We start from the raw sequence: 71238 nt of genomic DNA, 5'->3' as shown, positions 1-71238 counted from the left end.
GTTACAGACAGGACTAAAGAAAACCAAGCAGTCACGTCAGAACTGGAATTGACCAGGGACTCCTCTGTCACCTGAGCATTGACCATGATGCCCTGCAGCCTCCCACAATGCACCTCCGTGGGGCAGGTGGCTCAAACCTGTGTGCTGCTTGAGCCCAGCCTCCTTTATGATGGACAGCTCCCAAGTCCCACCTGCCTACCTTGAACTCCGTGGTTCCTGATCCTGGTTGCATGCTGGAGCTGTCTCAGCTTCCTCCCAGGAATTGAGATTCCTGCTGGATTCGAGGTGGGCCTGGCAGGAGTAGGCTATGATTTTAAGTTTTGCCGGGTCATTTGACTGTGCATCTAAGGCAGAATCTCCAAAGGGAGAAAACTTATCAGGCTCTGGCTTCCTCTTCTGTCAGTGAGGGCTGAGATTGCAATGCAGGCGAGCTAATTTGCCAGGGCATTTATTACCAAAGATTAAACAATATGTACAAGCAGAAACACAAGACATATTATTAAAGCAGGCATGTGTGCAAAACACAGCGCTCTTTCAATTGCAGTATTGTTTCCCTCCTCCCCAGTTGGCGTAGGGGCATGTGATTCCACCGTGTCGCCAGCTGGGGAGGGAAAGATGAAGCCCACTTTCCCGAATTGTCTGGAACGGTCCACTTTCCCTGCACCTTCCCTCTGGGAGGGAAGAACAATGCCCTCATTGAGCTGGCTTTGTGGCTTGAATCTGAATTTTCTTTAATAATCCTGCTTTCTGTTTGTGTGTAATATTTAAATGCCCTGGGTCATGAGGTCGTCCTTGAAGTTGAGTGGGGGAGGGGGCTTATGCTCAGATCTGCCATAAAAGGCCCAAAGAATATAATCGAATTGAATTTCCTGAATAAAATGGAGAATTTATGAATTCTAAGCAGTTTCTCCCCACGAACGGTTGATTCTTAGAGCAGGAGAACTGCCCTTCGTGAATGACGAGGCCCAGTCCGATTCCGTCTCAGGCAGCAGCATTAAGCATTCACGGTTTGTTTGCTTCCTGATATGGAAGAAAATATTCACTTAGCAGCATCAACTCCTGCTGCATCTCTTTATGGCAAATCGGAGCGACTGCCTTTTCCTGCTGTAGGTGTGGAAACGCCCCATTCCCCAGGAGCTTTGGAGCTCATCTTGACGGCTTCTTAGCAATCCCCCGTGTGTCCGGCTGTTAAGAGGATGACAAAACCCTCTTCCAGAGAAAGATCCAGATTTTCAAAGAAAATGGTAAATGCCAAATTCATGGCTAACCTGGAGACTCACGGCTCTGCATTTAAAAAGAACACGATGTAATGTCCTGCTACTGTGGCAGCACGGTGGAGATGTCTGCTGTGGAGGACTGCCTGTCATTCTGATATGGCTCCTCCTATCCTGTCCCCATCATAACCACGTGAGATGGAAGCTACCTTAGCCCACTGTTCAGGTGGTAAAGGTGAATGACCCTTGCCCGGTCACACACCTGTACACACTATTGCCAAGAGGGACGCACAGGTCCCAGAGCCACTGAGATCCCTGACTTCACTCCAGAGTGTGGGGAGATGTCACTAGGGAAGAATAGGACGCTTTTGGACACCACACAAGTGAATCCCATGTGCTTGACGTGAGTGAATCTAACGAAATATCAAGTTAAGTCATACACACAATTTGGCAAACATCACAACCTGGGGCAAAGACTAATAAAAGCAAGATAAATGGATGATAGGAAAAAGCTGGAGTGAATAATAATCCAGGAAGTACCTGTTGAAAATTTTAAGACCTTATCTGAATGATTAGGAGATGATTTTTAAATTGTCAGATAGAGAAAGTGGTGGGTCCTTGATAATATATTTTTTAAATGGTAAATTCATTATTTCTGGAATAATAGTCCCCCAATATAAGCAGAATCCCTAACTGTTTAGGGATATAGTCACTGTTATTTTTTTTATTTGTTTCAATTAGTTACACATGACAGTACAATGATCTTGACATATCATACATTTGAATCATGGGGTATAATTTCTCATTATTCTGAGCACAGGTTGCAGAATCACATTGGTCAGGCAGTCACGTATATACATACAGCAATACTAGTGTCTATTTTATTCTGCTGCTCTTCTTATCCCCCCTCCCCTCCCCTCCCCTCCCCTCCCATCACTTCTCTCTACCCAATCTAATGTGACACACTTCTTTTTCCCCTCACATCATCATACATGTAATCTGTATAATGATGAGGGTCTCCTTCCTTCTTCCATGCAATTCCCCTTCTCCCTCCCTTTCCCTCCCACCTCTCTTCCCTATTTAGTGGTAATCTTCTTCTCGTGCTCTTCCTTCCTATCCCATTTTGAGTCACCCCCTTTATATCAGAGAACACATTTGGCCTTTGTTTTTTAGGGATTGGCTAACTTCACTTAGCATCATCTGCTCTAATGCCATCTATTTCCCTGCAAATGCCATGATCTTGTTGTTTTTTAGTGCTGAGTAATATTCCATTGTGGATAAATGCCACATTTTTTTTAATCCATTTATCCATTGAAGGGTATCTAGGTGGTTCCGCAGTCTAGCTATTGGGTATAGTCACTGTTATGTTTTATCCACAGGGCAGTCCAGTGTTGGAGGCCTCATGGACCCTCAGAATATGTTGCAGCAGTTTGGTGTGGCTGAAGAGTCCAGGTACCCTCTCCGATCTAACTTGCTGTGTGACCTCAGGCAAACCACATCATCTCTCTGTGTTCTCATTCTTTTTCCTTATAAAGTAAGTGGGATGAGAAAGTCTTTGTCTAAAGCATGTTCTAGAGCTTCTTCTGAGAAAGATGAATTAAGTCAAAATTTATTTAGTGGGCACCTCTTCCCAGAATTTTTTTCCTTTTAGTGAAGTAGGAGAGCTCAAGAGCAGGGACGTTGGAGGTAGATTCCCTGGCTTATTGTGCTGTGTGACTTTAGGCAAGTTACTTAAACTCCCCACACCTGGTGTCCCTGGGAAAATGGTGTTCACACTCGTCAACTGCCCAAATGTGGACACCTGGGATACCGCAAATGTTAGCTATTCATTTAGTTAATATGTGCCAGGCACTATTGTAGGTGAGAACGGCAGTGCTGATTTCCTACCACCAAATCACATTCATCCTCCAAGGGAATAAAGAGAGTGATGATAGTCAGCATCTGGCTTCACTGTTTGCCAAGGTTAACTTGGCAAGGATGCTCAAACAGGATGCTCAGACACCACATGTACTTTCAAAAATCGCCAGCAGGTGGCGGAGTGGGATTAGGTTTTAGATGGTCAGATGGTCCTCCAGCCTGGGGTTAAACAGATAAGTAAATAAATAGTTTGTTTTTCTTTCTTAATACCTAGAACTATCAGCATCTTGTATAAATAGAGGCTCAGATTGTTACTGCTATAGATGCATGGGGTGGGGGTTCTGCGGCTAGTGCTCTTGTTCTAAATCATCAGAGGTGTCAGTACCTCCTGGGGGTAGCTGGTAGAGGGGCAGCTCCAGACTTCTTGTTAAGTAAAAGACAAATGTCCCCTGTTTATGCTTCCGAGGGCTGGGTATTCTTCTACGTTATTAATAATATCTATGATCAGAAAATCTGGATCCCGGATGGAGGCTGAGTTCAGCTTGGTTGAAGCCCCTGGGTCTGACTAAGAAAGCTTTGAATAGAGGAGGTGGGCTCAGGATGCTGCAGCAGTCGCCCAGTGGGCCTCGGGAGGGGCCCCAATGGTAGGGGCAGACCAGGGGCTTATCAGGCTGGGAACACATCCCGCACAGAGGCAGCGTCCTGCCCACAATGCCTTGCACACCCCAGCCTATGGGGCCCCTTGAAAAACCAAAGCTTGGGTCCAGAGGCCCTCACCCCAAGACCCCTGCCTGGTGTCCTGTGGCCCCACACTGTAGCTCAGCCTCACCTGTGATAGAGACTGCTCGGCCTGCCCCAGGTGCAGATCTCTATGTGTGCCAAAGAGAGTTCTTGACACCCGCCCTGCAGGTGGCGCTCCGCAGCCTGCCCGCCCCAGTCCTGCAGAGCCAAGACTGGCCTCATGCGTCCCCTCCCTGTGTGTCAGCATCTCCTGGGGCAAACAGGCAGCAGGTAAGGCCGTGGGACCTGCCTCCAGCTGCTCTCTGCCCAGCTGGAGCTCTGGAGGTCTTGCTCCATCAGCTCCTCTGTCCCTGTTGCCCTGGGGACCCCCGTGGTCCATGGTCTAGTAGGCAGAGACTCTGATTAGCCTGCATTGCGCTAAGAACCACCAACCCTTCCGCCCTCCCCTCTGGGCCCCGTCCTTAGACTGGCAACTTGATAACCGCAAGGTGTTGGAGAGAAATGGGGAGTGAGAAAGGAAGGAAGGGAGGAGAAGCGGAGGTGCAGGCAGGAAGCGGGAGGCACAGACCCGGCTGGACTCCACCCAATCAGGACAAAGCATGATTAAAAAAATATATATATTATAGGCTTGTAACGTGGGTCCACTTTGTGCTTTGAATTCTGTCCTTGCTGCTCTGCTACTGCGACTTAGTTTTAAAAGGACATGCTTCTTTCTCTTCCTCTCTCCCTCTCCCTCCCTCACCTCTCCCCCTCCCCAATCTCAGGGGCGACAGGTGTACCTTTCTTCCCTCTCCTGGGCTCTAGGCCATTATCTGTCCTGGAGCACACACCCACCATGGGGACAAAGGAATTCAGACTTGAGGATGGTACCAGAAGATCTCGGAACCTGCCATCTCCCAAATGAACAAGTGAATTACAACCGTGACACAGAACGAGTGGAAGGAGCCTTTGAATCATCTCTTTGAAAACTCCCCGTTCCCCTGGACGGGCAGAGTCACAGCCCCTGGGTCAGGAGTCCCCTGTGCTTCTCCTTTGCTAGCAGAGCAACAGAATTTCTTTTTCCTTTTCCTCAAAACCGTGTCCTCATTATCAGATTGGCTTTAGGTTCAAGGATGGAGCTTTCGGTAAAGGATGATCTCACGGGTGTGGGATTAGTCACAGATTCCCTCCAGGCCCAGCCTGCCCAGGCAGACCTTTAATTCCTAGCCGAGTTCCCCCACCTGTCACCCTATTCTACAACTCCCTCAGTCTTCAGCCTCCTGCCTGGATTCTGGAACATTCTCACCCAGGTACTTCCTGACCTCACTTCATTCAGGTCTCTGCTCACTGCCCTCTCTGTGCTGGCCACCTGCTCCAGTAGTGTCCACTTCCTGTCACCCAGCTCTCCTGTCCTCTCCCCTCTCCGTCATTCCTGGTAGCTCTCTGGCCACCTGGCAGTGTATTAAACTTCTGCATGCTCACTTTTTATCACCTGTATTCCCTGACGACAATGTCATTTCCATGAGAATGGGGCCTTGCTACACTCTGTCCAGAGCCCAGGTCCCAGACTGGTCATCCTTTATCACTTGGGAACTTGTTAGGAATGCAGGCTGCTGGGCCCCACCCAACTCGACACCAGCCCATTCAGACACTGCAGGGTGCCACAGGCCTGCCCTCCGAGAGGCTCTGTTCCTAACAGGGCTCGGTATCTGGCTGGTTGAGCCAGGGCACAAGTGACATCCAGAGCTGCTCTTAGTTTTTTACGATGCAAGATGAGGGGATCAGCAAGGAGGAACTGGGTGTGAGCTGGAGGAGGCAGGTGACTCCCTCAGGGGCAGGACCAGGTGGAGCTTCAAAGTGAGTCCCCAGGAACAGGAAGCAGGATGTAGGAAGAGGAAAGAGTGGGAGTGGGGTGTTTCAGAAAGATGTCCAGAAATGATCCTGTTTTGTGAGACTATGGGATGAGGAAGTAAAAGGGGATTTTAAAGAAGTGTCATGACTACATGTCATGACATTTGTACAGAAGAAATTCTGTATAAAAATGTCTTGAACTGTGCAGAATTTTCCTCAACTGACAGACTTTGTCTCTGGTCCTACGACTCCCATGGGACTGAGCCACACTGTCATGATTGAACAGAGCTCCACTATATAGGCTCCAGCATCACCATCTTCTCAGTAAGACCTGGCCCATAGCTGACCGCTTCTGATACTGACCATCTATGGGGAGCAAGGGCCTGAGCTTTGATCCATGTGGACTTGGGGCCAAATCCGGGACACTTGCTTGTTCCCTGTGTCCTTGGTACTAGCTGCACACTCTGGCACTTGACTTGGCTTTTGTGAGCAAAGTGAAGCTAATAATACCCACCTCGGCGAGTTGATGTGAGGATTACCCATGTCACACCTCCTGGCACCGAGACTCATTGGCACTACTTTATGAATACTGCTCCCCCTTCCCTGACCCTCTTTTCCCTCTCATAGCAAAGCTTAGCGATTGTACAACTAGGACGATGAACAGACCCCAGGTGAGATGCAGCCCACCACGGTCATATCTGCACCAAACTTCAAGCTGAGCAAACCGAGAGCAAACAAGACCAGCAGGACATGGCGGCATCATCGTTGGGATATGCTTAAAAAACAAGTGAGCAGGTTTCCTGAAAGTTCTGGCAGGCGACTCCCGAAGAAACAGGGTCAGCCCCTGAAACCACGGAGCTGCTGTGACCTTTGGAAGCAGTGACCGTCTGTCCTCCTCCGGCAGGTGTGTGTTCTGAGGCCAGCTGGGATTCCTGATGTGCCCCAGCAGGGAGCATAGCACATCCCCACGGGGTCACTGAGTGTTTTAGGCAATTGCTTTCTCCAGGTCATTGTGGTCACTGAGGTGTGGGTGGCACCGTGTTCCAGCCTGTGACTGATCTGATTGATAGCAATGAGGCACGCCCTTCGTGGGTGCCCGCGTGTGCGGTGAAGTGCCAGCTGCGAGGGCACCAAGAGCAAAGCCAGGTGGTGGGATGAGGAGGCAAGGATCGCTGGGCGTGTGGGAGGAGAAGCAACTGCCGTTGACCGAGGACTGCACGTTGGGCCAGGTTTTCCCGGGAAGACCGGGAAACTGAGTCTCAGAGGCTCCACAGCTGAACCCAGGGCACACAGCCAGGACACGATGGCACCAGGATGCAGAGCTAGCACCAAGCTCCAGGAGCTTCCACCAGGGGATGCTGAGAAGTGGCCTAGAAGGTGGCCGTAATGTGGCTTCAATATTCCCCAGTGCATTGCAAAGATATTTTTGAGCAAGAGGAATAAGCAAATTACTGTGTCAGTACCCCCCCTTTTTTGATGACAGAAGAGTTCTTAGTATGAATATTATCCAGTAAAAATTAATTTAGTGTGGAGTATAGCTCAGTGGTTGGGTGTTAGCCTGTGTGAGTTCTTGGGTTCAACCTCCAGCACTGAGAAAGGAAGAGAGAAGGAAAGAGAGAAGGAAAGAGAGAGAGAGAGAGAGAGAGAGAGAGAGAGAGAGAGAGAGAGAGAGAGAGAGAGAGAGAGAGGGAGAGAGAGAGGGAGAGAGAGAGGGAGAGAGAGAGAGACAGAGAGAAAGAGAGAAAGAAAGAAAGCCAACTTATCAGGAAGAAATACTACTTCTTTTTGTTTGTTTTGGGGTTTTTTATCTTATTTATTTATCAATTATTTTATTTATTCTAATTTGTTATATATGACAGCAGAATGCAATTCAATTCATATTGCACAAATAGAGCCCACTTTTTCATGTCTCTGGGTGTACACAAAGTAGAGTCACACCATTCGTGCCTTCACACATGTACTGAGGGTAGTGATGTCCCTCTCACTCCACCGTCTTTCCTACTCCCATGTTCCCTGATGCCTGGGAACTGAGTTCCACTCTCTAGACTGCACCTATTCATTGAGATGCTATCCCTCTGGCTGGAAGAACAACTAATAAACTCTGTAAAGTTCTTGGCCCCTTTGGAGTACTACTATAAATCTTCCCGACTCCCACAGAAGTTCAGGCTAAGCCAGATCGCTGCCACGTGCAGAAAGAGCAGGGCTTGGAAGAGACAGAGGCAGGCTCTGCTGGTTTTCTCATGAGACTTCAGTTAGCTCATCTATAAAATGGGGATAATTACCTCCATTGGTCAGAATCAAGTTCAGTGCTCAGTAGGCCTGAGCAGATGGTGGCTGACCCATCATCATTAATGGAGAAGAGGGAGAAAGCAATGGACCCTCCCCAGGAGGTTGAGGTTGGCCAGCAATGTGACTTGCTGTCCCTGGGCAGTGGTGGGGAAGGGTAGCTCCTGTCTTCCAGAAGAGACTTGCGGGGGCTGATGGACAGGCCTCCAAACTCCACCAGAGAACCCTGTTCATCCCCTGCTCACTCACCTGCAGGTCTCAGGTGTTGAAATAAGTCTCTTTAGATCGGTTGCGCCCAAGGATGGGCGCAGGGGTCGAAATACTACAGCAGGCGGTGACATCGTGAGTAAGGGAAATGAGGTACTAAGAAATCATGCAGATTGTCACTCATCATCATGACAGTGGCACTTGTCAGAGGCCTCAACGTGCCAGTGGATGTGGTAGAACTTGAAGGTGGTGTGCAGCAAGAGTGTTCCCCAACTCACGTGGAAGACGCTTTGGAAGCATTTTATCTCATCAACCCCGAAGCTCTCCTCACCCTGAAATCCTGAGATTCTGATCCTTTAGAGGAAGCAAGTCACGACATCAGCTGCTGGATGAGGCAAAGCCCCCTTGCCTTTTGCGTCTGGAGGCATCGACAGGTACTTGTTCATGTTCCCCGCTTTGGGGTGGATATGCATTCACCAGGCCCATTTGTTCCTGTGCATTTAAAAGGCCCATGCTGAATTTTAGAATCCAGGGGAAGGTGGAATGCTCTTCTGAGTCCCCCGTGGTGCAGGTTGCAAGCCAACCTCGAAGCACACCCTGAACTTGCACTGATCAAGAGAAGCTGAGACGGTGATAGCCACAGTCAGCCTTAGGACAAAGCAGTTGTGATGGCAAAGGCTTCCAAGTTTTGCTTTTCATTTTCATGTTACCTTTATTTTTACAGCATCCTTTTCTTTAAACAGAATGCCTTTATTTTATTTACTTATTTAATGTGGTGCCAAGGATCGAACCCAGTGCCTCACACATGCCAGGCAAGCGCTCTACCACTGAGCCACAGACCAATAGTATCCTCAACTAATAGAACTGCTAAACAGAAAAATAGTGACGGCCCCTAATGCATTTCTGGGGGACAGTTGCAAAGCTTCTGTGGAGGGTTTTGAGTCCGTGAAGTCCAGCTTGGGGAGCTCAGGACTGGATGGCTGGGGTGCAGATGCGAGGTCTGCCGTGCAAGCTGGAGCTGGGCTGAGTGCTAGCCCAGGTACAGGCCATGGCCCTCCCACAGCCAGCTCCCGCTCCCTGCCACACTGCAGGGCTGGGGCTGGAGGAGAGTACCCGCAGGGAGGTGGTCGCCCAGGACAAGGGTTGAACCCACAGAATCAATTACTGGCTTTCTGCTGTTGCTTCAACTAATCAACAGCCAGGCAGGGCTGCGGAGGAAATTGGGTGTGTGCGGAGTAATCATTGACCTACTGAGGAAGGGTTCAGAGAGGACAGGATGTTTGTAACTTTCTTGTTAAAGTGTGACTTCAACCAAGGGGATGCAGGGCACTGAGTTCAGGGATGGGATCTGTGTCAACCGGAGCAAGTCCAGCGGGGTGCCTGGGCGTGTGCAGACGAGCACGGGAACGGCTGAGCACAGGATGTTGAAAAACACACGATAAATCTAAAGCAAATAACGTGAATGTGCTGTCTTCCAAGTTCCCAGCTCAGCGCTTCATGAAATGTGGAACTATGGCCACCAGAGACAGGGAGAGAGTTTGCAGCCGTTATGTGAGCACCATTCCCAAGAAACCAGATGTGATGTGGGCTTATTTTAGGAAGAACACTCATCATGAAATCTGTGCTCCCGGCAGATTTTTAAGTGTGCTGTTATTATCTACAGGCACACAGTAGGTGGGACAGGGGTCATCACATCTCAGAGGTCATTCTTTCCCTGGAAAGTTTGTGAAGGTGCAGATGCCTGGTCTCCACTCCCCAGTGGTGTCGATAACATATGTTTAGGCTGGGGCCCAGCTACATTTTAAACAAGTGCCACAGAGGATGCTGATGCGACTGTTCTGTGGAACACACTTTGAGAAGCACTGGACTAGGGGTAAGTGAAGAAGGGCTTCCTGGAGGAGGTGAGGGTTGAGCTGAGATCTAAGTGATGGATATGAGGTTTGCTATACACAAAAGACCCAAGAATCTCTAGTGCAATACTTCACAAATGTGGCCCACAGACTGGGGTCTGTCTGCAGTCTGTCTGTGGCCAGTCCACATCAAGGTAGCTACAGAGGTTTAGTGTTGAAATCTTGGGCGGCTGTTTGCCAGTGTCAGGACCTCCCAGTGTGATCCGTGGATCCCTCAGTGGACCCATGAGGGGATCACACAGGACACATGAACAAGCTGTGGATCATGGGTCTGTGCAGGATGGGTTAGAAGTTAAGCCAAATGAAAAACCTCAAACTGGTTCTTCCCTACAGGGAGGCAAGAGAGCAGCTGTCTTTGAGCAAATGAAGGATGTATATTTTTTTTTGTTTAAATTTATTTACTTATTCTAATTTGTGATACATGACAGCAGAATGCATTTCAATTCACAGTATACATATAGAGAACAACTTTTCATGTCTCTGGTTGTACACAAAGTAGAGACACACCATTTGTATATATACACACACACACACACACACACACACACACAATGGAATATTACTCAGCGTTAAAAAATAATAAAATCATGGCATTTGCAGGTGAATGGATGGAGTTGGGGAAGTTTACTTCATGCTAAGTGAAGTAAGCCAGTCCCAAAAAACCAAAGGCTGAATGTTTTCTCTGAAGGATGTTTATGGTGATGGGGCCTCAGGTGTGAGATGCAGGTAGCAGCAGGTGAACTAGAGAGGACGGGGTCAGCTTGCTACCTGAGTAAGAAATTGAGATGTTATCCTTGTGCATGTGGACACCCCACGTGGGCTTAAACTCACTGCTACATCTGGGCACCTGCCCCCCCTGTCAGATTTTAGCAAAACCCTTCTGGGAATTTGGGTTCCCATTTCTCGCTGTTTCCAAAGCCAGGCAAGACTAGGAAAGCTGTTTGTTTTCTTTGGGAGGTTTCCTCTCCCTTCTGAGGCTGGGCTTGGTGGTGCTCACTAGGGTGGCGACTCCCTGGCTCTGAGCCCCTTCACACCTACCCGCCAGCCCATCCCTTGCTCCCTGTCAGCTGAGCTCGGTCTCCAGCCTGGGTCTCTGGCCCCACGGGTCTCACTGGGGAAGGAAGGCGGCTGGTGTCTTCAGACACCCTGGTGCTACACAAAAACCTTTCAACCTCTTGTTTCAAAAATTTCAAACTGCAGAAAAGTTGAAGGAATAACAACAGATACTACCTTTTTACCCTGCACCCAGACTCTCCATATTGTTAGCATTTTGCCATATCAGTCAGTCTTCTATTTTGTAATAACTATGATACACAACACATATTATTTTTCTGCTGAACCATATGAAACAGGCCCCTTTGCTCCTCACAATTTCAGTTGAGTCTCTATTAAGAGTAAGGACTTCATCTTAGATCAAATCATCGAATTCAGATAAGTTAACATGGGAGCAATATTATTATGCTATATTATAATATTGTATAATTCAATACTGTGCTATTATTCAAATATCCCCAATTGTTCCTCAAAATGCTATTCTATGTAGTTAATTTGCAATCCAAGATCTAGGGCCATATGTTGCGTAGCTGGCTCTCTTCAGCTCCATTTCCCTGGAAGCGTTCCTCAGCCCTTTCGTGCCTTCTGACCTTGGCAGCTTTGGAGCACCAAGGCCGGTTGCTCTGTGGGCTGACCCTCAGTTTGGTTTGCTCTTCTGTGGGTTCCTTCCTGGGTTAAACATTTTGACAGAGAAACTGCAGGCGCAGTGCTGTGTTCTTGGCACATCACATGGGGAGGCAAGGATGTCCCTCTGTCACGCACTGGGAAGGCAGAGTGAGGTGGGTCCTTGACATTAAGACGCAATTCACCAGAATGAACCTCTTGCTGAGATGGCTTTGGTGGGCGTACAGGCTGTGTTGGGACAGGCGGGGAAACCCTTCTTCACTCTGTGTGAGGGCAGAGTCTCCGCCAGCCCCCGTCAAGGGACATGTGGTCAGCAGTCGGGTCACCCCCTGGATCCCCCAGGGCTGGCATCCTAGAGAGCAAGGACAGGCAATGATCGTGACCCCAATAAGAAGTCCATGCCAGGAGGTTGTGATGAATGCCGTGACGGAAATAGAACAAGAGAGTGGTCGAGAGTCAGGCTGAGAGAAAGTCACCATCCACAAAACCATACCCCTGCCCTCCTAGAGCGCCCCCTGCAGTGGGGAGGCCAGGGCGACCCCGATGGGTAAACCTGGAGCAGTCAGGTGGCTTCAAGAGCCAGGAAGAGGCTTGAGGGGGTAGGCCAGGTTCTGCACAGGCAGGACCTTGCGTAGTAGGTGACATTTGGGTGGAAATGGGGGTCAGGGGCCCAGGCAGAGGAGCCTGAGAGCAGCACTGGAGGCCAGAGCCCAGTTAGCAAGGGAGTGTGGTGACCTGAACAGGACATGGGTGAAGGGAGGGGACAGAGGGGACAGGAGGAAACAGGAACCAAGGTATGGCCAGGGATGGGGCACAGAGGCCCTGCAGGCCATGGTGAGGACGCTGGATGGTCTCCTAGTGAGCTGGGAAACCACTGGGAGGTTGAGAGCTGGGAGCCATCCTCCACAGTTTAAAAGTCTCACTTTGGCAACGATGTGGAGAAATCAATGAGGGAGAGCGAGCAGGGACATCCATACCCCGAAGGAAGCCGGCTCGGGGGCTTGATCTGGCCTGAGATGGACGCTCAGTATCTGTTAAGGGAATGGGGGACGGAGGGGAACGGCCGTCATCTTCCTTCACCATCCATCCGCATCCAAGAGTGGGCTCCTCCCTGCCCGGGCGGGTTTGCACCGTGTCTGTCCAGCTGAGGAGGACCACGTCTCCCCGCATCACATTCCTCTCAGTTTCATAGTTGGGTGTCCACGAGAGAGGTTTGCACAAGATTCACCGGCAGAAAGTGAAGGCCTGATGGTCACTGCCGAGCTGACACTTCGATGGCCCTTGGCAGCCGTCCCTGGTCTGCAAGCTGGTCTCACTGGCATGAAGCGGTGGCTCTGTCCACAGCTCCTGAAGCCACGGAGGGACAACGCCTTCTGCTCTTTGAGTCCCAGTCCAGGCAGGCGTGTGACTGCTTGGTGAGGCATCAACTGCTGGTGCGGGTCACTCACACCCTTGGGGTCAGAGGTGACGAGGAGTGGCACGATTTCTGCAGGTCATGGAGTCTGCAGGGTGTTCCCCGTCTCCCCGGTCCATGCTGTCCTCTGGACGGCCAGTTCTGCTGACACCAGCCCGAGTGTGGTCCCATCACCCGTCACCCTTCTCTATGGCTCCTCATGAACCCCCTTCCCGGATGAGCCCTGAGCACACAGGCTGAATTCAAGGACTTCCTAATCTTAGGATTTCTTTATTCTAAATTTCAGGGGAGAAAAATTTAAAATTTTGAGTAAATTTACAAAGAAAACTATTCTGCCACCAGTGATGTTCGCCCGACCAAGCCTACCGTGGCGTTTTCAAGTGGATCAAGATGTTTTTCTTTGCATTTGGAAGCTGTTTGGTGAAGAAGCAGCTTTTGCTGTTTGTTTGCCCAGGAAGGATCTAGGAGCACTCCTTGGAGTTGGTTTTGCAACATGTGAACCGAGTGCTCCCCGTGAGTGGTGGAGGTGGCCAGGTGCAGCTGGCAATCATTGGCAGGCCCCTGCTGTCTCTGCCCTTGAGCTGTGACCTTTCACTGAGTTCCTGCGATTAAAGTTCAGTCCCAGGTGGAGGCCAGACCTCCAAATTTGGGGACAAATGTGGGGTGCGGGAGAATGACTTTTCAGATCCAAGCAGGAGCTTGCAGGGTCAGATCCTAATGCTTTCTAGAGCCAAGAAAGTGGCATAAAGGGACCAGTGGTAACCTGGGGCGGACCTACCTCAGGGACAGCTGCGGTTCAGCCTGCCCATTCTTTCCACCCAGGGACGTGCAGCTTTGGTACACAAACCTCCCACTTGATTGATTCATTTTATTTTTTGATCTGATTTTTTAGCATGTAATATTTGTAGATATGAATGAGGTCCAGTGTGACATCTCAACGCACGCATTCAGTGTGCATGGATCGAATTAGGGTAATTAGCATTTCCAGCTCCTTATCATTCCTTTAGTTTGGTGCCTTTGATCTCCGCTCTCCCACAGCTTCATAAAATAAATGACAGGACATTGTGCACTATGGTTGTCCCACTGCACAGTGGAGCACCAGAGCCTTTTCCTCCTATCTATCTGTGTTTTGGCACCTGTTTCTATTCTTCTTTCATGCCCTTCCAATTTTTAGTAATTGCTAGTCCACACGCAGATCAACTTTTTATGGGGAATGTGCCTTTCTGTTATTTTGCTTGCCTTTTCTTCCCTACTGTCCTGAGTTCCTTCCCTTTGGCTGCAAAGGACATGATTTCATTCTTCTTTGTGGCCGAATAATATTCCATTGTGTACCTACACCCACATTTTCTTCATCCACTCATCCTCTGATAGACGCCTAGGTTGTTTCCATACCTCAGCTATTTTGAATGGCGCTGCAATAAACAGGAGCAAGCAGGTGTTTGATATGCTGATCTCATCCGCTTCCACACCTTCCATTTGAAATCTGGAATTCATGTGAAATGTTACTTTTTAATGTTAACAACCGATTATACTTTTTTTTTTTAAAATGCAAAATGAGCGAAATGCTATGTGTCTGCAGGCTGGACAAATCCCAGTGGTCATTTATGGCCTGCTCAATATAAGAGGCCACTGTGGTGGCAGCACCTGCGTGCCTCAGAGCAGCTGCCCTTGGTGACCAGCTGGACCACTCATTTTTTTTTGCTGAGACTCATGTAAGCAAAACAGGAAAACAGGACTGTTCAACCAGTTGGGTCCTCGGGAGAGTGACTAGAGAGGTCAACCTGGAAACCTGGAGATGTCAGACAGGAAGGAAGGACAAAGATAAGAGAGGGACTTGGCCGTCTGCAGGGAACGGACAGATTCTGTTGGCGGGGTCAAGAGTAAGAGGGTGAAAGAAGAGAACACAGAACTTGGCAGGTGCATCCTAGCCCCCAGAAGGTTCCTACACCCAGAAATGCTGGGACGTTAAGGCTGAGCCTCTCTTCCTACCTTTCCCATGAGATTTTTCATGAGCACAGGGAAGTACTTCTTTTGTAGAATTTTACTACTGAAGAGATCTACAGGGATCTTTATTTTTTCAACCTTTAAAAACATTATTTATTTTTGTCTTTTAGAGGTAAATGAAATGAGCTCTAGAAAAGCTTGCAAGAGGCCCGTGCTGACAGCCCCTAGGCAGAGGGTGAGGCAAGGGATGGGTGGGAGGACGAGCCCCCCACCCCCAGAGGCCCGGCTGGTCAGCGGGGGTTTCTGTTATGCAGCGGTAGCCCGATTAGCCAAGTGGGAAGCCCACAATTTTGCATATGAAATCTCCAGATTTTTAAAAGTTGTGGGTGAATTCAAAAGTTTGAAACATTCCATGTAAGCCAAAAAAGGCTTCATCTACAGTCCACATTTGACTGGGAATCACGGCCAGCCTGAGACCTGTGCTAAGGAACCTTCTGGAACCCCAGTGTTTCCGGGCAAGGTGCAAGGTTCTCACTTAAGTCCTTGGTGTGATTGCTTTTCCCTCCTCATCCTGATGTGGACTTAGAGAAAGACCGGGTTTTACCTCTTTTTCTCGCTACCATTCACCAGTTTGTACTTATTCAGCAGAGATTCAGGAACTGTTAAGAATTAAAGAACATTAAACTCTCATGCCAGCGCCGTTTTTTATTAAAGAATTTTCTTTTTATAGTAAACTAGGAAGAGGATGTTCAGAGTCCAGGTTCATAAGGTGCAGAGGTTTTTTTTTTTTTTTTTTTCTCCTCAGCAGAGGCCAAAAATAGAATTTAAAAAATTCTACTTGGTAAATGTTTAATGCCAAATACTACTCTGTCCCCTGTCTAATGCAGCCGCTGGAACTTTTTCTGCCTCTGCTCTTGGGATGCAGTGCTGACCGGGAGGCTGATTCCACCTTTCGTGCCCAGCTGTTTCTATTTCTTGATTCTTTTTGAGCATCTTTAATGCAACAAGTAAAACAGCAGCACAACACCTGGCTTGACGAGTCTTTCTCCCCAACTTCCACGCAAACCAGGAGAACGAGTCAGAGAAGGGTTGTGACGGCGGACTTCAGTTTCAGGCGAAGAGTGTCCAAGGAGACCCGGCAACTTCACCAGCCTCAATTTTTTCCTATTTAGTGAACAAATGTGTTTGCTTGAAAATGCAAATTAATAGGGTCACTGAACAGGCATCGTCCTTTCAAGAAACACTAAAAAATGTTATTATGCTTCCAACATTTTAAAATAGGAATTTTAATTTACTAAATGGGGAGAGAAAAATCTGAATTTTCATCCATTAAAATTTAGGTCCCAAGGCACAGGGTGTGAGTGTACACACATACACACACACACACACACACACACACACACATTTCCAAGACATAGGTAGCGGGCAGGTGTTCAGTGAGACCAACCACATCACCTTATACAAACAGACCCCACGTACAAACAGAAGGCCCAGGAGGCACACTGCGGGTGGACTGTCTAATTCCTTGTCACTCCCTGGCCTCTGGCTGTTCAGTGAGGCAGAGGGGATTGCTCAATTCACATTCACAGTCTTTCCATGACCACAGCAGGTGTGGTGAAATTCGTAATCTGAGTCCACTTTCCACATCCCTCTGTAATGAATGGTGAGCCTGGGAGAGTATCTCTTTAGAAGTGACTGGCCAACAAAGACCCATATTGCTAGTTATGTGACCCAGAAAGCAGATATTCGCTGTGAAAAGACCTGTGGGGATTAGAATATCTCTGTTGGGATTATCAGAGTCTCAAGGGAAGAAATAGTTTCCCCAGATTGTGTATAGTAAGGTTTTGTAAGCAGCTGGATGCTAGAACCACAGAGCCTGGGGGTGGATTTCTGGTTTGCCAGCTTCGTTGACTGGTCACCTGGGGTTGGTAAGATGAGTGAGACAGGAATAATGGTGCCGGACCCTAACTTGGTTGGTTGGGAGGATTAAGTGAGCAGGTGGCCCTGCACAGCAATTCAAGGCATCTGAGGGCTGATGTATTCTGAGCCCTCAAGCTCCAAGCTTCAGACCTGGTCCTGAAAGCGCACACATACACCCACCATTTGGTGGTCTTTAGGGGTTCTCCTTGCAACCTCAAGTTAATGTCCTCTGTTATAGAAAACACCCCCAAGAGACACAGAACGGTGTGTTTACTTACAAGAACCACCTCAGTCCTGGTCAGGACTCCTTAAGTCTCTTACTAGACAAATAGGTCAATGGGTAGAGGGAACCAGCCTGGGCTCCTTTTTCAAGGGGCTTGAAAGTTTTGTTTTGTTTACGAGGAGGGATTTTCCAAGTGGTAGACTGTTCATCCGGCTCCTTCAGGGAAGGAAGTTGAAGGAGCCAGGAGAGGAGAGTGTTTATCCTGGGCTGAGCCTGTGAGCTCAGCAGGGACTGGCCTGTGGGCACCTTCTTCCTGGTGGTTCCCAGCATTCCTTACGGTGCTCTGGAGAAGGCCCCTCTCCATCATTCTGGGTTCAGACCCGTCAAAGGCAGGCCGCCTATTAATCAGGCTCTCCAGTCCCAGGGAGGAGAACCAACATGGTAGCGTCCGTCTGAGTCACTCAGAACAGCGGGAGGGGTGGGGTGACCGGGTTCACTGGGCCTGATTCCCGGGAAGGCGAAGGCATGTTGCCTCTTGCTAAAGACAATCAAGTAAGGAGGCCCTGTTGATTCTGAGTCTGGCTCTTGGTGCCAGGGCAAACCCAAAATGGCTTTGAAAACCTTGAGTGGGCTTAAACCTTGAAGAGGAATGTGACGGTCACTCAACAGTGTAGGCGCTCAATAAATACCTGAGGCATGAATTCAAAGGAATACACAGTGAAGATGGGCCACAATTAACGGAACTACATTAGTTCAGGCAATTAATGAAAGTAAACTAATTAAAGGAAATATGAAGAAATTGGATGAATAGCAAAGATAAAATGATGGTCTTGGATTGTTCTTCAGAAACCTGATCCAATGAACAGTTAAATCTTAGACTCTCTCACTCTTTTTTTTTTTACAAATTTATTTTCCTTCAATTCAGGTTTTTCTTAGATCTGGAATGTTCTACAACATCCTCAAACAGATTTAATTTCAGTCATGTCCCACATTGATCATGCTTACATACACATACACACGTAAGCACGGCTTTGCTTAACCGTTGATTATGGCTTAATGGTTGATTATTGACATAGGTTTCTATTTGTAGATATCTAATTTATATCTATTACATGTGATCTTGGCATTTTTTTTTTATCCATTAGAAATAATTTCCCCAGGTCTCAGTTATTTTATAGACCCTGATAAAACCTGATCCTAATTCAGAGTCATAACAGGGCTGATATGAGCAACCCTTAAGAGGGTATATATGTTTTATGGCTCCATCAATAAATGAACTCATTCCTAAGGTCATTCTGAAGCAAAACGATCCTCAAGGTTATGTACTGGACTTTATATCCTTGATAAATCCAGGTGGCTCCGCTCTGTACCTGGGTAACTAGAGACGAGGCTGTTTGGGGCTTGTGAGGGACAGATGAACTCCCCCATGATCTAAATGCCACAAAAGAAAAGGACAGGTGACAGCATGTGTACTGGGATCCCAAAAGGGAGATTGGGACCTCAGAGGAGCACGGCTTCAGAGAGTATGTGAATTTATGCAAACTGATGCTCTAGGCAATGCCATCCTCAAAGAGGGACATCTAACATTCTGGGTCTCGTAGGAGTGGCTCCCAATGACCAGACACTTTCAGTCCTGATTGGAACAAAGCCCCGCTGTGGGCACAGGGAGCCCCTGGCCTGGCTCCTGATTGGGTAACATTGGCCAAGAGTCCTCCTCTCCCACCACACAGGGCACTGAGTCTGCTTTTGCGACTCCTATTTCACCTTCTGCACCAAGCACAGGGTCAGGCACACAGTAGGTGTTCAATAAACCCTCTTATCTACCACTTTTCTGGAGGAGGACATTACAGTGTAGTCACTGTGTGTGGCTTTGGAGTCTGAGCTGTAGCTATGTCACTAACCTACTGCCGATATCCAGGTGGTCACTTCTGTCTGTGCCTTGGTTTCCTCAACTCTGAAATGAAATATCTGCTTCACAGGGTGGTTGCCCTTCCTTTTTACGAAGCAGTTTTCTGAATGTATAATACTATTTAGATTCATGCTGACTTGATGCTCTTGAGTATTTTTTAAATGTGCTTTATGCTTTTTGTAATTCCAGAGTTAAAATAAAAGTGATTTTTATGATTTTCCTCTATTCCTAATAAGCAGGACAAACTTTGTGTCACAGGAAAGAGGGAGAGAGAGGGGGAGGGTCGGGGAAAGAAGAAGAGAGAGGGAAATTTTAACTTGCTAGTAACTTGTGTCAAGTCAAGCTTCAACTATTTGTGACCTGCACATATTTAGTTTGAGAAAACAACTTTTAAATGTGAAAATGTGTCTTGGTGATGTCTTCAATGGCACTGGATTTTGGAAAAGATGATGACTCTTGAATAAGACACTTGGCTTTGACCTGACGCCTTCTAATTGTGCCCCAGAACACATTGGTGTATGTGTTCTAATTGTTCCAGGGTGTGTGCCCGAAGCTCAAAGAGCACCCAGAGGATAAAGGAAAGGAAAAAGGTCTTTAAAGTGGCCCCTGACTGGATGCATGCTGCAGGTCAGGGAGGCCATGCTTTGGGCTTGTCATCCGTGGTCCTGTGCACAGCAGGCAGCTGGGGGGATGAGAGAGTGCAGGCATAGTCCCTCTTGGGAACCTGTCGTCTTTGGGTCAAGTATAAGTTCCTCTCCCCACACAGAAATACTACTGAGCTTCAGGGAACCCGGAGAAGGAAGGGGCAAAGGAATCTGGGTGTCCCAGAGGCCAGGCACGAGTCACTTGGGTGGGTTTCTTGGACGGGCAGTTTGCAGTTGCAGAAATACCTTCCTGGGGTGCACCAGGATGCCCCGTAACTTTCTCTAGTTATTCCAACTTGTGATGAAGAAATACCGTCAGGCCCCACGGCAGTACCATGCTCAGCTCACTGCAGAGGCTCACTGGCTTCGGCGGGTAGGCCCGAGAGATTCCTGCATGTCGTCCCAGTGCATCATTTCCTTCAAGAGAAACAGGATTACTGTCAATTCAGAATTGTTTATAGCTTTTATCTCATTCAGTCTGACATATGAAAAGTCTTCAACCCAGAGGCGTATTTGGAATTTATGGAACTGTTTCTTCAAATCTCTCCTCCTTGTCCTTTATCACTTAGAGTTGGCCAATTGGGTGTTTTTTATTATATTTTTTTTATTTGTATTGATTGTCTTTTAAAAAAAAATCAGTCTGAGAAAAAACCATTGCCAAATGTGTCCAAATCCAGTGTCAGCCGAGGGTGTAGCTGATGGTAAAATAGGAAATGTGACTTGTGACCTTGTTCACAGTGAGGAACTTTGGTCCCACCACAGTCGGATGCTATTTTCCTCATACTGACATTTCCCCCCTCTACATGGAGTTCCTGATAAGCTCACCCACTTGTTCTGGCACAACTCTGTTGGGAACAATGATTCCTGGGCCATCATTGAACTTGGGGGTCTGTAACCAGGACCCATGGAAGGATCCCCACCACTGCTGAAGACCCAGGGCTTGTGTTTTGTGTCAGCACGGCCCTGAGCGGGGCTCTCAAACCTCCTGTCTGCTGTTCCCAGTTCTCTTCCTTTCTTGGCCTGAACCAGCTGTCCGTGAGCTGGTTTCTGGGTGAAATTTAGAAGTGGAGCCTCGGATTCCCATCACCCGCCTTCCTTAAACCTATGTGCCTTGAGCGTGTGTCCCTGGAGCTGAAGTAGGGCTGACAAAGGAGGGAATGGCCCTCCAGCCTCTGCCAGGGGATGTCCTGAGGAAAGCCATGTGGAAATACTTCATCTTTTGGTCCTGCTATCTTAAGCATGTAGGTTTTCCTAGGAGCTGTCTAGAAGTCCTCCTGGCATATCATGTCAGCCTAGAACAGGCACAGGCAAGAGGATCCCCACTGACAGAACTGGTGAGGAGCAAGCAGTACATGTTCCCCAGGCAGAGTGCCAACAGAGGGGGATTTAACTAGTCTACTGTGGTGGTCTCCCATTCTCCGGCTCTTCCCTCTTCCTCTCTCCATCTCCAAGTCCTGCATCAGGATGAACTGGGCCACCAACACCCAAAGAATTGGCTCATGGTGACTTACGTGAAGATATGCCATTCTGTGTAACCACAAACGCAGAGGAAAGATGGTTCTGAGAATGGTTGATTTGGCAGCGAAACAACGTCATCTCTTCCTGGCTACCTCACAAAGTGTGTACTTTTAGCAGCCCTGCGATGGGCTGAGATCTACTCTGTGGGCTGCGTGGTACACGTGGAGGAGGAGCCGGGCTTTACACCTTCACGGTCTAAAGTTGCTCAGCTGCAGAAACCGAGCAGCTTGCAGTTGGGAGGAACATCCTGACCGTTCCTGGGTTGGTCCTCCATGGTTAAAAATACCTTGCCAGGCGCAGAGGCTCACACCTGTGATCCCGACAACTTGGAAGGCTGAGATAGGAGGATTGCAAGTTTGAGGCCAGGCTCAGCAACTTGGTGAGACCCTGTCTTAAAATGAAAGATAAAAAGGGCTGAGTATGAGGCTCAAAGGTAAGGCATCCCTGGGTTTAATTCTCAGTACCAAAAAGGAAAAAAAAAAAAAAGAAAAGAAAGAAAGAAAGAAAGAAAAATATCTGTGGTGTGTTGATAGTTTCTAAACTCATAATTGGGGTGAGGCTGCTATGGGGTTTAGTTGCCAGTAAAGCATTAATTTTAGGTTCAGGGTGTCCAATTAGGGTGGAACACAGAGAGCAGTGGGTGGTAGTCAGGGATATAAGATCACTCATGTTTTGGTGGAATTTTCTTTGATGAGCACTGTGTTCTGTGGAACCGAGGCAGATGAGATGGCTTCCCCCTGTGGCTGTATTTATAGTGGGAAAGCAGGCATGAGGCCTAAATCTGGGTGTTTCTGGAGCCTCACAAGTCAGATTGGATGTAGTGTAGCATAGAGGGTTGGTCAGGATGAGATTCCTTCCGCCCGTTCCCCATCCCATCTGAGTACTTGTGGGTGGGACCAACATGCTGTTCCCTGTACTGCTGTGGAAGTCCAGGTGAAGCCAGTCCCTCTGCTTCTTTTTATCCACTCATTCATGGAGCAGTGATTTGTGATGACCCTACTAAGCGAAGGCACTGCTGACGATGCTGGGGAGCATAGCAGTGAGCAGGGTGGGCCACGAGGCATGTCTTGTTGAGATAAGTGGAAAGGCAAAATCATCTTAGGCCGTGCTTCAGACATGAAGCGGGTAACATAGGGTGTCGTTACAGAGCTTTGTGGGGTGGGGGGCACAAGCCATACCTGACGAGGCTGTTCTCTCTGAAGAAAGGATTTTTATCCTAAGACCCAAATAACGGGAAAGAGCCAGCAGTGGAATGATCTGAAGGAAGAATATTCTCTGGCAAGAAATCACAACTACAAAAAAAGCCCTCAGGTGAGGATGAGGTTGGTCTACCCAAGAAATGGCAATGGCCCCGCAGAGTCCGTGGTGTGCGGCCCTGTGGCATGAGCAAGAGGGTGAGGAGCAGGAGGTTATGCCAGAGAGCCTCAGGAGCTGGTTACAGAGACCAAGCCATCGGCATTGTCGCCCCTGATCACCTGTTCCTGTCTCTTATGCAAAAGTATCAGCAATTCCTCTTTGTCCTGATCTCCAAATATATCCCCAGTTCTACTGTCCACCGACTTCATCAATATCCATTGGAGCATGCAGTGACACACCTACCTCCCACCTGGGCCATTGTGACCATGCCCAGGGAGTTTTGCTGTCTCTGTTCCTGCTCCCTCTAGCCTGTTCTGCATACAGCACCCAGAGCTTGGAACACAGCTCCCTCCAAGAAATATCACAACCACATCCAAAATACGAGATAAATCACAATGGTGGTTATAAGTAGTCTTATACTCCAATAAGGTACCAATATTTTTAGGGTCTTCTCAGCAAATAATAGAAGCTAAATGTGAGCACCAGAACTACAGGCAGAGCCCAGAGGCGCACACCTTCTCGGCTGTGAGAACCCTTCACCAGATGGCTGTGAGTTGTCGAGGTGCCTTTGGGCGACCTGCTCCAAGGCTGCCCTCCACTTCCTGCAGGCAGCTCTTGCTTTGTGCAACTGGACGCCCACACAGACAGGAAGTGCTCCTTCACTCTGCTGGCTCTGTGGTGACTGACGTCTGCTCCCTTTGCCATACATCTGAGTCCTAGAGAGCCATTTAAGAAAATACTGTATTCTAGGGAAATATAAACAACAGAGATTCATTGCTCACAGTTGGAGGGCTAGAAAGTCCTGGACTAAGACAACAACAGATTTGGTGGCTGAGGAGGGCTCCTGGCCTGCTTCAAAGAGGCACGTTCCTGCCATGTCCTCACACGGTGGCTCTCTGCAGCCTCTTCTATAAGGTCACTGGTCCTGTTCATAAGAATGGAGGCCCTGTGGCGTCATTGCTTCCCACCTGGTAACACTGTCACACCAGCTGTCAGGTGACAGCCCACTGATTCCAGGGCACCAACATTCAGAACATTGCAGCCCAGGATCCTGCAAAATGAGGGAGTGGTGGGCTTTTATCTACCCAGCACCATCCAAAATGAGGCCTGCTGTAGCACTAAATTGAGCCTTCCCCTTTTCCTTTGAACTTGAACTTCACCGGTGTCTACTCCTCTGACGTTTGTCTTCAGATGCTCTTTGGAGGGCATAAATCACAGTGGCTGTGAGCTCATATTCTGGGGTCACAGAGAATATTGTGTTCAAAGGCCAGGCATATCCCCCCTTAGCTTTGTGACCTTCAGCACATTCCTAACCTCCCTAAACTTTTATTTCCTTATCCGAAGACGGGAGATAACCCTACCTCACAGCTCATGATGGATGTGAAGTTGAAAGAGATAATGAACTTAGTCATAACAGAGGGCATACAAAGTCTCACTATGTGTTAGACACCACTCCCTTTACTACTATTGATTTTATTGTTAATATAGAGCTCAGCCCTTCACTGAAGTGTTTCATCAAGTTCAGCGCCATTCTTACACTTCCACAACGTCCAACAGAAAATCAGGTTGACTTCAGGAACCGTGTGAACTTGGTGTTTTTGGTGAGCATTGGTAACGCTCACGAAGGATGCCAGCTGCTCAGGCCTGTCGTGGTTTGGTAAAATTTGGCAGGGTCAGCATTCACCTCTACATGAGTCAAAGGTTGAGCTGGCTCAAGAGGAGCATCTAAGTTCAAATCCAATGCAACATTGAGTCGAATCCAAAGTCAAAGAATGAGCTGAGGGTTCAGGTATTCATATCGACAGGTGTTAAGATATTATTTGGAACGTGGTGGAGGGTAAGAAAGGAGATTTTGGATCCATTTCAGAATTCCACTTCTTATAAGTCACCTAGGCAATGACTAGGCTAATAAACATTTAAAGATTGACTCATCAAAGGTTTCTGAGTGGCTACTAGGTACCAAATAGGAGGCTCAGTTATGGTAAAATAGCTGCGAACAAGAACTGAGCCCCAGCTTCCATGATGTAAAAAAATTATGCCAACAGCCAGACTGAGCATGTAGCCCTCATGGCCCATCTTGGTGCTTTAACTTGCTATTAGTTTTCAGAAATTGCTAGAAATCAGAAGGATTTCCATCTGTGTATTCAAATGCATTGCATTACTGGTAGGCAAGTGCCTACACCTCATTAATCAGAAGTTTCTAGTTATGGAATGATAAATAAAAATGCACTACTTATTGAGACAAATGTGTTTCCCCAAGCCATAATCTAGAAACGAATTACCTACACATGGTTAGAGCAGTAATATCCTGGTCACAGTCATTTTTCTCAATGGACTTTCTGAGTGCTGACACAAGATCCATGGAAACTGTTTGTATTTCAAGATAAATACTTATTAAGGAATGATCCCCAAAGCCATTTGAACACTGGTATGGAAATTAGTACATTCCTCAAGCTTTGCTTCGAAGACAGATGAAATTCCTCCTGAAGTGGGTAAGTCGGTGGCTCTTTGCCCATCACTTCTTGTATTGTAATACAAGTAACTCGGGTGTTCCTGTGGTTCACAATTTGGTCAGCCTCATCGGGCCCAGAAAACAAATTCTGTTGCTAATCCCCAGCGCAGATTTTAATCTCCAACATTAATATCTCATTCCCAAATATCTCCACGGTGATGACTACCAGTGTAGATAGGTCTCCAAGGAGACAATACATGTTTGGGGGACAGATTCTTGCTCCTTTTAAGATTCCCAGGTCAGTGGGTAGAATTCATACACAACACTTGAAATGTTGCAATGTATTTCAATTGTATCTCAACACAGAAAAATCCTAGTCAAAGAGAGATCTAGAACATTGTTCTCAGCCAGAGGTGATATCACCCATCCTCCAGGAGACATTTGGCAAAGTCTGGTGACATCTTTGGTTGTGACAGCTGAGAAAGGGTACCATTGGCATCTAGTGGATAGAGGCTAGGGAGGCTACTAAATTGTACCATGCACAGGACAGCTCCCCTCAGCAAAGAATTATCTGGCCCTAAATATCATTGGTACTAAGTTTGAGAAACCTTGATGTACCGGAAGTGCTTTTTGAAGACAGTCTCTGACCTGAATAATTTTGTTTTAAAAGTGCCTATGAAACCAACTAATATACCGTTTTCAAGACATTGGGCTCTACAATCAAAATCCTAGATCCATGTCTGAGCTCCTCTTTAACCAGCAGATGACTTTTATACTAGTTTCTTAACTTACCCATATCTATTTTTTTTTTTTATTGGAATCCTGGAGTTGGTAACCGTATCAACTTAGAGTGCTCCTCGAGTTCTTAGGGAATGGCTGTTGCTCCTGAGAGTATTGTTAGCTTCTCCATGGGGAGAGCGATGGTAGAGGTCTTCAAGGGTTCTCAGCAGGTGTTGCAGTCCTGTCTTGTCCCCTCCTACACTGAGCAGGGTAGACCTCTGTGATAAACCGGATATTGTGGAAGTGACAATGTGGCTTTAAAGCTGTGTCCTAAGAGAAAATGTGACTTCTTCTTGCTCTTGCTTGGCTTACCTGCTCCCCAGTTTGTGATTGTGTGCAAGCAGCCCATGGACAGGCCCATGTGGCATGGAGCCAGGGCTCCCTGCCAAGGCCAGCAATGTGCCTGCCACCCAAGTGAGCCATCTTGGAAGGACATGATCCAGCCCTCAGGCTTTCAGGTGGTTGTAGCTCTAGCCAACGCCTGGGTGGCAACCCATGGGAGACTGCTACCAGATCCCCTCAGCCTGGCCACACTGAAATTCCTGGCCCCCAGAAGTTAGGTAAGGCAATTTCTTCTAAGTCATTTTGTTTTTTTAATTTCTTGTGCAACAAAAGTAGCTATATAAGTACTTCACATTGTTTCTACCCCAACTGGCATCATTTTATCTCCTAATATCCCAAGAAGGCAAAGAAGAATGGGGGAGCCAGGCACAGTGGCAAACACCTGTAATCCCAGTGGCTTGGAGGCTGAGGTAGGAGGATCGTGGATTCAAAGCCAGCCTCAGCAACAGCGAGGCACTAAGCAACTCTATGAGACGCTGTTTCTAAATAAAACACACAATAGGGCTGGGGATGTGGCTCAGTGGTCAAGTGCCCCTGAGTTCAATCCCTGGTACCCTTCCTCCCAAAAAAAGAATGATGAAGACCAACCTGTTTTATCTGGGAAGAAGCAAGGACCTGGAGAAAAGGCCTCCTGCTCCGACAATGTCCCTTTTGACCCGGGACAGGCTGAGAGCATCCACCCAGGAAGACTTGGGTCTGAAGCCCAGCTCAATTTCTAGCCAAGTAACATCTCCAAGCATTGGTTTATCAGCCCCTGTCTGATAAGGTTGCTCCAGGAATTATAAGAAACAACCATGGATGGTGCTCAGCACAGGGAGTGGCTGGGGGTGAGTGATCTACAAACGTTTACAGAGTAAATAATACATGTTATTGTTATAGGAGTGAGGTTTTCTTCAAATCAAATAATTCACTGTTGTTGTTAACACTTATCATTAATTGTGCAACAAGGTTAATTTGACGGTGGCATTTCCACACATGCATAGATCACGCCTTGTCAGGCCCACCACCTCCTAAGTCTTCCTGTCTCCCCCACTTCCCTCACCCCTTTTCTCCTTGTTCCTAATAGTCCCTCTTCTATTTCAGGTCTTCTTCTCCTCCTTCCCCGATCCCTCCTCCTCTTCCTTTGTGTGTCTGGCTTATTACACTTCTTAACAAGATGTCTTCCTGGTCCATCTATTTTTCTGAAAATGACAAAATTTCCATCTTTTTTATGAATGAATAATACTTCATTTTATGTATATGTACGTATATGCATATGTATATCCATATATGTATTTATAAAAATTTCCTTTATCCACTCATCAAATCATTCTATTTTTCTAATCTACATCTATGCCATTCAAAGGTTTGGAAATGAACCTCAAAACCTGTGACTGATGATCTTCACACATTTTGCTGAGGTTGGAGTTGGAATCAGGTAAGTTACCAGGTGGGGCAGGGTGAGTGTCACTGAGCTCCCAGCTTCCTTCTCCAGGGCTCTTCTGCAGCTTTTGTGGCTTCCCAGAGCTGGGGCGTGGGAAGGTGAGTGAAGCACTCATTCTGGGTGCAAAATTGAAGAGGTGCCCGACCATGCAAAATCAAGATGAGTATGCAATATGTAAGAAATCTAAATTGGCAAGTTGCAGCCCACAGACAGGGCACTTGTTTTTAGTTAAATTTCATTGGAAGCTCGCTACTCACGAAAGTAAATTCAGTAACTCATCAAGTATTTTAAAAGGATTGTTTTAAAAGTTTTATATTGTGATTATTCACAGGGGAAATTAGTGCACAGCAATGACACAAGTGTGAGCCATTGTGAGGTTTGTGGTACTGGTGCCTCAAGAAGGGCTGGCATGAATCTGGAAGCTGTGGAAGCTTGCTAGGGACAGTTTGGTGTGAACAGCTCTGGCTGAGCGTGCAGGAGGGTGGCTCACACACCTCTTCTTATCCCAAGGCTCCTGCTCCCGCCTCAGTGGTCCAATCTGCACCCCAAGTTTTGGAACTAAAAATATGTCCTTGATATTAATGATCTTTGGAATGCAAGGTTTCAACTCCAATTTTTAAGTTCAAGGCTATTAATGTCAGGGGAAAAGGAATAAGCAAAAGGAAAGGAGAAAAGAAATAATAGGCATGAAAGCATCAATGAATGAAATGAAAATTGAAAATCAAAGATTTGTTCTTTGAAAAAGCTTAAAACATGGGTTTTTGCTGAGATACACAGAGCACAAAAATAACACTAGAAATAAAAAAAACCTTACAATTACAGTAGATGTTTCAACAGTCATAAGAGAATGCACTGAGCAACCATGTAACAACAAAAATCTATCAATCTGAAACTATTTTCTAAGAAAAAAGAGCAACTTAAACTGACCCAAGGAGAAAAAGAAAAATGTGAATAAAGATCAAACACTTGCACCCTGAGCCAGGGCTGGTCCCAGGTGTGTGGGTCCTCACCTGAGGGTCACCTGATCTCATGCTTAGAAAGGTCCTCTACTGGTTTCATACTTTGCTGCCACTGTATTGAAATATTTCTCCTCCTCCTCCTCCTCCTCCTCCTCCTTCTTCTCCTCCTTCTCCTTCTCCTCCTCCTCCTCCTCCTCCTCATTCTTCTCCCTCCTCCTCCTTCTCCCTCCTCCTCCTCCTCCTCCTCCTCCTTCTCCTTCTAATAAGGAGCCCCACATTTTTATTTTGCACTGGGCCCTGGAAATTACAGCCTATTCTTGTCCATGCCTGTACAGTTTTACAAGTGAATTTTACAACTAACTTTTAAAAGACAGATAATACAAAACTTTTCCGAAAACAGGGCAAGAAAGGCAAGTTCACTTTAGAAGATCAGCATAACGTTGCCAACTTCCAAGTTTTCTTAATCGAAATCACCTGGAAATTTGCAGGTGAAATGTGATTTCATCAGATCTGCCAGACTGGGAATAACAACCAGAGTCATTCATTACCTAAGGAGTTGGATATTGACCATGCCACGGAATTGTCCTCTCTGCAAGTGAGGTTGTTTTCTAGTTCTTTTTTCTGCTTCCAACAAGGAACATGCTAGACAAGCTTTTCCCAAGTTCATTCTGGGTTAGTTGATGAGTTAACTATTTTAAGCTCTTCCGGCACTTTTAGACTTTTAAAGTCTTAATATGAATTTTTTTTTCCAGTTCACTTACTAGTGAACCTTGGAAGGATTTGGCAAATTGACTTTATGCTTGTCCAAAGTAGAACTCAGCATGATTTTCCGGAAGCTCTGTGGGGGTAAAAAATGTAATTAGTGTTGGGAATCTCATTAAGAGCACCATTTCATTCTGCCATTTCTGGAGTTCTGATCCAGCCACCACTGTTCCTTTAGAAGGCAGCCATGAGCTGATTTGTGGCCTTCATGTTTGTGATTTTAGTCATTGGTTGGGATTAGTAATCTGCTTCTGTGATTTAACGAAAACTTCATTGATGTCACAGAAAACATCAATGCCTCTCTTTCTATTCCCTTTCAAGTTTTCTTCCTCACTCTCACTTTTCCATTTTCAATGAGAAGTGAGATGACACGTACATGGGGTTTTCTCAGAGTCAAACTATTACTAGAATTAAAAGAATATTAAAGCCAGGCAGGCATGCACATCTATAATCCCAGCTATTCACTTGGGAGGCTAAGGCTAGAGGATCACAAGTTTGAGGTCACCCTGGGGAACTAGTGAGACCCTGTCTCAAAAATAAATCAAATTAAATTGGGCTGAGGACGTGGCTCAGAGATAAGGCACGTGTCTAGCATGTTGGAGGCCCTGAGTTCCATCCCTAGTACTGCCCACCCCTGACCCAACAGAAGGCATTCAAGAACAATGATCTTAGACAATTTGCTCCAAGTTGGTACTAAAAATAATACATAAATCCCGGCATGAGAGCTGGGATGAGCTTGTGCCTCTAGTGAGTGGCATCATAGAAAACAGAATTTCTACAAGGGAACAAGAGACAACTCTCCTAATCTGAGAACAAAATTCCTGTATTATTTAACCAATGCATGAATTCTGTCAAAAATTAAGTATTTGGTAGATACTTGTTGGACAAATTAATAATACACATTACTGATTCTGGTTCAGGACCCATGGTTTTCTTACATTTGGATTTTCCTTTAGATAAGAGGCAGTGCTCTGCTCTTTGCCATCTGGGCCTCCCTGCGGGACCCCTGGCTTCATCCCGGCCAGAGGGATGTTACAAAGGGACAATTTGTTTGTGAACCTTCAAGACTGGTTTGCACACATATTGTGTATGACATTTATTCACTCTTAACTAAAATCTAAAAAAAAAACACCAAAAATCAAAAATCAATGTAATAAATACATTTACTATGTATTTGATACAGCACACAGTTAACTCTTATGACATATCTGTACGTTTGATATCGAGAATACATTATGGATAGGGTGAACAAACTGAAGAGTCTTCTAGGACTCGCGGCAGATGCTGACAGTTAATCATGATCCTCTCTTCTGATATCTCTGGACCCACCTCGAACGCTTCTGGGTGGTCTCAGGCAGCTGTCACCAACAACTGGTGTCTGCACAAACCAGAGGTCAGCTGCAGCCTCCCCTAGCTCTGACCCAGCGAGATCCAGCCATATACCTGAAGAAGCATCAACAATAAATGAACTGAAAAGGGACATTGATGTGTTAAAAGGAAAACAAATGCAAATGAAAGAGCAAAGCCTTTATTTTTCAAGTCTGTGTGGTGGGCTCTGGCCTTCATGCTAATCTGGCTTCCGGGCCTCTTTCTCCCACTGTCTGCAACCCCCCCCCATGCCCCCCCCCATCCTCAACTTTCTGTTCCACACATACAAATATCACCCACTTTTTTTCCCCACTAAAAGAGAACAAATTTGGAAGGAAAAAGCTTCAGCTGGGCAAATCTGATTAAATCAAAAGCCTGGTACTGGGAGAGGATGCCCCTTGAGAGACCCCAGCGCACATCATCCTGCCGACTAAGGTTCTCAGACACGCCACGGATGATAAAGGGGGTTCAGCAGGACAGAACGATCCAGAGCACAATAAGTGCTTTCACCATGGGGGTCAAGGTCCAGCCTAGGAGATAAGAAAACATTCAGCGAATCAGGCTGAATCATAATGCAGCCAGAGCAGTTCTTCAGCCTCACCCCAAACACTTGTGAGAGCCAGACTGACTGACCCATATTGGTTCTTGGCCTCCGAGAAGGGAAGTGAGTAAAGGATGCAGACAGACCCAGGTTTCACAAGTTTTCTGCTTATGTGTTTCTCCGATCAGGATATTTAACTTCTCCAAGTTTGACACAAAATAAGATTCCCAGCTTCTGTACGAGGAGTGGTTGAGATGAGGGACAGGAAAAGAATACAGAACTGGCTCAATAGAAGTCGGTGGTCCTGCCCAGGTACTTGTGCGTGAAGGTTTACCAGTGGGACTCAGAGTCTGTAAAGGAAAAATCAAGGAGACTTCTGAGCTGTGCAAAATAAAGGTTGGAAATGAGGCAGGCAGGTGAGGCGGAGTCAGGATGCACAGAGTGCTGGGTCAGAAAGCACGTGCCCCGCCCTATCCTAGCAATACCTGCTCAGCATGCTGCAGTCGATGGCCTGTGGGCTTGTGAGCCACACAAACCAGACCTGATTTTCCATGGGAACCAGAAATCTGAAAAGGTGCATCTCCTCTCAATCTTGGTGCATGATAAAATAAACAAACAAGCTGATACTTCTTGTGGACTCAAAATGGGCCTGGCAGCTTCTAAGAGTTTATCAAATTGTTTCCATTTATTCTCTCAGCCTTGCCATGAAGTGCACTGTGATCATCATCCCTGCTTTGTAAATACAGCACAGAGAGGTCACCATCATTTGCCCAGTGCCACACAGCAGAGGAACTGGGAATTGCTTCTGGCAATTCTCAACCACCTCATTAAACTGCCACTCTATTTTTTTTATGACTTATTTTGACATCTTTTCAGAAAGATTGCAAGGACAATACAAAGAATTCTTATAATCCATTCACCTCTATTCCCCAAGTGTTCACATTTTTGACTATTTTTGCTTTCTCTCTCTCTCTCTCTCTCTCTCTCTCTCTCTCTCTCCACACACACACACACACACACACACAAACACGCACACACTCACCACTACCCAGCACTGAATGCTGAAAGTATCCAGAAGCGATGACATCCCAGTGGCAGTGAGCACACCCAGGCCTAAAATCCTGGTTTCTAAATTCCACTCTTCCCTGAAACAACTAGGACTTCTTGGAAAACAGGTGATTCCTGGACTGGGTGGATGCAGCACAAGATCAGCTTGGATTATCTTCTTGTTCTAGAAAGTCAGGAATTGCTCAGCAATGATGGCAACATGTCAAAGAAATGCAGAAGCCTATTTGAAGAGGTTCCTTTTAGGCAAACGGGAAAATGTGAGCATCAGAATGAATCCTAGTGAAACACTATCACCCATTCAAAGAGATGCATCAACAAGCCCGTGCCGATGCAGACAAATTAAGGAGAAGAAGAAACTTTTCTTGACAGAATGTCAATAGCTGGAAGTGGAAGGATTTCATGGAATTCAGAGGAAAAAATTCCCTATTTGGCAGCCATGTTTGAGACATAGAGCATGTCCCCAGGTCACCTGTGGGTCGGTGGTTTCCAGTGTTTAGCACACAGGCTAATGTGGGAGACTATGGAGTTGGTGGGGAAAGTTTCTTTTAACTTCTCCAGTAATTCTCAATTCCTCCCATAAAAACTCTAAATAGAAAGCAAAGCTTCAATGCTCCTCTGGTCAGAACCCGAGGGTGGATAATGTCCAGATGTTGATCTCTGTTTTCCCTATGTGGGCCCAGAACACCCGCCCTGATATGTGTTCTGTCCAACGAAGGGGTCTGTTTCATTTTTGTGCCTTTGCTGCCCTCCCTGCTCTGTGTCAAGCACTGAGAAAGGTACAGTTCAAAAGTTCTAAACCTCATGAGCATACTTTTTCATGAGATATGTTAGCATCTGTTTAGTAGCTGAGGCTCAGAGAGGTTAAGTGGAGTCTTCATGTCACACAGCTAGGAAATGAGTCCTCTAGGATGGAAACCCAGGTAGGTGAACTTTTCTAAAATCCTTGTTCTCCCTGCTGTACCAGCATGCAGGCAATAGAATGTAGAACTCTGGTGAGTTTCATTCGAGCAAAGGAACATTGGGATTTAGGTTTGAAAGTTGACCAAGCAATGAAAAACTTTTTAGACTTAGGATAACCTTCACAGCCTGACATTACCTGGACAGGGCATTGTCCCAGCAGCAGAAGGAGGGTTCTGCTCCTTTACAGTACCAGGGGTGAAGTGGCTGGCTTAGGTCTCGGGCTATGTTGCAGAAAAATGCTCATCCCTAAATTCTGGAAGGATTTAAGGGCCCCAAGATGCTCACGCTTAGGGACATGCATGAGAAATGAGGCAGGACAGGCCATACCTCCTGTCCCTCTGCTCTCACTGGGCTGGGGCTGTGGGAATCACCTGTGCAGGTCACCCCATGGTGGGCCCTCCACTCCAAGAGCAAGTGGTGGGATGTGTGTGGGTTGACTGTGCAGAGAGCTCATTGCACTCCGTCACCTGCTTAGGTATAGCTTCCCCACAAAGAGTTCTGCACCCAGGGGAGCAGTGACAGTCTGTAGAGTCCAGTCACAAACATCTAGGGAGTCCCTAGAGCTCTCAAGTTTCTCCTTCCCTCCTCCCTTCTTTTTCTTCTATTTTTTTTTTCCTAGTCTCTCAAAAAATCATTTGGGCATCCCAAAGCTGAGTGGACTGTGATCTCAATATATCACTGTAAACAGCTTCCTCTAAACACCTAGGGACTTTGGTTCCAGCTAGTTGAGGCTTCCTGGAGGCGGCATGGGGCTGGAGAAGATGTGACGAGCAGCCGTGTGCAGGCGTCAAAGGCAGTAGCTCTGATTTACCCTGCGAGAAGCATTATGCTGTACACTGATCTGTCAGACGGCGGAGGACATTTACCTCTGGCTCGAGTCCTCGGTCAGCCACATAGCAACAGGTGGAGGACCTTTGGAAATTCGTACAGCTCTGTCTACCATCAGAAAGGGCTGTTACAGACATGGCTGAGGGGACAAGGTTGACGGTGAGTATCTATCACGGGCCAAACACCAGGCATCACAGATACAATGGCAAACCAAAATAAGCCTGTGCCTTCTCTCACTGCACCTTATATTATAGTGTGTGTATGGGAGGTGGAGAGTGGGGATGGCAAGTGTCAATCAAATAATCACACAAATGTACATAAGTTTGCCGTGTGGCACGTTGTGAAGGACAAGTTCATGGTGTGTCTTAGATATGGGCCCAGATCTTCTCCACCTTTGCTGGGATTCTGGCTCCTCTATGCACTCTCTGATGATCCTCAACAGGTTACTGACCTTCTCTGAGCCTGTTTCCCGGGTGCAACATGAGAAGCATTGTCCTAAACACTGTGCAGGGTGATGTAGTCTTGAGCAGTAGGTGTTCAGCAGTGCTGGGGCAGGCAGAGCTGATATTATTAACATGATCAACAATCCTGTTGATATCAGGGTCTACGCTTGCAGAGCTGCACAGGGAATTGGGGGCAGCAGGCACCTTCTCTGCTGCACCCGGACCCTTTCTGCCCTTTTGCCTATCTGTATGCCCTTCCCTGGCTTCTGCAAACTCTCTTCTTGGTGCTGCTCTTCAAAGACTACTTTGGCTTTAGTGCTTTTTTTTTTTCTGGATGCACAAAGAGCCAGACATACCTGGAGTTAAAGCTCCTCCATTGCAGAATTGTGAAAGGCCCACTCCTTGGTCATGAGAGCAGATCATGCTGCTATGCACACTCCAGAGCTCCCTGCAGCTAAAGCCAAGGCTGCAACACCTGAAGTCCCGCCCTTGTTGGCTCCCTCCCTTCCCCTTCCTGCTGGCCCCACTGCCTCAAGGTGTGCCCAGGAATCACTGCCCAGGTCAGCTCCTGTGGGATGGAGGTCATTGAGGAAAACTTCCTGGGGGAAGCTCAGCTCCGCAGAGTGCGTGGGAATGGGGCAGGAAGGGAGAGTGTGCCAGGAGGAAGACGGCAGTGAGAACACTTTGGAGGAACAGAAGAAACTCACAAAAGCCCGTGAGGCTGGAGTCCCGAGGCATGGCTGGTGGATGATGTGGGCTGAGGCCGCGGTGGTGCGGGGCATATTTTACAGGGCATGGAATTGAGGCTTGCAGAACTGGATCTTGATGTTAGAGCAGCGGGAAGCCATAAAGCAGCCCGAGATGCGGACAGGTCTGGGTTTGGAGAAGCAGTGAGGCAAGGGTGAAGGGATGGAGGGAGGGGAGAAGGGTGGGTGGGGATCTGGTGTTGCATGAGTGGCCCAGGTGAGGGGTCCTGGTGGTGCAGCCAGTTGGTGGGGATGGTGCTGAGGACAGAAGTAAATGACCTCAAAAAATCTGTGAGCAGCAAAAATTGGAAAATTTCTTTGAGATTCAAAGAACCATCTTTCAGTAAAACTGCTATCAAAGTCTAGATTTTGGTGAGGGTAGATTTGTGACATAGGGCTTGTAAAATGGCCACATAAGAAAATTTCATACCAGTAAGACAAAGATTGAATTTTTAAAATTTTGAGATGATAAATGCATTGAAGACGAAAAAATGTCTTGAGTATTTAAAAACTTTTATTTTTGCTTTCAAAGTATTCAAAGATATGCAGATGAAATCTGATAACACATGTGGATTTGTAGTTCCAAAAGTAATTTCATAGTACTGAGAAAGCATAGACCCATTTTAGAAATAGGGACTATCCATTCAAATACAAAGACTTCCAAAATGTACTAAAAATATAACCTCGAAAAGGAAATATCTACCAAATATACACAAAAATACAGTATGCTTTTAGGAAAAGCAGTAGTAAAAACATGCTCAAATAAACCATATGTAAACAGCTTTAAAAGTCTCATATGTAAGGCACGAACCTCTACGCACTTTACATTTATGAAATAATATTTTCCAAAGAAGTTCAGTTCTCATAACAGATGTTCCATTATCTTTAAGGAATGCATAGCTTCCTATTGCCCCATTAGGTAGATGGGAAGATCAAAGCAGAGAAATCATTTTATTAAAGACACAATGAGTATTTTGAATCTGTAACTGAACTTCAGAACATCACCCTGCACCACAGATCCTAAATTAAGCACCACATATTACCACTAGAAAGAATCACACACACACACACACACACACACACACACACACACCCCAGGATGTACCTCTGTGGTCACACTACAAACTCTTGACCCATCCATTCTATGGTCCACTGCCATAGAGTAAATACATTAATGAAGTAAAACATTTCAGGGTTCTTTGAGTAATGATGTCATATTAAATCATTAAGATATTCTTGTATAAGAAGTTGTGACTTAAACTACCTCTTAAAACAGAAATATTCTCTAATTTTCCAATATTTCCTCACAAAAAAGCACAGTTTTGTGAGGACCTGGTTGCTTCAACCAACATTCAGCTTTGCTAACATTATTAAGCAGGTATTCATGAAACGGAAAGACAGCAAGTGGATTATCAGTATCACCCCGAGCTCCAGACACCTTACACCTTTCACTGAGAACCATGAGCTTACTTTGGAGAATTGGCAGTGGGTCTGGCAGGGCAGGTGCAGAAACACCTGGTAACCTCACCTGACTGACTGGCAAGTGCTTAGCACCCTTCATGCCACGGAGGATATAAGAGAAAACAGGTTTGTGGGGACCTTGGAAAAGTATAAGCAGAGGTGAACCCTGGAGAGCCTGGTGTCCCAGCACTCAACTCATATCCCTGGGTTGGACTTAGTCTTGGTAAGTGGCCTCATCTAAACAGACGGTACAGCTTCTAGAACAACTGGCAGAGGGAGAGGAGAGACACCAGGGCCTAGACATTCTTCATGAACTGCTGCTGCTCTGCTGTTGGCTTTCCAGGGATGCAGAAGCCCAAGCACCATTCTTGCAGGAAGCTAAAAATTGCTCTTCTTGATCCTGGTAGAAAAAAAAATGTGGAAAATAAATGATACCCCAAATATAAAGAATGAATTACAAAGAGATAAGTTACTAGCAAAAATAAATACTAGAACTCAAACTGTCAAGGACTCTGACCCAAGGTAAGGCTTGCCACCATGAATGTGCTGTCTTTGCTATAGACCAGGGGTCTTGTGATCAAGCTGGATTTCTCCGAATGCCCTACTTTGTTTAACTCTGTTGGTTTGGGTGCTCAGAGTTTGATGAATTGCCTAGTAGTACCAGACCTTGGGGAGGAATAATAAAATATTCCTTTGGACCTTATTCAGAAATTTTATTTGTAATTACACGTCTCTCTAAGTGATCTCCCCACCAGCAGATGCCCTTCACTTGCAGCTGGAAATGACTACTGGTTCTAGGCAAAGGCTAGGGATGCTACTGAAAGGTCAGGTGATGGAGTGAGTTTGGGTGCTGGGGGTGATTCCATAAGGCTGCCTGCTGCAGGAGCCGTGATTCCACATCAGACGATGCTGGGGTCTCCAGGCTGACTTGTGGTCACTATGAGAGTTCTGAATTCATTTTAATGTATTAAGAGAAAGCTCCTAACTTGAGTTTGAGGCTTACAAACTCATCATTTCATTAAGGAAGTGACTGCTTTCAGGACAAGGCTAAAGTGACATACAAAGTCCAAGTTAATTGAAAGAAGATAATCCAGTACTCAGTCAGTCAAGAGGGGATAAATAGACCTGGCAAAAGTTGTAAAGAGGACAGGAGAGAACTCCTCCACTGTCAGAAGTGGTACCGAATGGCATGTGGCAGTGTAAAAGTGTTGTATTGCACTTAACACAGGCTAGAAGTACCTACATTGACACTACATGCTTCTACACGCCATAAGCTAAGACCTGAGGTCCAAAGAATAATGGCCATCTAAATGCATCAGAACTCCTGTCTCTAGATGGGTGATTGTTACCTTACATGGCAAAAGGGACTTTGCAGAGGTTATTAAGGATCATAAGATTGGGAGACCATCTTGGATAATAGCTTGTCTGAGAGCTGGGTCATAGGAACATGAGAGGGACTCAGCTGCTGGCTTTGAGATGGCTGGAGGAACATGACCAGGCTCTAAAAGTTGGACACGGCCTTCAGCCAAAGTAGCAATCAAGTGGGGACCTCAGTCCTGTAGCCATAAGGAACCAACTTCTGCCAACAACCCACGTAAGCAGGGAATGAATTCTCCCCTGGAACTGCCAGAAAGGAATAGGGCCTTGTGGACACTTTGATTTTAGCCTAGTAAGAGTCGCATTGGACTTCCGACCCACAGAACTGTAACATGATAAATTTGTGTTCTTTAACCCACTAAATTTCAGTAATTTGTTAGGGCAGCAATAGGAAGGGAATACAATAGCCATTCATTATGGTCCTCTGTGGCTGCCTGCATTTTTCAAGACAGCCTTAAGTAGATGTGGCAGAGACTCCATAGCCCACAGATCCTAAAATATTTGCCAATTGGCCTATGTTAGAGAAACAGCTGGTCAACCTCTGCTATTCATACATAGAAACTGTTAAGAGCAGCTAGCATTCACTGAGCACTTATTTGACACCCAGGTCTGTCTGGGCTAAGATTTTTGTATTCATATCAATTTTCTGGCAGAGATACTATTCTGGTCCCCACTCTCAAATTTAAAAAAAAGGGGGGTGGGGTGGGGAAGGAAACAGAGGAAGAGGGCTAGGGCTTAAGTAGCTGCTCCAAATTGCCCTGTGAGTCAGTGGTGGGCAGAACTCAAACCCAAGCCAGGCTGATTTCAGGGCTCAGCTTGGTCATTTGCAGGACCTTGCAGAGAGCATGGATGCCCAGATGCTCACCTTAGTTCTTACCGCTGGCGGAATGCAATGGGGAGCTGCCGGCTGGGCACCAGGATACCCAGGTGCAGCATCTCAACAGGCTCCATGTCTGTGGCCACGATGTCATATTTGCGGACGATCTAGAACACATGTGTACAAAAAAGCAGAATTACCCTTCCCTTCTCCTGCCTGTGGAGTCACATGGCTACAGAGATCCAGCAAGGAACTTACCCAGCAGAGAGCTAAGTGGAGCTGGAGCTCAGCCAAACGGCGGCCAATGCACATCCTTTTCCCAAGGCCAAATGGAAGATGCGCAAAAGGATTAATCTTTTTCTTCTCCTGAAGCCAACGTTCAGGTCTAAACTGACTTGAATCCTCAAAATTGTCTTCATTGGACCCCAGCACCTGGGTATTCAGCATCAGCACTGTCTAAAAACATGGGGGGGGGCAGCATTTTAAATAACTAGAAAAGAATGTTTTAATGGCAAAACTTAAAAAAGTGATCATCTTTACACATGTAAAATAGCCCATAAGAAAAAGGATTGCCAAAGAACAATTCATGCTTAAAATGTGTCAAGTAATGAATAGGCACAGAAATTCAGCATTATTACTTTCTATTCTTGGAACAACCCCATATGGCAGATTCTATTTTCTCCCCATTTTACATATGAGGAAGTTGAGGGTCACAGATGTTATGTGACTCACTCAAGAACACACAGATAAAAGTGGAATTAGATTCAGGTCTCTATTTCCATAGGCATGCTCCCTAATTCTGTGCTACATAAATGCGAATTATAATGCTTCCTGCTATGGATTTCCCAAACAAATGCTGTCTTGGCAAAAAGTTTCAGAGAGATCTGTTGAATGTTTGGAAAGCATATCTTTCAAAGTTTTGTAAGGTACAGAAACACAAGTTCTACTTACTCCTTTGGGTAAAACATATTCACCCAGGACTGTTGCCTTGTCAAGAGTCCGAGTTGTAAATGGCACACTTGGGGTAAGCCTGAAAACAGAAAATCAATTGTAAAGGTGGCCACTGACCAAATTCTGTTCAAAATGTCAGTGGGAATGGAGATCAGATTAAGTACATGCTCAAAACTGGGGTAGCTCTTCATAAAGTCCTGACTTCCCAATATTCATCTCCCCTGTTGCTTTTTCTTGTCATATTGTGTTGTCACAATCCCTAGTGCCAGGCTAACAGTGGTTTTCCTGTCTCATCCCAGACTCCACTGTGTAGGTGTTTTGTGTTTCACCCTGAAGGCTGATGTTTGTTCTATATTTCTCCCATCTCCCATTCTTTTCATAATATTTCCTTCTACTTTGAAAATGTTGTGAGTTTTGTTTTCCAGAAAGTAGGTAAAAAGTAGGTAAAAAGAATTTTCAAAAAACATTTTACATAAGGGGCTCAGAAATGAAGGTAGCTGTGTCTTGTTAGTTAATAACATGGTCTCCTGCCAAGGAGTCGCCTCGGGATCTGCATCATGCACTGGTCTTCCTCAGTGTTCAGAGCATCTATTGGTGGGGTCATTCCTTTAAAGGGGAGGACTGACATTCAGAATTTAATGGCATTTCCCTAATGACTTAGGGAATATGTGACAGAAAAGAAATGTGGTCCCAAGACTCTTCTTCCAAGTTTGAGAAATGTTTATAATCATCAAGGGTAGTTATCTATGAGAGGGCTACCTTTGTTAAGTATTTAAGAGAACAGTATTCCAACATATTTATATTGGCTTATTCATACCTCATAGATTCTTTCAGACAGGCCTTTAAATACGGCATATTCTGCAGATCTCTGGCCCGTGGCGTTTGATTCTCAGGCAATACACTTTGAATTTCTTTAAGAAGTTTTTGTTGCACTTGGGGATTACGGGATAAGTTATAGAGAATCCACATCAAGCTGTTTGCTGTCTGAAACCCAAAAAGACACAAAACTGAATTTATATAAATAAACTGCCTTAAACTACTACGAGCTAAACAAAGGTGATGCCTACTGCCTTGCTCTGCAAATATGTTAGTGATTTTTTTTCACATGTTCTTATTTGCTGTACCTTAAACAAACCCAATATTTGGAAAGTCAGATTTAATTTGTGAAATGTATCAATTCAGGATAGCTTATTTGCTGAGGGAATCAAATAGAATCCTTTAAATAACCAGCTGCATCAGGACATTCAGAATATAGTCGGATCCAATAATTGCTTAAACACAGATAAATGTATATCAAACTGGTGGAATGAGAATCAGTAGGTAGATTATATCAGGGCTGACGTGGAGGCTGTAATGATGTTTTATTGTTAGGCAGGATGTTACCCCTGGGGGACACTGGATGAAGGATACAAGGAATGAATCTCTGTCTAGTCTTGTTCTTAGAACCAAATGTGAATCTATGATGATCTTAACATAAAAAAGGTTTAACTAAAATTGCTTAAGGTAAAAAATAAATTGATGTAAAAATTGAGTAAAGAGAGCAGGTCGGAGATCCTTGAAGTGCTACTCCTAAGAGGCTTAAATTTCTATTTTTTTTTCAGTGCAAATGCACAAGAAGTGAGTATTTCTGAAACTTTAAAATTCTTTGGGCCACACCCTGAGAAATTACCATGGAAATGAAAAGGCATTCTCAAAGTTTCAGCCACATGCAAAGAGCCCTCATAGGGGGATGCCAACAGCAAAGAGGAAATGCTAGCCCTGAGCTGAGGGTACAGGAGGACCTGGTCCCCTTGGCCCATTCTAGGACCTCCTTGGGCACATCGGTGCAACCAGCCATTACAGCTTCTAGCTACATAATAGCCACCACCAGTGGGCACACATGTTTGTTTTTTAGGCCTTAGCTAATTTAAGCTAAATAGTCCCCTAAAAATGGTCACAGTGTCCTTCCCTCCGCAGACTCGAAGACGCTGTCGCCAAGTGCCATCTGCCACTCACTTAGATGAGCAAAGTGCAACTCAGAGCCCGTGGCTATTTATTATTTTTGGAAGAAGATGCCTCCAAAGTAGGCTTCTGCATGTCAAAGGACCGGTGGCCTCAGCTGCAAATAAACCCATGGTGGCATTATTATGAGAGTCCAATTTACAAAACAGGAAGAGGGTGTAGCCACCAAATTAGAGGCACTCAGAGTTTTCTGATTCTCCAAATGCGACTTTCAGAACAGCTGAGACTAAAAAAGAAATGGAGATCGTGCATAACCGTATCAGTCGGTTCTTCACCACAAGTACCAAATGGAGCTCCCCCCGAGCCACGTGAGACCAACTGAGCTTGTTAAAAAAGACGCAGAGGGGAAGTGGGCTGGGAAACCTCAAGGGCACAGGCTATCCCGGCTTGACCTCGGGAGGAGACCCATCTCCTTAACTGGCCTGCTTCTACTCTCCCTGCACTAAGTTCCTTCTCCACCCACCAGCCAGAGTCCGCTTGTCAAAACAAAAATTGGACAGGTGACTCCTTTGCCTAAAATGTTTCAAGAGCTTCTCCTCATGGGGCGTAATGAAACACAAAGGCCTTACCAAGGCTCATGAGGCCTTGCAACCTCCAGTTTCAACTCCTATCACATTTGCTCGTTCTCTAGCTTCAACCCTCTTTCCTCCACAGGGCCTTTGCATGTGCTATCCTTCCCTCCCTGAAGTGCTCTTTCACCAGGTTTCCGCACAGCTGGATCCTTCTCTTCATTCCAGAATCAACTCTGGTATTATTTCCTCAGAGAGGGACCCCTAGCCCCACTTCCATCTCTCAGTATCCTTCTGATGACTTCCTCTGTGGCCCATGACACTAATTGAAATGATCTTATCTGTTTGATTGCATGTCTGCAGTCTGTCTTCCCACCAGCATATGTGTTCCCTGAAGCGGAGAACTTGGCCTCTGGTTCATGATGGTCTCTCAAGGACCCGCAATGGTCCCTGGCACACAGAAGACACTCTATAATACCTGGTTTCTTTAATTTATTCCTTAAGCATTTACTGGCCACCTAGCACACGCCAGCCTCTGTTCTGTACAGAAATGCACTCAGTCATGGCCCTTACAGAGCTTAACAGTTGAAAAAAATAAAAAGGAATGAAAATTTTAGTTCTATCACTCTAAGAAACCTTTTAGGGTTTGCGATTCAATAGGAAAATGAGATACAATGAATTTTTGCCTTTGTCAGCCACTCGGGCAGAGGAGAAATGAGAAGGATGGGATCTCTGGTTGGAGAAAACCCTCCTCTTTATGTGCACAAGAAACACTAGGAATAAAGAAAAAGGGGAAATCAGCAAGCTGGCTTGCCTTCTGAGACACTTTAAGGTGTGTGCACTGTTGGATTTATGAGGAATATCAATATGCATCACTCTCATGATGGCTCGAATATTGACTCAAAGACAACTAAACACACCTACGTGCATTTGCCAGTATTTGCATTTGGAACTGGACTATATGGAGTATCTTCTATGAGTATAAGCCATGCTGGATTGAAATAAATCTGCTTATTTCAATTAGAATCACGCTGTCTCAAACTAACTATGTCCAAACTTCCAAGCAGGAAAAGCATTATTGACTTAAAGTACGGCATTTCAATATTTTTACAATACATATCACCAGACATGGCCAAGCACTTTGGAGTAACATATGCAATGACCTAAAATAATCCAACTTTAAAAATCTAACGTTTCTTGCCGGGACATGAAACTTTACTGCTTCCAAATCCCTGTAGTAGTTTGCGTGTTTGTCATGGCCATGACCAGATCCTATTCTGATTTCTGTCACTGGAGCAATGACGTCTCTGCCATGTGCTTGCAGCTATACCTTTCGTCTCCCTGCACCATCAAGTGCAAGACTTTGGAGCTTCGCTGAGCTGATGCTCAGTTAATCTTGGTGGAAGGAGTGAGTTGGAAGACTTCCTCAAATTCTTGAGGAAAACACCTGCACAGACTGTGCGTTTGGCAGACCAGACCCCAGCCCGCCTTACCGTTTCTACAGCCGCCAGCTGGAGCTCTGTGACAGCCGCGTAGAGTTCCTTCCTAGAGAGCTGACTGTGCTGGTAAATATCACAGAGGAAATCAGCACCAGGCTGCTGAGAGTATTTCTCCAGCCGGCTGTTGACACAGGACTTGACTATTAGAGAAGAGAGAGAGAGAAAAAAAAAAGACAGTTTAATATTAGGATGAGGAAAGAACCCGAGGGAATCTCAGAACAAATCCTTGCAAAACCTGGAGAGTCTTTTCACGCTGAAAATTTGCTAAATAAGCTTGTACTGCCTTCCTGTTAGGCTGGCGAGAATATCTCAATGCCCACATAAGCAAGGTGGCTCAAGATGCCTCAGGCACCTTCTTCAAACTCAGACCCAATCAGGGGTGGGGGCCTGGAAGTCTGCATTTCTCACAGGCTCCCATGATGCAGATGCCACTGTTCTGTGGCCACATTTTGAATAGCAAGAGCTCAGAACCCAGGAGGGATCAGCAGGTGAGGAAGTGGGAGTCGGGTTCCTATTCAGAATCAGAATTTTGGACCCAACATTACTAAACACACACACACACACACACACACACACACACACACACACGGGCATACAGACCCCATACATGAAAATATAGTGCCTGTGCCTGTTGGTAACAATGGAAAACATAAAATACATCCTAGGTACCGGTCTCCCTCCCTTTGATCCAGTGTGCAAGCAGCCCCAGACTAACAGGGACGATGAGCACAGTGACAGGAGTCACAAATGAGCAGAGAGCTTGAATCCTGAAGCCCTTCTGCCCAGCTCCAAACCCTGGTTTTGCCAGAACCTCACATGTAGTCTTGGGAAGTATCTCAGGCACATCAGTTGGGGCTCATAAAGGACCTATCACGAAGGTTAGTTATAAGGATGAAATGTGTGTGCCTGAACCTAGCACCAAATATTCCTTCCATTGTGTAGCAGAAATGGCAAAGTCCTACCCACTGAGGTTCTGTGACATGCTAGGTCTTCATGTCCTCTGTGTCAGGCTCAGAATGGCTGCATGGAGGTAGGTTTTACCAGTATTGGGCTCATTTAAGAGACCAGGCAACACAGGATGACACGGAGGCAGCACTTTGGCCAAGCTGCCATGCACAGGGCACCCAGGGGCCTCTGACTCCAAAGCTCTTCTTTTAGCCACTTTCAGTTCCCAAAGAAGACCGTAGAAATCCACCTCTTGCCTTTCCCTGAGATTCATCTACACTTGTGTGTTTGCAAAGCTTAAAGGAATCAGGAGAGGCAACTCCACAGAGAGGTCAAGGTGGCTGACCTAGGAAGGCCATTCCAGCCCTTCCCCAGTTGGGGCTTGGTGGGCCCAAAGTGAAGGGCAGCCCTCGTACCTGATTTGAAGATGGTGTCCCAGGCCAGCGTGTGGGCCTGCCAGACCTTGGTGTTGAGGCTCCTGTGCAGCTCGACCGGCGTGACCATCATCCTTCCAAAAGTGCTCATCATCTGTGAGAAACAGGAGCACCTCTTCAGTCCAAATTCTCCTCCCCCTGGAGGTTGCTCCAAGCCACATACCCTGTGCCACTCCGAAAGCAGGAATTCAAAGGTGCCCCGCTCTCTCACACCCATCCCAGGCACAATGCCTATGCCCCACCTCCCGTGGAACATCAAAAGCAATCTTGGGGTGACTTTTCACTGTGTGTTTAATAAAAGGTGCTAGGTCCTATGACCCAATTAAAAAAACCATATAAAACCGTAACTTTCATATTCACTTCAATTTCAAATAATTTCCTAAACTTGGCCATTCATTCCAAATCAAATTCTACTGCATCCACACATACCTAAACCATTCAAAAATTTAAAATCTGAAAAATTTCAGGCACTTTGAAAATTTTTTTTCCTTAACTGAACATTAATGGGAATACCAAAAATAGGTATAAGGTCAATTTTTATTTTGCTAAAATGACCTGTGTAAACAGAGCAATAATGGGTTTAACATGCTTCTAAGTGACATGTGCACCTATGCAATACTATATTAAAATACATTATCCACATCTAGGTAAATAAGGTAGCTTGAAATAAAGCCTTGGTATATGCCACTGTTGGGAGACAGTGCCATGCACATGAACCTTGAGGCCACTCTGCCCTGTGAGCTGTCCTCATGTAAGAGCTGCTTACTGTTTTGATGGCCTCGATGAAGTTCAGGGCGTCTTCCCCGGCGTTCTTCTGAAGGAGCCCAAATCTCTTCTCATATAACACGAGGCAGATACCTATTATTTAAAATAATCGTGACGGTTACAGAAGCTCAGCCACACTGGCGTTTATGATTAGCTGGCTCTTAAAGACTTGATTCTGTGTCTCATAAAATTATGTTTTTGCTAAGAAGAAAAAGAAAAAAAATCCAATGACTCAGAAGTCCAAGAACAGTAAGGGAAAGCAAATGGTCTGAGAGAAAGGGCGTAAGCACTCTCCTCCCTTTCTAGAAATCGTATCCAGCACGAGCCACCCCCTTAGTCTGGGTCTCGAAGGTCACCTGAAGATGTAAGGCAAAGGTGGTGTCAGGTGCCAGCTCTGCTCTGCCTCCAGCTCAGCTGGGTTGCTGAGCTGTTTATTGGATTCTGCTGCCCCACATGGCCAAGGGAAGGCCATGAACCAGCTGAACAGCCGGTACCTGCTAGTCCTGAGCCAGTGCTTTGTTGACTTTTCCCCATTTAGTTATTTTATTTAGGCACAGTCTTTTTAAAAATAAAATTCCCAACTCCATTTCAAAAGTTTTAGATACAGAAAAATTGAAAGATTAGTATAATGGATACCTATGTTCTCTGAGCTGGGAAGTAGTTATTGTTAACATTTTGCTACAGTGACTTTCTCCTGGGGCCAGTGCATACATTAATTCTCTGTGTGTCTCCGTGAAAGTGATTTTTGACCTTTTAGATACTTCAAAATTAAATAATTTAGCAGATATCTTCTAAGAATAAATACATTTTCCTATGTAACCACAATGTCACTAATACCCAGAAAACATTACCCATTCCATAATATACCCATGTGCCCATTTTTAAATTTCCCTCATTGTCCTAAATATTGTCTTCTTAACTGCTTTCTTTTATGATCCAGGATCACTGCTGTTGCTGCCTGATAGGTGGGTAATCCGCTCTCCATTTACAACCTGGGTCAAGCGGGTGAACGACTGGCCTCAAGTCCTCCACCTGAGAAGCAGGATCCGCAAGACTAGTCAGAGCAGAGCCACGGGGTTCCAACCACATCTTACTTTCCAAACTCCCCTGGTCGAGGAGAGCCTTTCATTTTGCCACCAGCCAACCAGCAGGAGGAGGAGGAGGAGGAGGAGAAGGAGGAGGAGGAGGAGGAGGAGGAGGAGGAGGAGGAGGAGGAGGAGGAGGAGGAGGAGGAGGAGGAGGAGGAGGAGGAGATGCTTGGCCTTCAGCACCGGGCTGCACCGCACAGCTGAGGGCCTCCTCCCTCCAGGCTTCTCAGGATCCAGGTGTGAATTTAATCCACCTCAGTCCAGTTTTCTTTAGCGGGCAACTAAATGCCTTGGAAAGTCCTCAATCTGGGTACTTCTAGGGGTCAATTTGCCAAACATTCACGTCATGTCTCTCTGATAGTCTTTGCTTTTACTCCTCTTTCCCTTATGCTGTGCATAAAGCTTTCTAGGGTGCTGAGGCGACAGGTCTGGAACTTGAAAGGCGGTTGATCTGAAGACGGAGACAGGTCTACAAAAGCCTCCACTTGGGGGATCCCTGCGGAGCCCTCCCTTCAGCGGCCAGAAGGATCCAGCAAATCTGACAAAGCCACCCCCTGGGAAAGCCACTCTACTGTGGCTCCCGGCTGCTCTAGGCTCAGCTCCAACCTCCCGTCCTGTCCCATCCCATCCCATCCCATCCCATCCCATCCCATCCCGTCTATAAGGCCTCCAGAGCGGCCACTGTCCTCCCCCGTCCCCTGTCCTCCTGCATTCCTCTCCACAGAACACACTACAGCTTCCGGGACGCCTTTCTGTCCCTTCCACACAGCACTCCTTAGGCTGGAACCTTCCTCCTTCCCTCACTTTCCACCTGGTCAATCCCAGCTCTCCATCAGGTCTCAGCTGGAGTGTCACCTGCCCAAGGCTGGCCTAGGGAGCCTCATGGCTTCTCCCACAGCCCTGACCTTCCTCAGCCCCCCCTGCCGCATCCCCACGGCAGTGAGCTCATCAAGGTAGGGCTCCCCCCTGAATTCCCAGGCTGAAACTTAAGGAAAGAGCGCCGGTCCCCCTCTTTGGGGAAACCCTCCACGGCTCCCCCTCTGAACCTGATAGAGGAGCAGATTCTCCCCAGGACCTACTGGCTCTGGTGACCCGGAGCCTCCTCTTCTTCCTGCCTTTTTGGTTTCCACAGCCTCCCCACCCTGCTCAGCACAACTCATTCGCATCAGCATTCTGGAAGTTTCTCAGACACCCTGTGAGTGTGCATGCTTCTGCCTCAGGGCCTATGCACCTCCTGGCTCCACTGTGGGAACACTCACATGCAGATACCCCAGGGACTTGCCAGTTCCCTTCCTTCAGGATGGGGCTGTCTCCTTACCGGAGAGGACCCCTCCCACCTCTGATTGTCACCGGAGTGAGATTTTATTCCCCAAACCACCTACAAAACTAAGCGGGAGAGACTGCAGACGCTACTCACTTTCAAAGGACCATTTGTTGAGCTCGCGGTACAGGTCTTCCATGCAGCCTCTTTCATCACAGAGCTCATCTATCCTTCCCATAAAATCCGCCAGCACCTGCAGAGCAACCGGGAGAGACTCGCAGTGAAAGTCATGGAAGGAAACAGGGTTCAAGCTGAGGGTGCCGAAGGGTTTGCTCTATGCTGTGTTCTCCGCCCAGGTGTCTCTGTAAAGCCGCACTAATGACAGGACGGTCTTGGGAAGCTGCCAGGCCACACCACCTTGTCCATGGTTACCTCCTGATCCCTTCCTGAAGCCACCCCAAAGCTTCAGATTCCACTTTTGATCTAAAAGTAATTCTGACAATTTAAGAAAAAAAAAAAAAAAAAGCATTTCTCCTCATCAGAATGAGGCAGGGAATCGGCCTCATGTCCCTGGCAGGGACATCACCTTGAGGACGGTGAGGCCGGGACTGTGCTGAGGTCTGCACTCCACACTTCCATATCTGGGCAAGAAATCGTCTCTTTTTTTTGGTTGGTTGTTTTTGTTGAGTGTGTTGAACTTGGAACCAAATCTGCAAATTCTGGATGCAGTGTTCTCCAAATAAGCCAGTGTCCTTGGACAGTCACATAAGCTCTCTGCATGACAGTTTCAAACACCAACATTTTTGGTGAAGAATGCCTTATAGTTGACGAGGGCTGTAAAGTACCAACCACTGCCCGGAGCGTGCCCTCAGCTCACCCACAGAGCAAGCCCGGGAGGTGGGAGGCACTGCAGCTACGGAGGCTCTTTAGGGAAGCTAAGTCACTCGCCCACGGACACTTAGCTGATTGCTTGCCATGCTTGACCCTGGAAGAAGGTACATGTGACTCTAAAGCTTGCAAATGTAATCAATGGACATGTCTGATGTTCTCACATAGTGTATTAAAAAGCATTTTGAATTTTTTTTACCACTAAAGAATCAAGAGATTTTACATAAATGTATGGATTCTCTACTACTTGTCAAAATAGTAATGATGAGGTTATTATTACAAGGTGACACTGGCTGTGTGTTCCCACGTGGCAGTAATTTGCTAGATCTGCGGCAGCCGTCCGTGCATGTGGGCATACACTCTTCTGTTTGCTGAATTCTTTACGGGACCTGCCTTACTATTCTGTATTAATTATCCAGCTCCTGGACCCTTCTAAGTTTGCAATCTCTCATCTATATGATTCTGTCTGGGTCCAAGTCCAGTTTAAAACAAACATACAAAGGTAATAGTAGTAACAAGAGATTACTTAAAATCCCCTTTGGCCTCCTGTTGGCTAAAGGATATTGTCCAAATACTTTAGCAGGGCATAAAACCATTGTTAAAGCCTCCTGCCTATCTAGTCATTCCAGGGAAAGCCTCGGTCCAGGTGCATTGAATGCTGTTCTCTAAACATAGGGTGTCTCTTCCCATCCCTGCATTTTCAGATTGTTCTCTCTGCTTGAATGCTTTTCTCCACCTTCTTTTTCTTGTAAACGCCTACTTAATTCTGCAAAACTCAGCTCAAATGTCACTACCTAAGATCTTTACAAGCACTATCTCATTTAATTCTTCCCGAGAACATGTAGGGTAGGAACTGTTACATCCATTATATAGATTGGGAAACTGAGTCTTAGGAAAAGTGACGTAGCCACATTCCATAGCCAGAGAGGGAAAGTCTGGAGCTTAGATCCAAGCCTGGTGAGTACCAAAGTCTGTGCTCCTGATGGTTCTCCATTACAGTATTATTTTTAAAGGGTTTGGGGAAGAAAGGAATGAGGATTGGGGAAAAGAAAGATGGAGAGTGAAGTAGAGAAAAAGAGAAGGCCCTGGAATTGTCCAGATCGCATGCTTTTCCCTCTGCACTTTGAAGGTATGAACTGAAGCTCCATTTACATCCCTCTGTCCCCAAGAGACCCAGAAAGCCGGCCCCAGTCTGCAAACCTCATTGATTTTGTTGTCCAGCTTCATAATTTCCACTGGTTTCATTAGTTTCTTTTGAAAGGCACTCCGCACCCTCTGCCAGTCTTCTCCTTCCCTGGGAGAGGAGCAGGATTATATTTAGAGCCAACGAAAAGAAGGGAATTGTAGAAATAATTCCAGGGACAACTTCATGAACCATGAAAGCAAATGAACCTTGAGAATCATGCCAAGAAATACGCACCAAATGTTAGCATTAGAATATTCGGGGCTGGTTTGACTATAGGATAAAACAGAAACCTTTCCTCCTAGCCCAAGACTGTATCAGGAAGGTGAAGCCCAGATGAGTTGGGCTCAGGGCTTTGGGTATGCCCTTCTGGACCTGGGGCTGGGAGCCCGAGGGCCTCAATTTCCACCAATAAGAGCCAACTGATGGATGTCCCTTAGCCAGCAACTTGGGTTTGTTTGAAAAAAAAAATCAATTTTCAACTCATCAGTTTGTACATAATAACCATAGAAAAAAATCCCTCAAATTTAGAATTTTACCATTGCCTTCAAAGGATAGCATCTAATCAGAGAGTCACTGGAGTTGTGAAAAGTCCATACACCTTATGAACTTGCCCCAATGCTGACTGTATAGCCTGTGAAGCCCCATGTCTTAACAAGGTTTCCAATGCCAGCTGTATCTTGAAAAACACAGCTTCTAGGTATTGCAATATGGGGTTAAAGAAAAGTGCTACTTGTTAAATGTCCACAGTTAAAAACCACATCATACTGTGGCTTTTATTTCTCTAGAATGTGACCTTGGCACCTGTCCTTATCCACCCTTGCAGAGACATAGCTCTTAACCCCAGATCCTTTCCAGAAAAGGACACTGTGGAAAAAAAAAAGAGGATGATTTCCAGCTTTTGAGTTTAGGGTGGGAGGGGGAGGACATCAGGGAATTTTAAGGGGTTCTTTTGTTTGTAAATTATTTGTCTGGCACACTGACTTCAGAGCCTTATTCTCTGGAATCGTCTGAACACCAGAATTCCGTGTGACATTGCTTTTGAGGGAAGGCTGACCTGCAGGAGAGCAAGTACTCTCTGCTGCCTCTTTCCTGGACCCATTCTATTCAGCTGCGGAGGATTGCACTTCCTGCAAGTAGGGGCTTTGGTTTTGTCCGGCATGAGAAATACATCACTCCAGGGAACTCTTAACTCCCGCCCCTTCCCAACTTCCAGGCACTTCAGACCAAACCACCTGTCTGCGTTCTGCGCACTGGACTTACAAGATCAGCAGTCCGTAGCCCTCCTCGCGGTAGTCGCGATAGGCCTTCCATGGCTTGATCTCCAGCCGCTGGGGATAGGCGCTCTCGGTGCGGTACAGCGCTTCCAAGAGGCACGGGGAGCCCAGATGCACTGAGTCGAAGGAACCCAGCTTCATCCGAAAAATTTTGCCATACTTCTTGTGGTACTCTACCTGCAGCGGGCAGAGCGAAACTTTGGAGTCAGCGGGCATCCTCCACAATCCCAGGAACGCTGATGACTCCTGAGGCTAAACCAGGGCACCAGGGCACCTGAGCGCACCGTGCGCCCCGGGCCTTTCGCCTTACAGAGGAGTTGAAGCGATCCTGGGAGAACAGGGCAGGGCAGGGAGCAAAAGGGAATTGGGGCATGACAAAATATTTACCAGAGTGTCATGCTGTTTCTTCAGGCCCCCTTTCCAAAGAATCTCCAGCAGACTGCCCAGCAGTGGCCAGTTGGTGGGACCCGGCAGGGTGTCGGCGTTCTGCGTCTCACCACGTGGCATCAGCGGACAGAGGGGCACCTCTAGCGGTGGACCGGGCGCACACGCCCTAGATGTCATGCGTCTGGGGGGCTGCCCCAGGCTGCGCAGCCCCTGCTCGAAGGCGACAAGGGAGCGGCTCATGCCAAGGAGGGAGCTCATGGCAGCAGCGGAGACGCGGGGCATGGGAGGACGCAGCACTGGGGAGGGCAAGGCTAAGAGTTGTTAGCGGGATCTGGGGGCTTGACGATTCTGGAAAATTCAGGGCCAGCCGATGTGACAGAGGAGGGTAGAGGAGGATCTGGGAGCAGAAGAGACCTTGGAGAGAATGCAAATGCGGCAGCCTCGGGTTGCAGCTGCCAGAGTAGCGCTGGCAACAGGGGCTGAAGGAGCGCTGCCGGGGTTTGGTGGCTCTTGGAAGAGGAAACGAGCCCCGTGAGTCCGCGGTTGGGTCTGCAAGTCTGACTTCTAGGGTCTGGAGCCACAGAAGGGTATGCCCAGAAGGGTGAAAAGGATGCTGTTGACTCTGTCGTTTCCTGCAGTGCCTCTCCATGCTCCAGTCCCGGGACCATGTATTTATGGAGACAGGCAGGCCCTGAGTGGCCAATGAGCACTCTGAGTAGGGCGGAGTGGGCCCGGGCTGGCCAGGCCCCAAGGGAAGTGGGACGCGGGACGCGGGGGGTGGTGGAAAGAGGATGGAGTCAGCGAGGTGAGCGAGTGCGCCAGGGTCGGGTGACCGATGCGCTGCTTCTGGGGTGGGAGAGCCGTGGACTCCACCCCGGAGATAACCCTGAGGCAGGCACGCGAGCCAAGTTCACCGGGTGCGCACTGATGCGCCTCCCCGCCCGCCCTTTGCGGGCAGCAGCCTGCAGTGGCTGCAGCCTGGCGCTTGCACAATAGCCATCCTGGGTGGCGAGGTCTCTGAGTGCCGTCCGGGAAGGGTGACGGCTCCTGCCAAGGGCGCGCTGCCCGCTCACCTTCTGGAGAGACAGGCTTCCCCAGCCTGGACTGGACTTCCTTCAGAGGAAAAAAAAAAAAAAAGACTTTCTGAGCCTCTACAGCTGGAGAGGATTCGAAATTCACTAAAATGCATAGAAAGAATGTATTTCACCTTCTGTTCTTGGGCAAGAAGACCAATTGAGTTTGTAGAATTTCCTTCCTGGCTGCTTTGTTTTTGGTTGTTATAAGGATTAAACGAATTAATGCATGTAAGGTGCCTACAACCTAGTCTTGTCTATGAGCATCAATAAAAAATGCTGTGGTCATTACCTCCTCAGGTGGTTATGGAAGACGCTGTGAGGGCATAGCTTGCAATGGCTGCCACCTCCCCCACTTCCCTCAGCCCCCTCCCTCATGTGCATTGACCATTCTGTACAAAGCAGAGACACTCCCAGGTCAAACCAGACCCCTCAACCATCCCCACCACCTCTACACGGTCCATCCTAAGCCCAGTCATACACATGCTCCCAAACACACCTGCACTAGCCCAGAGTACAACTCACCTTCATAATTCAGAAAGGGAAGTTAGAAATTTTTGTTGATTGTGACTCATATGGTCATGTTGCTGATCCAACATAAAGTTCCCAGCTCCCAGGGAGGAGGTGAAACTGTCTCCTCTCCCAGTTTCCAGTCACCTGAGTGCTTGTTTTGACCTAGGATTAACAAATCCTTCCTTGATAAGTCTCTTGTAAACATTTAGTTTGTTTCTTGAAAACCCTTTGTTCCAACTTGAGTTGGAAAATAATCATTTTAGATTTGTCCTCAGAAGTCAATGACCTTATGTTAATAAAAATAAAAGCCATTGAATATAGAGTTTATGTATAATTATTATATATATTTATGCATGATAGACTAGATATTATATAGCACATACTAGAGATTTATATAGCTTATGTAATATATACTATATGGAATATGATTATGATATAGACAACATTATATATGTGTGTCATATATTATATATTTTACAAAAGAAAGCTTTGTTATATAGCACACACATACATACACACACACACACACACAAAGCTTTCTGGAATTAGTGATAAACCTAGGCACAGAGCTGGACATTTTTACATCCATTTTTGCATTTTTGACTTCATTCTGATGTCAACAAAGAACAAAAGCAGAAACACAACCCCATGATGCTTAGAGAGTTAAACAATTTGCTCAATGTCATGGACCTTAGTAGTGGCCCAAGTGGGGTTCACACCCAACATTTTCTAGTTCCAGACTAAGCTGGTAATATAAACAGCATATACATTTTGTCATGTTGTATCATCTTTTCACAAACATATATCTCAGGATATTGAAAATAATCCTTAAATGAGAATATTTCCAGGCAGGCATGGGATCAGAATGACTACCATGGCAGTGTCAGGGGGCAGTGTGACATGTGTCATGAATATCTTTTGTGTTGAGTGTGGTAAAAAAAAAAAATGCACCCCAGAGAAGGTCCATTTAGGTCTCCGCTGTGTGTCCTACTTGTGACTGCCACATAGTGGATGCTCAGCGAATGATGACCCGTGACTTTAACTAGGGAGTATTCTTTCCTCTCTTGCTCTCAGCAGGTGTGCTCAAGAAGAAGGGGAAGCATTAGAGATTTGCCAGGGTCTCCTAGCAGTTTAGTGCTATATTGTTTCCTGTATTCCAAACAGATGCTTAGAAGTGCAGGTAATTATTTCTAACATAACAGCCAATTGGAAAAGTCCTGTTTCTGGGGAACTGGTTTCTCTTGTTGGAGGGAGACAGTCTCTAATAATTTTAATACTGACTTGCAGGGGGAAGTACAACTAGCTCTTTGAGAGTTCATTGAGGACAATACTTACCCGTTCTTGACCAGGTACCATTAAATAAGAAATGACTGTTTTGAGCCCTTTCCCAGGAATTCACCGCTCCTCCCTTGGCCCATCCCTCAGTCACTACAGGTGGAGTCTCTGTGATTCCCTGGGCAGGGATGCTGTCGGGAATCCCTAATGAGAGATCTCAGAGAGTCTCATAAATTCTGGGACAGGCCCAGGCCCTCTGTCTGGTTCTGGGAACTCTCACCAAGTCCTGGATGATAATTACACTCCAACCCTCATTGCAAGAACCTGGATGGCAGCATATGTGCAATGTGCACACGTGTGCACACATGTGTGGTGAGGGCTGGGTGGAGGAGTGTGTTGAACGGCAAGGCTGATTCCCCTGTGCTGAGAATGAAAGGGAAATATAGTTTAGGGCTTGGCTAAAGTAAGGTGTGAGTTGGAGATCTTCCCTTTGTGGAAACTCAGAGGACTGCCTGTGTATCAGCTGAATGGACAGTGTCAGAACCGACCTCACAGTGAAGCTCAAACATCCTGGGAATCTCAATAGCAACAAGAGCCACTCTCTCAAGGGTCCTGGGGGGAGGGGGGACAATGCACACAGAATTCTTGGCATAACCAAGTGCCTAGAGACTGCTACCTCCTAGTGTTCTGGTTTGCAGGCCTCAGTTTTTCCAAACTACATAGAAGGCAGGCAACTTAGATGCCTCAGTTACTACACTTGGGTTCAACTGAAGAGTTGTTTGACTGGGGAAACGGATCATAGGGCGAACACCTGCTGGTGAGTTCAAATCCCACCTTGGCCACTTAGCAGCCAGATGAGCCAGGGAGTCTACTGTCCCTGTGACCTCCTTCCAGAAGTGGCGCTAAGGGGAGCACCCAGTTCCCAGGGCTTTTCTGAGGACGACAGAGTGCTGAGAGACCTTGGTGCAAAGGTTAACGTTACTGTGAACTACAGGGCCTGGCCTCTCTCATCACTAGGGCCTTAATCTCCACAGCACGCCTCCTGGGTTCTCTGCCCAATTAGACAAACCTCAGAATTATAAACATTGTCTCCTTGTGTTAGTCTCTCCTAGAGCACATGACACAGGGCTGCTTATGTTGGCCAGCACCCAATAAGCAAATAATAGGCAATTGATTATTGATTATTTCCTCATACCCAAGTGAGAAGGAGAAAGATCAGTGTGAATGTGTCCTTTGTTCTCCGAGGAAACTATTGGTAAACCCTGGAGGACTTGTTTGTGTGTCGTATAGAAAGCAGTCCTATAAGACAAAAATAATAGTTTGGGTCCCAACAACTTGGGTGGAAGCCATACTCCATTGCTCACTAGCCAGGTGGCCTTGGGAAAGTTATTTTATTTCTACTTTTTAGCTCTAAGATTATCTTTATTTAAAAATTCTGTGGTAATGAATGAATGGAAAACCTTGGATAAAAAAACATTCTATTAGTAAGTTGCCATGATAAAATGAAGCAAGACTTGGTTACATCTAAATAGTTAAAGGACAAGTTATATACTTTGTGTACAAAGATTTTAAAAATTCTAGAATAATCTGAGAATGACGGTTCAAAGCATTTACTTTTTTAATGATTGTTTTTAAAAAAGTTTATTTGTTCTTTTTAGCTCTACATGACAGTAGAGTGTATTTTGACATATGGTATATACATAGAGTATGACTTCCCATCCTTGCAGTACATGATGTGGAGTTACGCTGGTCATGTATTCATATGTGAACGTAAGAAAGTCATGTCCAATTCATGCTGCTGTCTTCCCTATTTCCATCCTTCATTCTCTTTTGTCTAATTCAATAAACTTCTATTCCCCCACACACTTATTGTGAGTCAGCATCCACATACCACAGAGAAAATTTGGTCTTTGTTGTTTTTTTAGGTTGGCTTATTTCACTTAGCATGATAGTCTCGTTTCACCCATTTACCAGAAAATGCCATACTTTCTTCTTTATGACTGAGTAATATTTCATTATATATATTTATATCACTTTTTTTTATTCATTCATCTGTTGAAGGGCACCTAGATTGGTTCCATAGCTTAGATATTGTGAATTAAGGTGCTCTGAACATTGATGTGACTGAGTCACTGTAGTATACTGATTTTAAGTATTTTGAATATATATATCAAGGAGTGGGATAACTGGGTCAGTGGTGGTTGCATTGTAAGTTTTTCTGAGGAATCTTCTACGGCTTTCCAGAGTGGTTGCACCAATTTGCAGTCCTTGGGCAAATGAAGTAGCTTCTCTGAGCCCCGTTTTCCCATTGGCAAATTGAAGGTTATTATACTCATGTCTCTGGAAGGCAAAGATGAATGTTTAAAATATCAAACTGAAACACCAAGTGCTTGCTTGGTTTATTTCTGAGCAGCCTCCAGTTGTATTGGTGAATTAAATCTGTATTACAACTATAATGGGAAAAAAGTATCTGACATCTCCCAACACGTATCAACATGGGAAGAACTTTGGAACAGATTCACTATTAAAAGAACAGCTCCATTTCTAAGGAGAAGAACAATACTGTGTGAGCCCAGTTAGTGGATCCTGTCGTAACTGCTGCAAATCGCAGTTTATGAAGGAGCTTCTGTGTGTGTGTCAGGCTCTCTTTGCCCACACAACAGTGCTGTACGGTGCTAGTTCCCATTCTGCATTGAGGAAACCTCTCTTTCCTGAAGATGTTAAGCAGACCTGGGTTTGAATCCACCTTGCTACACATGACCGTGTGAGCACACCACTTTACCCCATCCTCACCTACACAATGAGAATGACGAAGTGGCTGTTATATATCACCATCATATTATCGTTGCAATATTATTAGATGAAGGTTACAATGATGTGACTTAAATTCCAGCTGTGTGCAGGATGCCAGCTCCCTGTCACAAAATAGTTATTTGTCTCCTTCTCTGTTCTAATCCTGTTACCTATATGTAGGCCTGAATCTCCTTAGGTGCTCAATGCTCAATAAATATTTGTCAAATAATACATTACAAAAAATAATATGGAGTAAGTGCCTTGCTTATTATAGCTATTCTTGTTTAACTGACACTATAGTTCAAGTGAAACACAGCCCTTGTTAAAAAGTGTCTATGATAAACCTGATTATAAAGAAATATTGTGCTTTTTTCCTTTTCTTTTTCAAAATATCTAGGAAAATAGGGTTCTATATGATAAAGATGTGCACTCTTTAAATAACAGACTATCTCCTCAAGAAAATGAGACATGATTAAATTAATTAATATGTGTGAAATATTTTGAGTGGTGTTAGCGTTAGCTGTCGTTATTAATAAAAAGTCTGGAAGTTGTAGATGAAGCTATCTGATCCAGAGTTAAGTTAAACCAACTAATTAAAAAAAGTCTATGGAACTTTACACATTCCATTGGTACCATATGTGTTTTGTAATGAGCTTAAAGATTACATCATCACATAGGTATCTGGGCTGTGCTTCCTCACATGATAGAACTTGGCTAATTCCATCAATGTGAAATTCAGGGAAATTCCGGGACAGAATTATTATTATCACCAATTTTGTTGAACCCAAGTGGTGTCTTTTGCTCCTGTCGGAGGAGGGACTTCCTTGACACATCTTATGTGGCTGCTGACTTGGATGGAGCACCCTTGAGCACTGACTATTTTGTTGGAGCTTAATGTGAACCAGCAAGCACACACCTGGACAGGTGAGTGGCACCTGAAGGAACTGGTAGATAGCACCTCCATGGGTAGGATGAGTAACTCCAGGAGAATATGCAGACAGATGACAGTTTTTTTTGTTAGTGATCATAAAATAGGCCAAATGAACAATTCTGAAAGAAGAAAACTCTAGAAGAGCCCTTTTGTCTTTGGAAAAGAAGAGTTCCGATGGCAGAGTACGTCTGCAGCCTTTGTGTGGTGGCAGTTGCTAAGCCGTCCTTACAGACTGAATTTTATTACTTGATTATTCACAGAAATCAACCAAGCAACCTCCTAGAGGCAACAGCAAATGGTGAGGAAGTTCTCAGGGTGAAGCACTCACTACTGCATCTTGAATAGAATAATGCGTGATCTTGTGTGTTTACAGGAACTCTCAGATATCCCTCTAGATTAATGGGACTTTCCATTGAGAGGTGGTAATGCACATCGAATCGGCGGTATCTTATTTTTTCTCCATTCAGTTAGAGTGGTATTCTTTGGAAGTGGAGTTATACAACAGGTAGTCATTGAACACCTACAATGTGCCAGGCACCATTCCCAGCGCTTGGGATAGTGATGAACAAGACAGGCATGGCCCCTGGCCTTTTGGACTCATATCCTATTGGAGGAGACAGATAGCACATGTGTAAACAAAGAAATAGTTAATTCCAGATAGGCATACAACTGACACTGAGCCCAGACTGAAGTTCTGGACGAACGGACAGCCTCACCAAGCCCTGGAGGAGAGAGGAAGGGGCCCCTTCGCTTGGCAGCTTAAGGCTTAAGGAGACCCCCACACAATCACACACCTGATCAGAAACAAAAATGTATGTTATTCATCCTATAGATGAATAACACAGTATTTTCTACTGTCATCTCCAAATCTAACCACCCGGTGGCTCCTGGCTGGCTGCCATGTTCATATAAGATAGAGGTGTGTTGCTATTTCAAGGTAATTTAGTTCAGTGGTGCAGGTGTGGAATGTAGGGCTCTTTAATATTCATGCTTTATTAAATAAGAATAAAACTGACCAGTGTCATTAGTGACCTCTTTTACTTTTCCCAGTTCCCAGGTGCCACAAGCTTCTCTGATGTGTGTGTTGAAAGAATCTTGGTCAAATTCTCAGTCGCCCCAGTGTTGCATTTAGAAATTTGGATCATTTAATCAACTAACCACTGCACAAGTACCCTGAGCACCCATACGTCTGGCTGCCCTTCTTCTAGGCCCTGAGAAACCTACTGGGCCTCAGTATGTGCTCAAATAATACAAAATACAGCTGGAACCTGATGACCTTTCTTGGGCTTCACTGGCCCAGCGATCTAGTTCTGTTCAAGGAGTCACTTCTCCCCGGGGATCCCTGTGCGGATCTTGTGTGCCTGATTGCACACTCCAAGGGAGAGCCCAGAGTTTAGGGCCAATCTCTCACACTGCAAGGGAGAGCCAGGGATTTAGGGCCAATCTGTGAGTCCCATCCTCTTAGCTGAGGTGCATTGTGTCTATCCGGAGTGCGTCCATGTTCCAGGTCAGTCACACCAGAGTGCCCCTGGGGACTTTACTGGGACAACTCAGAAAGGGAAGATCTTTCCATTAGGAAGCTTCCTGGAGAGTCCAGGTTTGCTGTCGGCCACCAAACAGGGAAGGCTGTCTTCATTGCAAAGGCGGCACAGGTGGAAACACAGCTAAGAGATGAGGTGAAGGAAGGGGAGGAAGCAGAAGTTTGAATTCTAATGGCAGCATTTGAGACCATCCATCCAGCCTGGTTCTTGGATATTCTCTTTAAAATTGGGGAAAATAATATTTATCCATCGCATTATTATAGGAATTAAGAAAAGTCAATTGCTGAGCACAGAACTGGGCAGAGGATAGGCACTGGATTGGTTATTATTATTCGGTTGACAACATGACATGTCTGATGTCCCACGCTCCAATATGGGATTATTTGTGTTCACTACATGCGTTCCTTTCCAAATCGCCCACAGGCCACGGTCGTTCCCATCTGTCCCTCAATTTTTCCTTTTCTCACCTCTGCTGGAGATGAGTGTCAGTTCAGCAGCCGCGGCCTGTTTGAGTGATGCTGAATCCCTTGGCTGCTCTGATGCACCTGAGACACGAAAGGACTGGTTCCTGCATCCCACTCTCCCACCAAGCTTAAGAAAGATGGAAGCCGCAGCTGAGTTTAGGAAGACCCTAAGCCACGCAGCAGGGCAGCGCGATGTGGATTCCCAGGGCCGCCTGCCTGTTCAGAGCCTGCCTTTGCCCTGCCTTCCCACAAAGAAGGCGAATAACTTGCAGGGGTTCCAACCACATGGCTGGATTTGGATGTGAAGAAAGAAAACGTTTACACGGTGGTAGGTGTGTGGAGATTTCTAGGCCAAGGTATAGAGAGAGGGAAGAAGGCCTGAGGGCAGAGAAGCGCACAGTTCTCACTGCAGCGTTTACCTTTTTTGCCCAGTCAGTGGGAACACTGGACAGGTGCTGCACCGCTGAGTTGAAGTGAGGCCCTGGGTGCAGACACGGGCAACCAGCCCTGGTTAATTTGAGGCCCCTTGGGTGGTTTGGTGGCTGGAGGGTGCCCCACTGTGGGTGAGGAATTCAGAGCCACAGATGCACTGAGCCACGTGCTCACCCTCCCCCTGGGTGCCCCGCTTCTGGGGAGGAAAGGGGAGCTCTGACACCCCCTGGGGTTCTCCTTATCTGTCACCCACCGAGCTTTGTGGTGGGAAACAGAAATCCTTCATTACTCTACATCTTCTCACCCTGGGAAGAGACTGGACTCAGCCAGGTGGTCCTCGGGTGGGTTCCGTGCAGCTGCAGAGCCCCTGGTGACCCAGAGTTCTCCAGAGGCTCCTCCCCCTCATCTTGGAGGTGGAACTGGCTGGGAGCCGGGGTCTCAGAAGTCTGTTAATGGCATAAGGTAGTTCAATTTTGTTTCGATTTCTTGGCAGATGGTCAACAGGAACATGGGACTCCAAGATGTTTGAATCCTTGAAAGGAGAGACTTAAAACAACCTGGAGTACAAGCTTCCACGTGAGAGTTATCAAAACTGGACACCCATACTTTAGGGAAATGGCTGATAGGGGCTACCCTGTGATGGGCTTGGGGTCTCAGAGCCGAGTCATATCACATTGGTGAAGATGGGATCTTCCCTGAAGAGCAGACAGTTCCACTGTTAATTGTTTCAGGCACAGGCCAGTCTTCAGCTAAGCAAAATCTCCAGGGGGACTTTGAGACACCGGGTCACCTTCTGCCATGGGACAGACAGTCAGGACACAGGTCTCTTCTAGGGCTTGAGGTCTGGTTGGAGCCCGTTCGGTATCTGTACGCTAGTTTCTGCTTGAGTTTTTTTGAACTCTCCCAGCAGTAAAACCTGTCTCTGATATATGATGGGGCATCCTTGGGAGTCATGGGCTAAGATGTTCAAGGGAGTGCAGTGTGCATTCTGACGGCAGAGTGGTGGCATCAGAGACAAATACCGGCAACGGTGAGGGCAGGTAGATCATGTCACAGCACAGGCAGGAGTCAACCAAAGGGTAAGACCTATCCCAGAATGCACCATATGGCATGCTGAGAAACTCCAGAAGTAACAGGTAAAAATTTGGTGAGAGAGGGATTAACACCAAACAACAGTTTGGTTTATATGCAGTAGACCCAAGCAGAATGATATTCAGCTAGTACCATATGAATACCGTGGGATAATTTAATAACTTTCTTGTTTTCAAAGTCTTAAGAATCAGATTACATAAGCATTTTCCTTTCTCAAATTAGCAGATGAATTAATGTTCTGGTACATCTTATGGACATCTTTGCTTGCAATCCAACATGGCTTACAAAGTTCACCTTCCCTGGTTCACAGTCGGAGCATCTGGTGTCAAACACAGGTTATGCTGTGGCCCCACAGGTTTGTCCTCCCAGGAGTCTGCTCCAAACTTCTTAGGGAGCCAAGACCCCGCAAATAAATGGAGGTGGATTTGTAATGTATAAGAATTCTTTTTAAGATGGTCTCAGTACATTTCCATTTTTTTTTTATTGTTCTAGGTAACTTGGAATCTATTGAAAATGTGCTTTATTTGCTAAGGACAGTGTTACTCAGTTTGTGGATGGAGGGGGACTTTCCCTTCCCAGAGCCTCAGGGGGATGGCATTTGAATAATCAGATGCTCTTGATGTGATCTCAGGGACAGGTTTACTAATCGAATCTGGGTTCAGAGACTGAATGGAGGTCTTGCAGCTCAGCCCTGGCAGTTAGGAAACAGCAAAATCTAAAATAATCCAACAGAAATTCCCTGAGTCAGACCACTGTGAGATGACCTGGTGGAACTGTTACCGCTGTTGGCCGGTGAGAGTCCTTGCTTCCCGGATGTTGAAGAATAACACCAGAAAAGCACACGCTGAGGCAAGGTCAGAGTAGAAATTAGACGTTTATTAAAGGACAGCAGAAAAGACTTCTCCCCGAGGAAGAAGGGGACCCAAGAGGTGGAATCTGGTTGGCGGGCAAATGTGTTTCCCTTTTTATAGGTTTGGTGATGGGGTGCAAGGGGGAAGGGTTAGGACACAGGTGGGCCAAACAAGTAATCTGGGCAGGAAGGAGTTAATTATCACTTTCTGGGATGGGCTTATCACTTTTCTGGGATGGGCTATCCCCAAATCTGTTGGGGGCTGTTTCCTGGGCTCCAGTAACATTTCTTTGGGGTGGACTTTGGCCTAGGGCCTTTCTGGGACTTCATTAACATTCCATGAGTTGTCCTGCGTTTCCCGGAATCATTGTCAGCATGGCCTCCATTTTAGATTTCACTCGATATTAGACCCGATTTACCTAACTACACTGACGACCTAATTTTAAATCTGGCTTCAGAACTGCTTTGGAAAGAAAGCTTTTTTTTTTTGTAAGTGTAAAATGGGATCACTTTTGAAATAAAAAAAATATATATATCTATTACTTAATTATGGACTGTTCTATGCATCATAAAATTGAACATGAAGATTATACGTTGGGGTATGAATTAGAGACTTTTAAATTGTAATGTGCCTTCCGACATAATTTTAAAATTTTTTTCTACTTTAAATAGGATTGCTTCATAGCATTTCGATCACACTCCTTTTTAGAATTAGTATCTTCAGAGAAAGATTTTAATCATTAGCCTACTGAACTATCACAATACAAGTGAAAGTAAAAGTGCTTAGAGATAAGAATATATGAGTAATTCACATAACCAACACGGTGGAGACAGTCTCCTATAGTGTAAGCAGTGTTACCATGGTGACTGGTGGGGAGGTCCCAGGAGGATTAGAGACACTTTCCTTATGGGACAATGGCTCCCATGCTGCCTTCCATCACCTTCCCTCTTTATAACCAAGTTAATCAGTTTCCAAAGAGCTGAGTCTGGATGGCTGGTGAAGCCTGTGCTCTCTCTTTTTCTCTTGCTTTGTTTTTCCGCTGACAAGTGCCACACCGCTGGCTGGTTATTATTTTACCGTGGTGGCACTGTATTGGTTTTGGAGGTTGTTGTTGATTTGGATGCCCCCTCAGCCTGTGGCTCCTCATCAAGGTCTAGATCAGTTTTACACAAACACATCCTACAAGTTACATGAGTATGTGATTTATAAAATAAAAAGCCATGTAGTTGTGATTTGTGTGCCACAACAAGGTGGGAAAGGTGATTTTTCATAAATTAGAATTTCACCTCCAGACTGTGTTCATCTCACAAAAACCTAAAGAATATCGTCACATTTTCCCTTCCTGATCCTCTTGGCCAAATTTATAATGCTGAAGGACGAGGGGGCTCCCTGAAATCCATCATCAGTCCCTTCAGGGTTCTCTGTGGCAAACAACACAATTTAGCCTTTAGCTAGATTCAGCATAAGAACATGGAAAACTAGGAAAAAATGGGCAGACTTTTCCTGAGGGCAGGGGAGGAGGGACCCAGAGTGAAGGCCAGTGTCTAAGGATGGCAGTGGAATCCCTTCTGCACACCTTCTCACTAGCCAGTGTGCCTGAGGCCAGGGCGATTTCACTGGCACCTCTGTTGCTGCTGCTCCGCCCCCCAGACCTCACCTCCAAGAACCATTCTCCACAACACCTGCACCTTCCCTTATTGTTCTTTGAGAAACTCTCAGCCTAGTGACTCTGATTGGCTGCATCCAGGTTTGCGTCCTACCTTAAAGGGGGTTGAAGTAGTTGAGTTCTGACTTCTCACTGGAGAGGTAAGATTGGGGGCCTCGAGATTTCCTTGAAGAGACAAAAATATTCAAAAGACATTAGGTGGTCACAGACAGGTAAGATGCCCACCTCCCTGCAAATCAGATCCTGCAGCAGCTTCCCTTTGAAGTGGCTACCTGGCTTATAGCTAAATAGGTTCTAGGTTCTGAATAAATTCTTGTTGAGTGCATTATACTAGGGAATTTGGATTTTTCTCTCAAAGATATTCTGTAACATCTATTTATAATAAATAAGCTGTAACTCCTTTCTCAGTATCAAAATTGCTATAAGCATATACTATTGAAATAAACAGGTTACAGAATGGCCTATTTTATAAAGGTCTAAAAATACTGTGTAGGTGGGAAGGTTTTGAAAAATGTACTTTTTGACAGGCAAAAGCGAAATTAAGAATGATTATATTTTGGACCAAAGTCAGAGTGTTTTTCTTGATTTTGTGTCATCTTGCTTTGCAGAATGTACAGTTTCTAAGGTGTGGCAGAGAATAAAAAGCTATGTTCTGGAGTCATAGCGTCACCTGGTGGATAAATGAAAGGTTGCCAAGGCAATGGGCCATCACATGACAAACAGTGAATGTAAACATTTATGGACTCTTACACATTGTAACTGAATGAATTCACCAGCAGCTCTCTTGTGTTTTATATTGCTATTAAATCCCTAAATACACAGCGATTCATTCATTCATGCATTTATTGATTCATTAATAAATATTTATTTATTTAACATTTATCAAGCACCTGCTTCTCTGTTGGTGCCACCGTGAGAATGTCCACGGTCTACATTCCTTGGTGTTCTGAGTTTTATGGGGGAGACAATTAAAAAGGAAATGCAGGCTGGACATGGTGGCTCATGCCTGTAATCCCAGTGGCATGGGTGGCTGAGGCAGGAGGATCACAATTTCAAAGCCACCCTCAGCGACTTAGGGAGGCTCTAAGCAATGTAGCAGGAGCCTGTCTCAAAATAAATAAATAAATAAATAAAAATAAAAAGGGCTGGGAATGTGGCTTAGTACTTGAGTGCCCCTGGGTTCTATTCCCAGTTACTACCTCCCCACTCCCGAAAGAAATGTGCCAGGGAAGGCTATAAACTTGTTTAAGGGAGTGGGGATGTTTAAGGAAAACCCCTGTCTTACTCCTTGTGCTGCTATAACAAAAATACCTGAGACTAGGAAATGTATACAAGTAGAAATTTATCTCACAGCTCTGGAGGCTGGGAAATCCAAGGTAAGGAGTCAGCAGGCCCTGGGTCTGGAGAGGAATCTGGCCTCTCTTTCCAAAATGCTGCCTTGCTTCTGCCTCTTCCCAAGGGAGGAACAGGGTCCTCCGGTGGCAGCAGGTGGAAGAGAAGGAACCTACTCCTAAGGCATTTTCATAAGGGCCTTTTCCCATCCATGAGGCTGTTGCCTTCAGACACAATCTGTTCTCGAAGGCCTTGCCTCTTAATACCACCATGCTGGCGGTTCCCTTTTAACATTTGGATTTGGGGGACACATTCAGATCATAGCAGACAGATTGATGTAGAGGCTGAGTCTTAGATAAGTAGAATTTAGCTGGATGAGTAACAGCAGAAAAGACACCATGAGCCACAGGAAAAGCAAGTGCAAAGGCCCCACGGTAGGAGAAAGCTTACAGCATTCATGGAGTGGAGGCCTGTAAAGAAGGAACACAAGGAGGGAGGGGGGACAGATGGCATAGAATAAGGTGGGAGAGGGAGGAGGGGCCTTGTGAGAAATACCCTAAGTGCGGTGAGGAGATGCAAAGCCTTTCAGACACGGTCATGGCAAAATCATTTACAAAACTGTGGATGCAACTTGACATGTCCTGGCATAACAAGAAGATTCAAGAGAGGTACAAAAGAGGAATTCATCATTGCCATGAACCTTGGGTGCCCCCTTCAGGCACTGAAGAGAATTACTTCCTGACAGTGGGGGTTTGCCCTTCCCTGCCCCTCATTGGGCATGAAGCATCTTCTCAAATTTCCCCTGCAAGTCTTAGAACCAGGAGCCCAAGTAGAGGCTGCAGATTGGAAGTGCCCGCTGCCCACACACGGATATGGAATGACGTGATGATTCACTGTCACTTTGTGATGGAATATGAATTATGCTAGGATGTATCTGCACAATTTTGTAGCTCACTCATCAATTCCAGCAGGTTTTGGTTTTTCTTCTCAACTTTCCAGTCAGTGTATTGATCGCTTCTGTCCTTCTGTCTTCCTCCTACAGTTCTCATGCTGTTAGTCACCTAGGCATTCATTATCATCTTATGTGTCCTTGTTGGAGTGCTGAGTCACATTTGTACTAAGAACACTTTCTGAATACTGTATAATTCTCTCGCCTATTTGGGTTATAGTCTGTCCCTAGCACTGGAATGCAAGCTGTGAGCACAGGGAATTCTGTCTATTGTTTTCGCTGCAGCAATCCCAGTGCCTGGCACCTGTCCTTCTTGGCCCAGTCAACAGCCACCAAATCCAGAGTCTTTGTTGACCTCTGCAGCCAGATATGAACTCTTCCTCCCAATTTTGGTCCCAGGGGTGTAGCTTCAGGGGCTGTGATCTGTGGTTTTAATGTGTCAATCCTAGGCTCCATGATGCCAAGAGCCATGACTGATTTATTTGCAGTTGCATTCAGCATAAATAAATAAATAAATTCACCCACCCCCTCCCCTGAGGTAAGTGTGTTAGAACAGAAGCCTGGGGGTTACAAGTTCATATACCTATGCTGTGAGTGGGGCTCCACGGGGTCCCGGGGAGGGAACACTAGCTAAATTGGCCATGCTGGGGCACACTAGTAGCTGCCACCATGCAGGCAGGCAGGCAGTGTCACCAGACCTCTGATTTTTACAAGCTCAAGCAAAACTAAAAATCTGATATTGTTGAGCGAATTTGACCAACTTTCAATGATTGGTAAAATTAAAGAAAAATACCAAGAAGGTAACATAAGGCATATCTTGGAACCAGTCAGTGGGTGGCCAGACAGAAGGGAACATCTTCAGTCACCCTCAGGGGGACAGTGTTTACAAGTGGTCACTAGTGATTCTACTCCCTCACCTGTAGATCTCCATGCTCTGCTTCTCCCTTCTCCCTCAGGCTGGCCCCAACAGCTAGGGACAGCTTCCAGCTGGAGAAAGAACCAGAGCAAAAGTTGGAAATGCTCAATATCAGAAAATGAAAGGATTATTTCTTGATTTTAATTCTTGTGCTATAGGAGTCTTATTAAGGCAGTAGGGGCCTAATCTGATATGATGGAAATTTGGGCCTACTTTTTCTTCTATTAGATGCAGGGTCTCTTATTTAATTCCTAGGTCCTTGATCCACTGTGAGTTGAGTTGTGTGCATGGTGAGAGATAGGGGTTTAATTTCATTTTGTTGCATATGGATTTCCAGTTTTCCCAGCACCATTTGTTGAAGAGGCTATCTTTTCTCCAATGTATTTTTGGCGCCCTTGTCTAATATAAGGTAACAATAATTTGCCAACAATATGATTCTATATCTAGAAGACCCCAAAAACTTCCACCAGAAAATTTGTAGATCTAGTAGATGAATTCAGCAAAGTAACAGGATACAAAATCAACACCCATAAATCAAAGGCATTTCTGTATATCAGTGACAAATCCTCTGAAAGGGAAATGAGGAGAACTATATATTTAACAATAGCCTAAAAAATAAAATAAAACTGGGAGTCAACCTAACAAAAGAGGTGAAAGACCTCTACAACAGAAACTACAGAATGCTAAAGAAAAAAAAATTAAAGAACACCTTAGAAGATGGAAATATGGAAAGACCTACCTTGTTCTTGGATAGGCAGAATTAATATTATCAAAATGACCATACCACCAAAAGCATTATAAAGATTGAATGCAATATCAATAAAAATCCCAATGACATTACTCATAGAAACAGAAAAAGCACTCATGAAATTCATCTGGAAAAATAAGAGACCCAGAATAGCTAAAGCAATCCTTAGCAAGAAGAGTGAAGTAGATGACATCACTATACCAGACCTTAAACTATACTACAGAGCAATAGTAACAAAACAGCATGGTATTGGCACTAAAATAGACTGGTAGGCCAATGATACAGAATAGAAGACACAGAGAAAATAAAAGAATTTTAAGCAGGAGACTTGAAGTCCCCTGACCATGGGCTTGCAGAGCTAGGTTCCCTGCTGGGAAACAGATTAGCTGAAAACATACCAAGGGCTGCAGTGGGGGAAGGGGGGGTGGGAAGCAGAGGAGACGCTCTGAAGCAGGTCTCCAGAGGGAGCCAAGATAGCAACACAGCTTCTGGGGTTAGCCCTCATCTTCTGTCCGGATGGAATGGCACCACCCTGTGCCTAGACTCTGCCCAGCTCCTGTCAGATGCACTCCAGTGAATAGCTGCCGCCTAACGGCCAGACCTGCATGTGCAAATCAGCTTTGGTGGGCAACCCAGCAACTGATGTCTCTTTTTGCCCCACCCTGCTTTCAGAAGCCCAGCTGTGTTTCAGTAGCCATATTTCCTACTGTAGGAATTAATCACAGTTGTTTAAGGTACCACCAGATCTCATTGATCTCATCGCTGTGACCAGTAATTGAGAAGATAAGACAAACATAGTACGGAGGGGATTGGAACATTCTGGTAAATGCCATCTACTGGGGATGGTGGGAGTGGGAGGAAATGGAGACTGAGAGTGGGCACAGCAGAAAGGTAACTTCTGTCTTCTTTCTCCACTCTCACATGCTCTGAGGACCCATCCTTGGAGAAGTACCAGCCATCTTGTGATGATGAGGGAAGTCCAAAACCTGAGCTTCTGATGAAAGCCATGACTTTTTGAGCTACTGATCCAGCCCAGCCGTCCCTTACCCCATATCACTTGTTACATGAGACTGTGATCCCTGTTACATAAGCCACCCTCAGCCCTTCTGTCCTTGGACCCAGGCACTTTCTGGTGCCATTTTTCAGCTGGAGAAACAGTTAAGGAGGGACAGGGGTGTTGAGGACTTATTGTGACAAGCAGCCTCGGATGGAAAGGCTTCTTAGTACTCCTCAGTAGCACAGCATGTTAGCCTCTGGCCCCATGTAATTTTAAATGCCTAAAGGAATCTGTGGATCTCTCTTCCATACATCATAAGCTGATTTTCTGAATCCGCTTTATGGGCCTCTGTATCAGTTGATTCTTATGTTGTGTTGCTTTAGATCCTTTCAGTTTCACCTGCCTTTGTCCTCCCATCTCTGGCCACCTGCTATACTCCAGTGGCTCCTGCAGTGGACAGCTGCACATGGGCCATGGCCAACTTCGGGCGTGCAGTTGCGGTCCTCTTGCGACTCAGGATGGGGACATCTGGACTAACAGCTGCTCTGAGATAGGATGGAAGAAATAAGAAATAGGTAGAAAGGAGACATAAAGGAAGGATAAAGAAAGAAGATTTTAATTTAGAAATTCTGTAAACTTTTCCAAGCCTGTGTCACCAGTATCTTTCCCAGGTCCTTTATCCCAAATTCCTGGAAAATGTGTAAATCTACCAGAGTACTGTGAATTAACCATCCCCAGTAAATTATGTAAAAGAAATGATATTTTGAGAATTCTATAATTTAGGGAAACAGCCGTATCTACCCAGGATAATGAAGCCCACATCAGTCTAAGAAGATTGACCAGACCACCAGAAACTGTCTTGAGATCACCAGCAGATATCAATCCCACATACCTCCCCACACCCACCCCTCACCAAGATGCCTTTAAAAGAAGAGCCCGGAACTCCCGAAGGCTTCTCTCTCTCTTCAATATGTGTACCTTGCTTTGCCTCTAAAGCTGTCTTTCTACGCCAGTGAACTGAGATGCTTTTCTGTTAGAGCTCCCCCTTCTCTCCAGAAACTTCTCTGACCCTTCTCCAGAGACACCTCTTCCCCGGGAGGGTTCCTTATTCCAGTGCCTTGCGCTTAGATCCTCACACCTTCCACTTCCACCCAGGGTGTCCCTGTAGGCTGCTTAGGTCAGGGAGGCTATGGGATCAGCTGTGGGTGAGCAACCTGCTCAGATGGAAAGGTCTAGCCTTTGAATGGGAAGAGGGAACTGAGAGTCTTCCCCATTTTCCCTGACTAGACCTTCCTGAGTCATGCGTAAAACGTTCTCTTAGAGTCTCTTAGAGGACAGTCCCCAAAGACAAAGCCTCTGTCTGTGCTTGAGCCCAAGCCAAGGTCAGCTCGGTGCTGTTGGCTGTGCTGCCTTCCCTGTGCGCTGTGCGCCTGCCCCTCCTTCTGCTGCCGGCGACTGCACTCCATAGCGAAGCAGACGCATCTAAACCTTTGCCTCGGC

General features: G+C 46.1%; 1 protein-coding gene and 4 long non-coding RNA genes across 5 annotated transcripts in view; 2 read left to right on the top strand and 3 right to left on the bottom strand.

Annotated features, from left to right (window-relative positions):
- LOC144378163 (uncharacterized) overlaps window positions 1–666 on the bottom strand; it is a 5547-nt gene extending 4881 nt beyond the window's left edge. Inside the window, exon 1 of the long non-coding RNA XR_013439775.1 lies at window positions 200–666. This is a non-coding gene — a long non-coding RNA (uncharacterized LOC144378163). The remainder of the gene's footprint in view (window positions 1–199) is intronic.
- A 29847-nt stretch (window positions 667–30513) lies between these two features.
- On the bottom strand, window positions 30514–34922 carry LOC144378160 (uncharacterized). The gene is made up of 2 exons (XR_013439772.1): window positions 31763–34922; window positions 30514–31627 (listed from the first exon to the last, which is right to left on the bottom strand). It is a non-coding gene; the product is annotated as an uncharacterized LOC144378160 (long non-coding RNA).
- LOC144378161 (uncharacterized) lies at window positions 33642–43464 on the top strand. The gene is made up of 2 exons (XR_013439773.1): window positions 33642–34292; window positions 41885–43464. It is a non-coding gene; the product is annotated as an uncharacterized LOC144378161 (long non-coding RNA).
- Cyp24a1 (cytochrome P450 family 24 subfamily A member 1) lies at window positions 35819–52831 on the bottom strand. Its single transcript, XM_005325200.4, has 12 exons — window positions 52166–52831; window positions 51765–51955; window positions 50519–50612; window positions 48587–48683; window positions 46083–46174; window positions 45299–45410; window positions 43932–44077; window positions 40746–40912; window positions 39929–40007; window positions 39236–39433; window positions 39026–39144; window positions 35819–37183 (listed from the first exon to the last, which is right to left on the bottom strand). Exons 1-11 carry the CDS (start codon window positions 52445–52447, stop codon window positions 39034–39036), a joined length of 1569 nt encoding a protein of 522 aa, XP_005325257.4. The 5' UTR covers window positions 52448–52831; the 3' UTR covers window positions 35819–37183; window positions 39026–39033.
- Window positions 47304–53529, top strand: LOC144378162 (uncharacterized). The gene is made up of 2 exons (XR_013439774.1): window positions 47304–47406; window positions 47572–53529. It is a non-coding gene; the product is annotated as an uncharacterized LOC144378162 (long non-coding RNA).
- The last annotated feature ends 17709 nt before the right edge of the window (window positions 53530–71238 follow it).

This window comes from Ictidomys tridecemlineatus, chromosome 5 (assembly GCF_052094955.1).
Source record: "Ictidomys tridecemlineatus isolate mIctTri1 chromosome 5, mIctTri1.hap1, whole genome shotgun sequence".
Classification (NCBI taxonomy): Eukaryota; Metazoa; Chordata; class Mammalia; order Rodentia; family Sciuridae; genus Ictidomys; species Ictidomys tridecemlineatus.
Note: the sequence above shows the minus strand (reverse complement) of the source record. Positions and strands in the feature narration are given on the sequence as shown.

Coding starts and splice junctions, on each gene's coding strand:
- Cyp24a1 (XM_005325200.4), bottom strand. CDS start 52,447: ATGCCCCGCGTCTCCGCTGCTGCCATGAGCTCCCTCCTTGGCATGAGC. Junction 46,175..48,586: donor CAACAAATGGTCCTTTGAAA/GTGAGTAGCGTC, acceptor TTTAAATAATAG/GTATCTGCCTCGTGTTATAT. Junction 39,145..39,235: donor TCCACTTAGCTCTCTGCTGG/GTAAGTTCCTTG, acceptor CATGTGTTCTAG/ATCGTCCGCAAATATGACAT.